Raw genomic sequence first — 61156 nt, forward strand, 5'->3', positions numbered from 1 at the left:
CATCGTGGTGTTCTCATCCTCGATAGCACAGTTGCGTTCTCCTCTGTCGATGTCGGAGTTCGAGTTCGTCATGACGTCAACTTACATACCGAGTGACAAATAAAGATATTTGTGAAGTTGGTGTTGGGTAGAGTGTGAATTTGCAAGTTTGAAAGTTTGTTACTTCCTCCGTCTCAAAATAAATGTCTCAACTTTATATTAATTTTAGTACAAAGTTGAACTAAGGTTGAGACACTTATTTTGAAACGGATGGATACTTATTAGTCACACTTCACCCGTCATTAAGTACATATGTAAATTTTACGTGTAAATTTTTAAAATTTGGACGTAGGGCGAAAGCTCGCCCGCATGTGCCATGCACTATATTTACTAATGTATTTTTTGTTACTAAAGTTGTATTAAATCAGCGTCAATTAATATGGATCGAAAGAAGTAGCTTACGTCAGTCTTAATTCTAGCACCGTTATGCCAGGCAGTTGCACTCGAGCGATACCGTTACGTGACTCGAGTCACTGCTTGAATTTGGCGTGTTTGTCCACGTGATCTGGTTTGGTTCGGTCAATGACGTAACGCCAAATCCGATCGAGTGATGCATCTAAATGGGCCAACGATCTGTAGCGCGTCTCCTAAGAGAAAGATCTGTGTGGCGCGTAACCACCAGCGCTCGCCTGGTGAAAAGAAATGTCAGCTTTTGTTGGCTGGTTTGGCAGAAAACTTGGTTCTCTCTTTGCCATCTCGGATGCAAGCTCATCTCTACTTCTCGGCGGCGTGTCTTTTTATGGGTGGTCAGGTCGGCCAGTGCTGCCACAATTTTAGTCCGGTTTTCAGTATATTATTCAGTTTTGCTAAAGCACATCTAGATGTGCCATAAGTATTGCACATCTAAGTCCTATGTCATTGATCTTATATCGAGATTCGTGTGGATATTTCCCTTTTTCTTTTTTCTTTTCTCTTTATGCTTGATTCACTCACTTAGATGTGCAATAACTAGAGCACATCTAGATGTGCCCTAGACACACTATATTATTTGGGTTTGTCGCACATCTAAATGACTCAATTAATCTAAAAAAACAAAAGAAAATAATTGCACGAAGCTTAGCGTAAAATCAATGACATAGGATTTAGATGTGCAATACTTAGAGCACATCTAAATGTGCTTTATCAAAATTGATATTTACGAGAGCAAAAACTTTCCCCTCCATCCCAGAACGCACGTGCGGGCGGTTCCGGAGAGCTAACCCTAGCCGCCAGAGACCCCCGTCCTAGATGGTGACGGGGCCTGGCCGTCAAAGGCAACGGGCGAGGTCGGCGAGCCCGGACGGGCCCCTCCCCCTTTGCGTGAAGGGGTGGCGTCATGCGGGCGGCGTGTGGTCAGGCCATGGTGCGACGGAGATTCGCGGAGGAGCAGAGGAGTCTGTCGAGGAACGACGCCTCCATATTGTGCCGGTGCGAGAGTGGAGGGCCGTGCAGATCGGCTCTCATGGTGACGACGGCTGTGTGGGGTTTGGCCAAGAGTGGCGGGAGCTCCCGGAGTGCGGCGGCCGGCGGTCAACTCGGGTGTGGGCGTGCGGTTGCCCTCCTGGAGGCGTCGGTGCGAATGAGGCGAAAGTGTGGGCTCGATTTGGGCCCATCGGGGTCAGATCTAGGACGAAGGGTTGTGGTAGTGACAGCTGTCTAGAGTGAGACAGCTATTGCACGAGGTGTGCAGCCCTGTTCGGTGGAGATGGAGGTGTCGTGCTGCGTTTCTCTCGTCTAGGCGGGAGGTGGAATGCGATCTCGGCCGTGCGGGTGTTGGTGGACTGTAATGCTACGACTACAACGACGTGGTGTTGCGGCGCCAGCGGTGCGAACAACTCGAACGGTGGCCCCAGACCGGCGTCGAGGGTGGGAGGTGTGCTGCAAAAACGGACGAAGGTCTTGCCCATTTGTCAACGCCGGCAGTGACGGCGCCCCTGGCCGTCGCCCCCTTCTTGGAGGCGTTGTTGAGATGTGTCGACACTTCCCTGCTCCCGTGTTTATTTGGTAGATGTCTCCGGACGAAAGCCTAGGCTTGGTGTGGGATCGACACGATGGCGGCGTCCTCGACGCCGTACCTTCGTTAGGAGCATTGTGTTTGGACACTTGGCTTGGAGGTTCCTTGTCGCGCTCCTCCGATGCTTGTCAGTGCCCAAGATTGTTCTTCAGAGGCGCCATGTACACCGTCGCCGGGAATCCAAGGTGATGCCTTTATCTAGACTGACCAAGTCCCATCATTTGCTTGTCATCTCCTCCGTTGGCATTAAGGGCGAACGATGCGTCAACAAGCGAGGTCCAATGGAGTTGTTGATCTTCGGAGGCGATTGGTGTCGGTTAAGACGCGGCTCTGTAGCGCATTCTGTTGGGGATCGTAGCAGAAATTTAAAATTTTCTACGCATCACCAAGATCAATCTATGGAGTAATATAGCAACGAGGGGAAGGGGAGTGCATCTGCATACCCTTGTAGATCGCTAAGCGGAAGCGTTGCAAGAACGCGGATGAAGGAGTCGTACTCGCAGCGATTCAGATCGCGGTTGATTCCGATCTAAGCGCCGAACAACGGCGCCTCCGCGTTCAACACACGTGCAGCCCGGTGACATCTCCCACGCCTTGATCCAGCAAGGGGAGAAGGAGAGGTTGGGGAAGACTCCGTCCAGTAGCAGCACGACGGCGTGGTGGTGAAGGAGGAGTGTGGCAATCCTGCAGGGCTTCGCCAAGCACCGCAGGAAAGGAGGAGGACTTGGGAGAGGGAGAGGGATGCGCCAGAACTTGGGTGCGGCTGCCCTCCCACCCCCCCCCCACATATATATATAGGGGCAAGGGAGAGGGGGGCCGGCCCCCTCAGACCCAATCTGAGGAGGGGCGGCGGCCAGGGGGGTTGCCTTGCCCCCCAAGGCAAGGGGGGGCGCCCCCCTTTAGGGTTCCCCCAAACCCTAGGTGCATGGGCCCTAGGGGGGAGGCGCCCAGCCCACTAAGGGGCTGGTCCCTCTCCACACACAGCCCATAGGGCCCTCCGGGGCAGGTGGACCCTCCCGGTGGACCCCTGGAACCCCTTCGGTGGTCCTGGTACAATACCGGTAACCCCCCGAATTATTCCGGTGACCGTATGATGACTTCCCATATATAAATCTTTACCTCCGGACCATTTCGGAACTCCTCGTGACGTCCGGGATCTCATCCGGGACTCCGAACAACATTCGGTAACCACGTACATCTATTCCCTATAACCCTAGCGTCATCGAACCTTAAGTGTGTAGACCCTACGGGCTCGGGAGTCATGCAGACATGGCCGAGACAACTCTTCGGTCAATAACCAACAGCGGGATCTGGATACCCATGTTGGCTCCCACATGCTCCACGATGATCTCATCGGATGAACCACGATGTCAAGGATTCAATCAATCCCGTATACAATTCCCTTTGTCTATCGGTACGATACTTGCCCGAGATTCGATCGTCGGTATCCTGATACCTTGTTCAATCTCGTTACCGGCAAGTCTCTTTACTCGTTCCGTAACACATCATCCCGTGATCAACTCCTTGGTCACATTGTGCACATTATGATGATGTCCTACCGAGTGGGCCCAGAGATACCTCTCCGTTACACGGAGTGACAAATCCCAGTCTTGATTCGTGCCAACCCAACAGACACTTTCGGAGATACCCGTAGTGCATCTTTATAGCCACCCAGTTACGTTGTGACGTTTGGCACACCCAAAGCACTCCTACGGTATCCGGGAGTTGCACAATCTCATGGTCTAAGGAAATGATACTTGACATTAGAAAAGCTTTAGCATACGAACTACACGATCTTGTGCTAGGCTTAGGATTGGGTCTTGTCCATCACATCATTCTCCTGATGATGTGATCCCGTTATCAACGACATCCAATGCCCATGGTCAGGAAACCGTAACCATCTATTGATCAACGAGCTAGTCAACTAGAGGCTTACTAGGGACATGGTGTTGTCTATGTATCCACACATGTATCTGAGTTTCCTATCAATACAATTCTAGCATGGATAATAAACGATTATCATGAACAATGAAGTATAATATAATAATAACTAATTTATTATTGCCTCTAGGGCATATTTCCAACACATTCTCACTTGCACTAGAGTCAATAATCTAGTTCACATCGCCATGTGATTAACACTCACAGGTCACATCACCATGTGACCAACATCCAAAGAGTTTACTAGAGTCAATAATCTAGTTCACATCACTATGTGATTAACACTCAATGAGTTCTGATTTTGATCATGTTATGCTTGTGAGAGAGGTTGTAGTCCACGGGTCTGCAATATTCAGATCTCTATGTATTTCGCAAAACTTTATGTCATATCATAGATGCTGCTACCACATTCCACTTGGAGCTATTCCAAATTGTTGCTCCATTATACGTATCCGGTATCTCTACTCAGAGCTATCCGGATAGGTGTTAAGCTTGCATCGACGTAACTCTTTACGTCGAACTCTTTATCACCTCCATAACCGAGAAACATTTCCTTATTCCTCTAAGGATAATTTTGACCGCTATCTGGTGATCCACTCCTAGATCACCTTTGCACCCTCTTGCCAGACATGTGGCAAGGCACACATCAGGTGTGATACTCAGCATGGCATACCGTATAGAGCCTATGACAAAAGCATAGGGGATGACCTTCGTCCTTCCTCTTTCTTCTACCGTGGTCAAGCTTTGAGTCTTACTCAACTTCACACCTTACAACTCAGGTAAGAATCCCTTCTTTGACTGATCTATTTTGAACTCCTTCAAAATCATGTCAAGGTGTGCGTTCTTTGAAAGTATCATCAGGCGTCTTGATCTATCTCTATAGATCTTGATGCCCAATATGTAAGCAGCTTTATCCAGGTCTTCCTTTGAAAATCACTCTTCAAACAACCGTTTGTGCTTTCCAGAAATTCTACATTATTTCGGATCAACAATATGTCATCCACATATACTTATCAGAAATGTTGTAGTGCTCTCACTCACTTTCTTGTAAATACAAGTTTCTAGCAAACATTGTATAAACCTAAAAGCTTTGATCACTCCATCAAAGCATATATTCTGACTCCGAGATGCTTGCTCTAGTCCATAGAAGGATCGCTGGAGCCAGCATACCTTTTAGCATCTTTAGGATCGACAAAACTTTGATTGTATCACATACAACTCTTTCTTACGAAAACTGATAAGAAAACTTGTTTTTGACATCCATCTATCAGATTTCATAATCGAAAAATACAGCTAATGCTAACATGATTCCGACGGACTTAAGCATCGCTACGGATGAGAAATTCTCATTGTAGTCAACTCCTTGAACTTGTGAAAAGACTCTTTCCCACAACTCGAGCTTCATAGACGGTAACATTACCGCCCACGTCTGCCTTCTTCTTAAAGATCCATTTATCTCAATGGCTTGCTGATCATCGGGCAAGTCCACCAAAGTCCATACTTTGTTCTGATACATGGATCCTATCTCGGATTTCATGGTTTCTAACCATTTGTCGGAATACGGGCCCACCATCGCTTCTCCATAGCTCATAGGTTCATTGTTGTCTAACAACATGATATCTAAGACAGGATTACCGTACCACTCAGGAGTAGTACATATCCTTGTCGACCTACGAGGTTCGACAGCAACTTGATCCGAAGCTTCATGATCACTATCATTAACTTCCTATTCAACAGACGTAGGCGCCACAGAAAACATCTTTCTGTGTTGCATCACTCTCTGGTTGAAGTAAAGGTTCGACAACCTTATCAAGTTCTATCTTCCTCCCACTCAATTCTTTCGAGAGAAACTCCTTCTCGAGAAAGGACCCGTTCTTAGCGACAAACAATTTGCCCTCGGATCTGAGATAGAAGGTATACCCAACTGTCACCTTTGGGTATTCTATGAAGATGTGTTTGTCCGCTTTTGGGTTCGAGCTTCTCTGGCTGAAGCCTTTAGCATCACAGCCCCAAACATTAAGAAACGACAACTTTGGTTTCTTGCCAAACCATATTCATACGACGTCATCTCAACGGACTTAGATGGTGTCCTATCTAAAGTGAATGCAGCTGTCCCTAACGCATATCCTCAAAATGAAAACGGTAGATCGGTAAGAGACATCATAGATCGCATCATATCTCATAAGGTTCGATTACGACGTCCGGACACACCATTACCCTGTGGTGTTCCAGGTGGCTTCAATTGTGAAACAATTTCCACAATGTCTTAAGTGATTGCCAAACTCATAACTCATAAATTCTCATCGATCAGATCGTAGGAATTTGATCTTCTTGTTATGATGGTTCTTAACTTCACTCTGAAATCGCTTGAACTTTTCAAATGTTTCAGACTTGTGCTTCATTAAGTAAATATACCTATATCTACTCAAATCGTCAGTGAAGATGAGAAAATAGCGATATCCACCGCACGCTTCAATTCTCATTGGATCACACGCATCGGCATGTATGATTTCCAACAAGTCACTTGCCCGTTTCATTGTACCTGAAATCAGGGTCTTAGTCATCCTGCCCATGAGGCATGGCTTGCATGTGTCAAGCGATTCAAAATCAAGTGACTCCAAACATCCATCGACACAGAGTTTCTTCATGCATCTTACGCCAATATGACCTAAGCGGCAGTGCCACAAGAAAGTGGTACTATCTACATCTTTTGGCGTGAACATGTGTATTACCACGACCGATATTCGCTGAACCATTCACATAGGGTGCATGACCATGAAAGGTATTATTCATGTAAACAGAATAACCATTATTCTCTAACTTAAATGAATAACCGTATTGCAATGAACATGATCTAATCATATTCATGCTCAACGTTGACACCTGATAACATTTATCTAGGTTCAATACTAATCCCGAAGGCAGATGGAGCGTGCGATGGTGATCTCATCAACTTTGGAAACACTTCCAACACACATCGTCACCTCGCCCTTAGCCAGTCTCCGTTTAGTCCGTAGCTTTTGCTTCAAGTCACCAATAATAGCAACTGAACCAGTATCCAATACCCAGGTGCTACCAGGAGTACTAGTGAGGTACACATTAATAACACGTATATACTTTGTTGAAGTTGCCAGCCTTCTTATCTACCATGCATTTGGGGTAATTCCGCTACCAGTGACCGTTCCCCTTACAATAGAAGCACTTAGTCTCGGGTTTGGGTTCAACCTTGGGTTCCTTCACTGGAGCGGCAACTGGTTTGCCATCCATGAAGTTTCCCTTCTAGCCCTTGCCCTTCTTGAAACCAGTGGTCTGTTAAACCATCAACACTTGATGCTCCTTCTTGATTTCTACCATTTGCGGTCTTAAGCACCGCGAACAGCTCCGGGATTAACTCCATCCCTTGCATGTCATAGTTCATCACGAAGATCTAGTAGCTTAGTGATAGTGACTAGAGAACTCTATCAATCACTATCTTATCTGGAAGTTTAACTCCCACTTGATTTAAGTGATTGTAGCACCCAGACATTCTGAGCACATGCTCACTAGCTGAGCTATTCTCCTCCATCTTGTTGGCAAAAGAACTTGTCAGAGGTCTCATACCTCTCAACACGGGCATGAGTCCTGAAATCCCAATTTCAGCTCTTGGAACATCTCATATGTTCTATGGCGTTCAAAACGTCATTGGAATCCCGATTCTAAGCCGTAAAGTATGGTGCACTAAACTATCAAGTAGTCATCAGGATGTGTCTGTCAGGTGTTCACAACATCCACAGACGATGTTGTAGGGGTTTGCACATCGAGCGGTGCATCAAAGACGTAAGCCTTCTGTGTAGCAGTGAGGACACTCCTCGGACTACGGACCCAATCCGCATCATTGCTTACCATATGTTTCAACTTAGTCTTTCTCTAGGAACGTATTGAAATAGGGAGCTACAACGTGAGCTATTTATCTACAACATATTTGCAAAGACAATTTAGACTATGTTCATGATAATTAAGTTCATCTAATCAAATTATTTAATGAACTCCCACTCAGATAGACATCCCTCTAGTCATCTAAGTGATACATGATCCGAGTCAACTAGGCCGTGTCCGATCATCACGTGAGACGGACTAGTCATCATCGGTGAACATCTTCATGTTGATCGTATCTTCTATACGACTCATGTTCGACCTTTTGGTCTTCCATGTTCCGAGGCCATGTCTGTACATGCTAGGCTCGTCAAGTCAACCTAAGTGTAATGCGTGTGTAAATCTGGCTTACACCCGTTGTATTCGAACGTTAGAATCTATCACACCCGATCATCACGTGGTGCTTCAAAACAACGAACCTTCGCAACGGTGCACAGTTAGGGGGAACACTTTCTTGAAATTATTGCGAGGGATCATCTTATTTAAGCTACCGTCGTTCTAAGCAAATAAGATGTAAAACATGATAAACATCACATGCAATCAAATAGTGACATGATATGGCCAATATCATTTTGGTCCTTTTGATCTCCATCTTCGGGGCGCCATGATCATCATCGTCACCGGCATGACACCATGATCTCCATCATCATGATCTCCATCATCGTGTCTTCATGAAGTCGTCTCATCAACTATTACTTCTACTACTATGGCTAACGGTTTAGCAATAAAGTAAAGTAATTACATGACGTTTAAGTTGACACGCAGGTCATAAATAAATTAAGACAACTCCTATGGCTCCTGCCGGTTGTCATACTCATCGACATGCAAGTCGTGATTCCTATTACAAGAACATGATCAATCTCATACATCACATATATCATTCATCACATCCTTTTGGCCATATCACATCACAAGGCATATGCTGCAAAAACAAGTTAGACGTTCTCTAATTGTTGTTGCAAATTTTTACATGGCTGCTATAGGTTTCTAGCAAGAACGTTTCTTACCTACGCCAAAACCACAACGTGATATGCCAATTTCTATTTACCTTCATAAGGACCCTTATCATCGAATCCGATCCGACTAAAGTGCGAGAGACAAACACCCGCTAGCCACATTATGCAACTAGTGCATGTCAGTCGGTGGAACCTGTCTCACATAAGAGTACGTGTAAGGTCGGTCCGGGCCGCTTCATCCCACGATGCTGCCAAATCAAGATAAGACTAGTAACGGCAAGTAAATTGACAAAATTGACGCCCACAACAACTTGTGTTCTACTCGTGCATAGAAACTACGCATAGACCTAGCTCATGATGCCACTGTTGGGGATCGTAGCAGAAATTTAAAAATTTCTACGCATCATCAAGATCAATCTATGGAGTAATCTAGTAACGAGGGGAAGGGGAGTGCATCTACATACCCTTGTAGATCACTAAGCGGAAGCGTTGCAAGAACGCGGATGAAGGAGTCGTACTCGCAACGATTCAGATCGCGGTTGATTCCGATCTAAGCGCCGAACAACGGCGCCTCTGCGTTCAACACACGTGCAGCCCGGTGACGTCTCCCACGCCTTGATCCAGCAAGGGGAGAAGGAGAGGTTGGGGAAGACTGTTGGGTAACGTAGCATAAATTCAAAATTTTCCTACGTGTCACCAAGATCTATCTATGAAGTCATCTAGCAATGAGGGAGGAGTGGATCTACATACCCTTGTAGATCGCGCGCGGAAGCGTTCAAGAGAACGGGGTTGATGGAGTCGTACTCGTCGTGATCCAAATCACCGATGATCCTAGCGCCGAACGGACGGCACCTCCGCGTTCAACACACGTACGGAGCAGCGACGTCTCCTCCTTCTTGATCCAGCAAGGGGGAAGGAGAGTTGATGGAGATCCAACAGCACGACGGCGTGGTGGTGGAAGTAGCGGGATTCCAACAGGGCTTCGCTAAGCGCTGCGGGAGGAGGGAGATGTGTCACGGGAGGGAGAGGGAGGCGACAGGCCTTGGGTTAGATTTCCCTCCCTTTCCCCCACTATATATAGGGCCAAGGGAGAGGGGGAGGGTGCAGCCTTGCCCCTTCCTCCAAGGAAGGGTGCGGCCAAGGGGGGGAGGAGTCCATCCTTCCCCCTTTAGGACTCTCCCCTCCTCTTGTCCCTTTGGCGCATGGGCCTCTAGGGGCTGGTGCCCTTGGCCCATGTAGGCCAAGGCGCACCCCCTACAGCCCATGTGGCCCCCGGGGCAGGTGGCCCCACCCGGTGGACCCCCGGGACCCTTCCGGTGGTCCCGGTACAATACCGGTGACCCCGAAACTTGTCCCGATGGCCGAAATAGCACTTCCTATATATAATTCTTTACCTCCGGACCATTCCGGAACTCCTCGTGATGTCCGGGATCTCATCCGGGACTTCGAACAACTTTCGGGTTACCGCATACTAATATCTCTATAACCCTAGCGTCACCGAACCTTAAGTGTGTAGACCCTACGGGTTCATGAGACATGCAGACATGACCGAGATGACTCTCCGGTCAATAACCAACAGCGGGATCTGGATACCCATGTTGGCTCCCACATGTTCCACGATGATCTCATCGGATGAACCACGATGTCAAGGACTTAATCAATCCCGTATACAATTCCCTTTGTCTATCGGTACGATACTTGCCCGAGATTCGATCGTCGGTATCCCGATACCTTGTTCAATCTCGTTACCGGCAAGTCTCTTTACTCGTTCTGTAACACATCATCCCGTGATCAACTCCTTGATCACATTGTGCACATTATGATGATGGCCTACCGAGTGGGCCCAGAGATACCTCTCCGTCACACGGAGTGACAAATCCCAGTCTCGATTCGTGCCAACCCAACAGACACTTTCGGAGATACCCGTAGTGCACCTTTATAGTCACCCAGTTACGTTGTGACGTTTGGTACACCTAAAGCACTCCTACGGTATCCGGGAGTTGCACAATCTCATGGTCTAAGGAAATGATACTTGACATTAGAAAGCTTTAGCATACGAACTACACGATCTAGTGCTATGCTTAGGATTGGGTCTTGTCCATCACATCATTCTCCCAATGATGTGATCCCGTTATCAATGACATCCAATGTCCATGGTCAGGAAACCGTAACCATCTATTGATCAACGAGCTAGTCAACTAGAGGCTTACTAGGGACATGGTGTTGTCTATGTATCCACACATGTATCTGAGTTTCCTATCAATACAATTCTAGCATGGATAATAAACGATTATCATGAACAAGGAAATATAATAATAATCAATTTATTATTGCCTCTAGGGCATATTTCCAACAGTCTCCCATTTGCACTAGAGTCAATATAATAAACGATTAACACTCAGAGGTCACATCGCCATGTGACCAACATCCAAAGAGTTTACTAGAGTCAATAATCTAGTTCACATCACTATGTGATTAACACTCAATGAGTTCTGGGTTTGATCATGTTGCTTGCGAGAGAGGTTTTAGTCAACGGGTCTGAACCTTTCAGATCCGTGTGTGCTTTACAAATCTCTATGTCATCTCCTAGATGTAGCTACCACGTTCTATTTGGAGCTATTCCAAATAACTGTTCTACTTGGAGCTATTCTAAATTGTTGCTCCATTATACGTATCCGGTATCTCTACTCAGAGCTATCCGGATAGGATCTAAGCTTGCATCGACGTAACCCTTTACGACGAACTCTTTTACCACCTCCATAATCGAGAAAATTCCTTAGTCCACTAGTTACTAAGGATAACTTTGACCGCTGTCCTGTGATCCATTCTTAGATCACTCTTGTACCCCTTGACTAACTCATGGCAAGGCACATTTCAGGTGCGGTACACAGCATAGCATACTGTAGAGCCTATGTCTTAAGCATAGGGGACGACCTTCGTCCTTTCTCTCTATTCTGTCGTGGTCGAGCTTTAAGTCTTATCTTCATACCTTACAACTCAGGCAAGAACTCCTTCTTTGACTGATCCATCTTGAACACCTTCAAGATCATGTCAAGGTATGTGCTCATTTGAAAGTACCATTAAGCGTTTTGATCTATCCTTATAGATCTTGATGCTCAATGTTCAAGTAGCTTAATCCAGGCTTTCCATTGAATAACACTTTCCAAATAACCCTATATGCTTTCCAGAAATTCTACGTCATTTCTGATCAACAATATGTCAACAACATATATTCATCAGAAATTCTATAGTGCTCCCACTCACTTCTTTGGAAATACAAGTTTCTCATAAACTTTGTATAAACCCAAAATCTTTGATCATCTCATCAAAGCGTACATTCCAACTCCGAGATGCTTACTCCAGTCCTTAGAAGGATTGCTGGAGCTTTGCATACTTATTAGCATCTTTCAGGATTGACAAAACCTTCCGGTTGTATCACATACAACCTTTCCTCAAGAAAATCGTCAAGGAAACAATGTTTTGACATCCTATCTGCAAGATTTCATAAATAATGCAGTAATCGCTAATATAATTCCAACAGACTCTTAGCATCGCTACGAGTGAGAAAGTCTCATCGTAGTCAACTCCTTGAACTTGTCGGAAAACATCTTAACGACAAGTCGAGCTTTCTTAATGGTGATACTTACCATCATTGTCCGTCTTCCTTTTAAAATCCATATGTACCTAACAGCCTTACGACCATCAAGTAGTTCTTCCAAAGTCTACACTTTGTTTCCATATATGGATCCTCTCTCGGATTATATGGCCTCGAGCCATTTTGGAATCCAGGCCCACCATCGCTTCTCCATAGCTCGTAGGTTCATTGTTGTCTAGCAACATGACTTCCAAGACAGGATTACGTACCACTCTGAAGTAGTACGCATCCTTGTCATCCCACGAGGTTTGGTAGTGACTTGATCTGAAGTTTCATGATCACTATCATAAGCTTCCACTTCAATTGGTGTAGGTGCCACAGGAACAACTCCATGTGCCTTGCCACACACTAGTTGAAGAGACGGTTCAATAACCTCATCAAGTCTCCACCATCCTCCCACTCAATTCTTTCGAGAGAAACTTTTCCTCGAGAAAGGACCCGATTCTAGAAACAATCCCTTATTGCTTTCGGATCTGAGACAGGAGGTATACCCAACTGTTTTGGGTGTCCTATGAAGATGCATTTATCCGCTTTGGGTTCGAGCTTATCAACCTGAAACTTTTTCACATAAGCGTCGCAGCCCCAAACTTTTAAGAAATGACAGCTTAGGTTTCTCTAAACCATAGTTCATACGGTGTCATCTCATCGGAATTACGTGGTGCCCTGTTTAAAGTGAATGTGGTTGTCTTTAATGCCTAACCCATAAACTATCATGGTAATCATGGTATGCATCATATCCAATAGGGTGCAGTTATGATGTTCGGACACACCATCACACTATGGTGTTCCAGGCTGTATTAGTTGTGAAAAAATTTCCATAATGTCTTAATTCTGTGCCAAACTCGTAATTCAGATATTCATCTCTATGATCATATCATAGATATTTTATCCTCTTGTCACGACGATCTTTCAACTTCACCCTGAAATTACTTGAACCTTTCAATAATTCAGACTCGTGATTTATCAAGTAAATGTACTCAACATCTACTCAAATCATCTGTGAAGTAAGAACATAACGATATCCACTACACGCCTCAGCACTTATTGGACTGCACACATCAAAATGTATTACTTCCAACAAGTTGCTTTCTAGTTCCATTTTACTGAAAACGAGGCTTTCAGTCATCTTGCCCATGTGGTATGATTTGCATGTCTCAAGTGATTCAAAATCAAGTGAGTCCAAACGGTCCATTTGCATGGAGTTTCTTCATGCATATACACCAATAGACATGGTTCGCATGTCTCAAACTTTTCAAAACGAGTGAGCCCAAAGATCCATCAACATGGAGCTTCTTCATGCGTTTTATACCGATATGACTTACGTGGCAGTGCCACAAGTAGGTGGTACTATCATTACTATCTTTTGGCATGAACATGTGTATCACTACGATCGAGATTCAACAAACCATTCATTTTAGGTGTAAGACCATTGAAGGTATTATTCAAATAAACAGAGTAACCATTATTCTCCTTAAATGAATAACCGTATCACGATAGACATAATCCAATCATGTCTATGCTCAACGCAAACACCAAATAACAATTATTTAGGTTTTAATACCAATCTCGATGGTAGAGGGAGCGTGCGATACTTGATCATATCAACCTTGGAAACACTTCCAACACATATCGTCAGCTCACCTTTAGCTAGTCTCCGTTTATTCCGTAGCTTTTATTTCGAGTTACTAACACTTAGCAACCGAACCGGTATCTAATACCGTGGTGCTACTAGGAGTACTAGTAAAGTACACATTAACACAATGTATATCCAGTATACTTCTATCGACCTTGCCAGCCTTCTCATCTACCAAATATCTAGGGTAATTCTGCTCCAGTGGCTGTTCCCCTTATTACAGAAGCACTTAGTCTTGGGTTTGGGTTCAACCTTGGGTTTCTTCACTAGAGCAGCAGCTGAATTGCCGTTTCATGAAGTATCCCTTCGTGCCCTTTCCCTTCTTGAAACTAGTGGTTTCACCAACCATCAACAATTGATGCTCCTTCTTGATTTCTACTTTTGTGGTGTCAAACATCGCGAATATCTCAAGGATCATCATATATGTCCCTGATATATCATAGTTCATCACGAAGCTCTAGCAGCTTGGTGGTAATGACTTCAGAGAAACATCACTATCTCATCTGGAAGATCAACTCCCACTCGATTCAAATGATTGTTGTACTCAGACAATCTGAGCACAAGCTCAACAATTGAGCTTTTCTCCCTTAGTTTGCAGGCTAAGAAAATCGTCGGATGTCTTATACCTCTTGACGTGGGCACGAGCCTGAAATCCCAATTTCAGCCCTCGAAACATCTCATATGTTTCGCGACGTTTCAAAAACCGTCTTCGGTGCCTCAACTCTAAACCGTTTAACTGAACTATCACGTAGTTATCAAAATGTGTATGTCAGATGTTCGCAACATCCACAGACAACGTTCGAGGTTCAGCACACTGAGCGGTGCATTAAGGACATAAGCCTTCTATGAAGCAATGAGGACAATCCTCAGTTTACAGACCTAGTCCGCATAATTGTTACTATCAACTTTCAACTAAATTTTCTCTAGGAACATATCTAAACAGTAGAACTGAAGCGTCTGCTACGACATAATTTGCGAAGACCTTTTGACTATGTTCAGGATAATTAAGTTCATCTTATGAACTCCCACTCAGATAGACATCCCTCTAGTCATCTAAGTGATTACATGATCCGAGTCAACTAGGCCGTGTCCGATCATCACGTGAGACGGACTAGTCATCATCGGTGAACATCTTCATGTTGATCGTATCTACCATACGACTCATGCTCGACCTTTCGGTCTTTTGTGTTCCGAGGCCATGTCTGTACACATGCTAGGCTCGTCAAGTCAACCTAAGTGTTTTGCGTGTGTAAATCTGTCTTACACCCGTTGTATGTGAATGTTAGAATCTATCACACCCGATCATCACGTGGTGCTTCGAAACAACGAACTGTCGCAACGGTGCACAGTTAGGGGGAACACTTTCTTGAAATTTTAATGAGGGATCATCTTATTTACTACCGTCGTTCTAAGTAAACAAGATGCAAAAACATGATAAACATCACATGCAATCAAATAGTGACATGATATGGCCAATATCATATAGCTCCTTTAATCTCCATCTTGGGTCTCCATGATCATCTTGTCACCGGCATGACACCATGATCTCCATCATCGTGTCTTCATGAAGTTGTCTTGCCAACTATTACTTCTAATACTACAGCTAACGGTTAGCAATAAAGTAAAGTAATTACATGACGTTTATGTTGACACACAGGTCATAAATAAATTAAGACAACTCCTATGGCTCCTGCCGGTTGTCATACTCATCGACATGCAAGTCGTGATTCCTATTACAAGAACATGATCAATCTCATACATCACATATATCATTCATCACATCCTTTTGGCCATATCACATCACATAGCATACCCTGCAAAAACAAGTTAGACGTCCTCTAATTGTTGTTTGCATGTTTTACGTGGCTGCTATGAGTTTCTAGCAAGAACGTTTCTTACCTACGCAAAAACCACAACGTGATATGCCAATTGCTATTTACCCTTCATAAGGACCCTTTTCATCGAATCCGATCCGACTAAAGTGGGAGAGACAGACACCCGCCAGCCACCTAATGCAACTAGTGCATGTCAGTCGGTGGAACCGGTCTCACGTAAGCATACGTGTAAGGTTGGTCCGGGCCGCTTCATCCCACGATGCCGCCGAATCAAGATAAGACTAGTAACGGCAAGCATATTGAACAAAATCAACGCCCACAACTACTTTGTGTTCTACTCGTGCATAGAAACTACGCATAGACCTAGCTCTGATACCACTGTTGGGTAACGTAGCATAAATTCAAAATTTTCCTACGTGTCACCAAGATCTATCTATGAAGTCATCTAGCAACGAGGGAGGAGTGGATCTACATACCCTTCTAGATCGCGCACGGAAGCATTCAAGAGAACGGGGTTGATGGAGTCGTACTCGTCGTGATCCAAATCACCGATGATCCTAGCGCCGAACGGACGGCACCTCCGCGTTCAACACACGTACGGAGCAGCGACGTCTCCTCCTTCTTGATCCAGCAAGGGGGAAGGAGAGTTGATGGAGATCCAAAAGCACGACGGCGTGGTGGTGGAAGTAGCGGGATTCCAACAGGGCTTCGCTAAGCGCTGCGGGAGGAGGGAGATGTGTCACGGGAGGGAGAGGGAGGCGCCAGGCCTTGGGTTAGATTGCCCTCCCTTTCCCCCACTATATATAGGGCCAAGGGAGAGGGGGAGGGCGCAGCCTTGCCCCTTCCTCCAAGGAAGGGTGCGGCCAAGGGGGGGAGGAGTCCATCCTCCCCAAGGCACCTCGGAGGTGCCTTCCCCCTTTAGGACTCTCCCCTCCTATTGTCCCTTTGGCGCATGGGCCTCTAGGGGCTGGTGCCCTTGGCCCATGTAGGCCAAGGCGCACCCCCTACAGCCCATGTGGCCCCCGGGGCAGGTGGCCCCACCCGGTGGACCCCCGGGACCCTTCCGGTGGTCCCGGTACAATACCGGTGACCCCGAAACTTGTCCCGATGGCCGAAATAGCACTTCCTATATATAATTCTTTACCTCCGGACCATTCCGGAACTCCTCGTGACGTCCGGGATCTCATCCGGGACTCCGAACAACTTTCGGGTTACCGCATACTAATATCTCTATAACCCTAGTGTCACCGAACCTTAAGTGTGTAGACCCTACGGGTTCAGGAGACATGCATACATGACCGAGATGACTCTCCGGTCAATAACCAACAGCGGGATCTGGATACCCATGTTGGCTCCCACATGTTCCACGATGATCTCATCGGATGAACCACGATGTCAAGGACTTAATCAATCCCGTATACAATTCCCTTTGTCTATCGGTACGATACTTGCCCGAGATTCGATCGTCGGTATCCCGATACCTTGTTCAATCTCGTTACCGGCAAGTCTCTTTACTCGTTCTATAACACATCATCCCGTGATCAACTCCTTGATCACATTGTGCACATTATGATGATGTCCTACCGAGTGGGCCTAGAGATACCTCTCCGTCACACGGAGTGACAAATCCCAGTCTCGATTCGTGCCAACCCAACAGACACTTTCGGAGATACCCGTAGTGCACCTTTATAGTCACCCAGTTACGTTGTGACGTTTGGTACACCCAAAGCACTCCTACGGTATCCGGGAGTTGCACAATCTCATGGTCTAAGGAAATGATACTTGACATTAGAAAAGCTTTAGCATACGAACTACACGATCTAGTGCTATGCTTAGGATTGGGTCTTGTCCATCACATCATTCTCCCAATGATGTGATCCCGTTATCAAGGACATCCAATGTCCATGGTCAGGAAACCGTAACCATCTATTGACCAACGAGCTAGTCAACTAGAGGCTTACTAGGGACATGGTGTTGTCTATGTATCCACACATGTATCTGAGTTTCCTATCAATACAATTCTAGCATGGATAATAAACGATTATCATGAACAAGGAAATTTAATAATAATCAATTTATTATTGCCTCTAGGGCATATTTCCAACAAAGACTCCGTCCAGCAGCAGCACGACGGCGTGGTGATGAAGGACGATCGTGACAATCCTGCAGGGCTTCGCCAAGCACCGCAGGAGAGGAGGAGGACTTGGGAGAGGGGGAGGGCTGCGCCAGAACTTGGGTGCGGCTGCCCTCCCACCCCCACACATATATATAGGGGAAAGGGAGAGGGGGGCCGTCCCCCTCAGATCCAATCTGAGGAGGGTCGGCGGCCATGGGGGTTGTCTTGTCCCCCAAGGCAAGGGGGCGCCCCCCTTTAGGGTTCCCCCAAACCCTAGGCGCATGGGCCCTAGGGGGGAGGCGCCCAGCCCACTAAGGGGCTGGTCCCTCTCCACACACAGTCCATAGGGCCCTCCGGGACAGGTGGACCCTCCCGGTGGACCCCCGGAACCCCTTCGGTGGTCCCGGTACAATACCGGTAACCCCCCGAATTATTCCGGTGACCGTATGTGACTTCCCATATATAAATATTTACCTCCGGACCATTCCGGAACTCCTCGTGACGTCCGGGATCTCATCCGGGACTCCGAACAACATTCGGTAACCACGTACATCTATTCCCTATAACCCTAGCGTCATCGAACCTTAAGTGTGTAGACCCTACGGGCTCGGGAGTCATGCAGACATGGCCGAGACAACTCTCCGGTCAATAACCAACAGCGGGATCTGGATACCCATGTTGGCTCCCACATGCTCCACGATGATCTCATCGGATGAACCACGATGTCAAGGATTCAATCAACCCCGTATACAATTCCCTTTGTCTATCGGTACAATACTTGCCCGAGATTCGATCGTCGGTATCCCGATACCTTGTTCAATCTCGTTACCGGCAAGTCTCTTTACTCATTCCGTAACATATCATCCCATGATCAACTCCTTGGTCACATTGTGCACATTATGATGATGTCCTACCGAGTGGGCCCAGAGATACCTCTCCGTTACACGGAGTGATAAATCCCAGTCTCGATTCATGCCAACCCAACAGACACTTTCGGAGATACCCGTAGTGCATCTTTATAGCCACCCAGTTACGTTGTGACGTTTGGCACACCCAAAGCACTCCTACGGTATCCAGGAGTTGCACAATCTCATGGTCTAAGGAACTGATACTTGACATTAGAAAAACTTTAGCATACGAACTACATGATCTTGTGCTAGGCTTAGGATTGGGTCTTGTCCATCACATCATTCTCCTAATGATGTGATCCCGTTATCAACGATATCCAATGTCCATGGTCAGGAAACCGTAACCATCTATTGATCAATGAGCTAGTCAACTAGAGGCTTACTAGGGACATGGTGTTGTCTATGTATCCACACATGTATCTGAGTTTCCTATCAATACAATTTCTAGCATGGATAATAAATGATTATCATGAATAATGAAATATAATATAATAATAACTAATTTATTATTGCCTCTAGGGCATATTTCCAACACATTCTAGGGTAGGCACTTTTGCATGTAGTTGTAATGTTTCCGGTGGCTGTCTTCGTCATCTTCCTCGTCACCTGCCATTGCCACAATTGACACGGGAGCTGGCGCGGAATTAGGGTTTAGGGATGGGGCGGCGTGCTGCAGCCTCGGGGGCTTGGATGTCGGAATGACGATATCCGTGTAGAGGTCGCCGAACTCGTCGTCGTCCTCCATGGCGAAGGCGAAATCGGGCGGGGGAGGCCGAAGGCGGCGGGCGATGGGAGTGAGGGTCGGGGAGTCGCCAAGTTCGTTTTAGAGCTCTGCCTATTAGGAGAAGGGATCTTGGTTTTAGGGGTTCCTTGCTTACTTTTACTGGAAAAAAATAACAATGAGATTTTTTTTTCCGAACGATTTGAAGATTGCTCACCATGTCTGCTGTGCGGTAAAAAAAATTGAGGGTTTTCTAATATCTCGGATCAGGACATATAACATGTAATCCGGCACTCGTCAATTCACCACATTGTGTACCGGTTCTCAAACTTGTGTTGTTATTGTTGTTGATCTAGCCGAGTGCGTTTTTGCTCAGTTGTACGTGCAGGAGGTGGCGTTTGGCCCTGTTTTGTTCAGCCAAATGAATTGAAACATCAAAAGTAAAAGAAAATGTAGTTTGTTTGGTTGGATTAAAATGGGTCGCCAGCTACCCTAAACAATAGACATTTGCACCCCTAGTTAAACATAGAGAAACAAGTAAAATTCACACAAAAACATAGATTTTCTATGAGACGCCCCAAATGATATCCACCAAAAAGCGCACTCAAACTTCCTTTTGCAACATTTAAAAGTCACAATCCTTACATCGTCGTGATGTTCTCATCCTCGATACAGCGGCTGCATTCTCTACCAATGTCGGAGTTCGAGTTCATCGTGACGTCAACTTACATACCAAGTGACAAATAAAGTTATTGTGAAGTTGGTGTTGGGTAGAGTGTGAATTTGCAAGTTTGAAAGTTTGCTACTCCCTCCGTCCCATAATGTAGTGTAGTGTAAAAACACTCTTATATTATAAGACGAAGGAAGTATTAGTGTAAACAACACTATTATATTATGGGATGGAAAAAGTATTTATTAGTCACACTTCACCTGTCATTAAATACATATGTGAATTTACGTGTAAATTTTTAAAATTTGGACGTAGGGCGAAAGCTCGCCCGCATGTGCCATGCACTATCTTTACCGATGTATTTTCTGTTACTAAAGCTGTATTAAATCAGCGTCAATTAATATGGATTAGAAGGAGTAGCTTACGTCAGTCTTAAATTTGGCACCGTTATGCCAGGCAGTTCCGCTCGAGCGACACCGTTACGTACCGGACAGTTAACTCGAGTCACTGCCTGAATTTGGCGTATTGGCGTATTCTCCACGTGATCTGGTTTGGTTCGGCCAATGACGTAACACCAAAGCTCATCAAGTGATGCATCTAAAAGATCTGTAGCTTGTAATCACCAGCGCTCGCCAGGTGAAAAGAAAGGTCAGCATCTTTGGGCTGCTTTGGCAGGAAACTTGGTTGTCTCTTGCTATCTCGGATGCAAGCTCATGTCTTCTCTGCGGTGTGTGTGTGGTCAGTGCATCTCCAACGAACAGCTCATAAATTTTCTCCGGCATTCAGCCGCAGACATAAAGATCAGTCCACGGGCACAAATGCGGAAGGCTGCCATCCAATGCTGTCCGCATACATTTCAAACACTTTGGCAACAAACCGAACGAAATCCGTACAAACACGGTGGATTTCATACATACCGGACAATATTCATGCAAACATGGCGGATTTTCGTTAGATTTTGAACATTCAAAGCAAAAAAGAAACCGTTCCGACCCGACCCTAAACCTATCCTACGGCGGTGGCCGGCACCCAACCCCTTGTCGTCCTTCATCCGTCGTCTCCATGACCACCGACGATCAGACCGATAAAGTGAAGCTACGGTCTCCGGCGAGGAAGAGTAGACCACGGGAGACGGACCCGCCCACATAGGGCACAAAGGCCCTGCCGCCTCCCGTGCCCTACTCATCCTCGGAGGAGTCTGTGCCTTGTCCATCGCCAGTGGACGTAAGGTCCACAATGAAAATGGTGGTGCCCGCGCTGTCGTCGTCCCACCGGGCCGCCGGATGGTTCGGCGACGACTCGTAGCAGGCGCAGCTGGCGTTGTTCTCCTCTATGATCGCCCAGAGCTGCGCCACGGCGGTGGCCGCTTCCTGGCGAGCAACGGCTTGAGCGAGGACGGCATCGTAGATGGCACACTACTCCGCGACGAAGTTGGGGTTCGCCACAACCATTGCCACCACGGCCTCCTTGCTCACGCACTCGCCAACATAGGCGCAGGCTGCCCCTTCGCGATGGCGGTGTTATAGTGCGTATGTGCCTGCTTCATTATGAAGCCGGCGTGCACAGGCGGGGCCCCGGGACGGTGTCGTCGGAGCCCGTCTACATCATGGTGTCGTCCTCGTTGTCGGAGACCTCGGGCGAGCTGGCCGGCAAGCTGGACTTGATCCGCCTGGCATGGCGGCTCTGCCAGGCAGTGGCATGGGCGGCCACCGCGTGCTTCATCTCAGTGGAAAGGCTCTCCCGCAAAGTTTCGCCGCCTGCAGTCATGGCGGATGCAGTGCAAGGGAAGAGGATGTGGAGCAGGCTTGTGTTGTGGCGTGGAGCTAGTCGGGTGTGGTCGTCTTTAAATAGCGGATTCCTGTGAGGCCAGGCATCCGGGTGCGTCAATGCACGGCGCCAGAGTGGGTTTCTCGGTCGACAAGCCTGCCTAATGGCGGCATGCGAACGGACATACATTCAACGAGCATGGTAGATATCCGCCCCGTCCGGTCCAGTAACGCGTCTCCGGCATTGAACAAACGCGGACACCGGAGAGGTGAAGAGGCAATGAGAGGTCGCGTCCGCCCTGAGTCGTCTTCAATGTGGAGCGGCACGCTCTACAGTGGCACGAAAGCAAGCAGCTGGTGCCGGGCGGGAACGCGCGCGGGAGAGAAAGGAGGGGTTTGGGGTGTGCTAGGGCGATTAGAAGCGGGCATGGCAGCAGTCCGAACTCTCGCAAAGCCCCTCATGGTTGTCTCCGTTTGCAGAAGAAAATGCGTGTACAGGGCCGCGTTAGATGGCTTCCGCTATCCGGACAACACGGTTTGGATATACATGGACGGTTTGAAGGTCGCCGTTGAAGATGGCCTTTTGGTCAGCGAGTGTTGCCCTCCGTGGATAATTGTGACAGTTTTAGTCTAGATTTAAGTATATTAATCGGGCAGCTCTCTTTCCCTTTTTCTGAATTAATCAAGATCCTTCAAGGCCGACATAAAAAGAAAATCACCCCCAAGCAGCAGATTCAACAAAAACACTATCACAAAGCATACATCCAGAACCGTGAATTATTTGTGAAGAACAAATATCATAACAAGGTACTCCCTCAAGTTTTGAATTATAAGATGTTCTAATTTTTTCCTAAATTGGATGTATAGACGCATTTTAGCGTACTTGTTCACTCATTTCAGTCCGTACATAATCCATATTGAAATATCCAAAACATCTTATAATTTGGAACAAGGTGATAGTAGCTAGCTATTACTTCCTCCATTCCTAAATATAGGTCTTTCTAGAGATTTCAATAGATGACTACATGCGATGCAAAATAAGTGAATCTAGACTCTAAGATATGTCTATATACTCTTTATATGGTAGTCCATTTGAAATCTCGAAAAAGACTTATATTTAGGAACGGAGGGAGTAATATTTTGTAGAGAAAAGATGGAGAGTTGTGTCAGCAACAAACACATTGAACTATTGAAGATACGTCACATCCAGCCAGCTCAAAACAAAACAAAAATGTTGGAATCCGCTGATCCACCCCCACCCAACGATATGCATGTTCATCAGACGATTCACATACGTCGCATACGGAGTATTATTACGAAGTCCAGCCTGGTACCGGGGCTAGCCATAATAGCCCAGCACAGAGAAAACCACATGAAATCTGCGGCAACAAACGCGTCGCGGCGCCTTAACAACAGGCTAGAAGTCAAATGGGGAGGCTCACCCATGTGTTACTTCTTCTGCTGCTTCTTCCCCGGCTTCAGCTTTATGACCTCGTCGATGTACAGTATGCCCTTCCCCTTGTACACTTCCGGAGGTTTACTGCTTCGCACGGCTCCGGCGAAATGGTGCACTCTATGCTTGTCGATGCCAGTGCAGCATATTATGTTGGGTTTGAAGCAGAAGACACGGACGGCGGGTGGAGCAGTGAACTGTACCTCATGGCTGTAACCTAGTTTCAGAAACAACTCGCGGCCTCCTTGCTCTGTCCTTGCTTTGAAACCAACTCCGACAAGCTTCAGGAACCGAAAGAACTTGGATTCCATTGCAACAAGGGAAGTTTGTCTGAGGATGAAATGTTTGATTCCGGGTTACCTTAACAAAACAAAGACAAAAGGTTCATCACAAAACTGAGCACTCATGTAAACAAACAGGAGTATGGTCATGCTGCAAGTACTGACAATTTGACATATATACAGATCAGAACTTACTACTTAGATAAATGATTTTCAGACCAAGACAAGAAATTCAGTAGAAATACATATGAATTCATCAGATAATCTCATATAAAAAAGGATGCACGGTCACAAATAAACAACTCTTACTGAAATAACTGGAGGATGAAAACGCTAACTCTAAACTCTGAAGCTCTACTCGGTTCCCCGACTATTGAATATGGCGGTTCACGATGGCATATGTCGAGTCTCTAAACAGGGAATATTCCAGGTTATACACAAAGTAGCAAGTCTTACAGGGTGAACTCCCTTCTAGGGAACAATCGGTTGAAAAGACCTGGCCATGGAACAAAGTTTATGTGTATGTGGAACAGCGGAAGGTACTGCACACGTTCTATTTGGGTCTCATCTTGATGCCAAATTTTCTGTGGAATTATAGTGTGTGATTTAGGAAAAACCAAATTAGTTTGCATGTGTGTGTTGGACTCTGGACAACTCAAAACAAGATTTTACTGAAAGGAACTTGATGTCATGTCCAATTGTTGCTATGCATAAGGAATTAAGGATAAGATTGCTTTGTGTCTTGCAACATTGGAAGAGGTATTGAAAGGGGGGGAATGGACTAATAGTCAGCTCAAGAAGTAGCCTTGGAAGGCCGAATGAAGTTGACTCAGGAGTAGAGGGTGTTGGGTGAAATCATGTTCATAGTTTGTTTCCTGTTGTATTTCATTTCTTTGCTGCTCACTGTCGGACATGGATGCTGAGTGACAACCCAGTCTCTCTCCAGTGATAACCATATTTACCTTTGATGCAGAACTGGGAAACGCCTTTCATATAAAATAGAAACGCCAATGGGTTTCTCTTTCAACGAAAGGTGAAATTGCAGGCTTGCAGCTATGAATTTAGAGATGGGGGTGTCAGGGTGGTGGAAATCGCCAATTCTCACACGCAATGCTACACTGGACACGAGCTAACACAGCGATATCGATAGCATCTGCCTAAATAGACTACCGATGGGATTAATTGATCATACATTATAAGAAAATCTTGGCTTTTGACAAGCCAAAAGACATACTACACATACATACCACTATTCAAAGCCACTTGGGCACTAAACCAGAAAAAACTATCGTGCCTCCTTCACAAACAACACAAACTAACTGCGAAGATGATGTAAAAAACTACTAGTATAAGTTTACAATGAGCTCGCGATGTTCACGCCTAGGTGGGTAATTGTTGAATTATACTAGCGCGAAAAACACGGAGCATCCACACTTCAATTCACTGTCCACTAGGCCCTAAGCGTGTCGCGTCAAGGAACATCACAAACAAATTCACAGGGCGAGTGATTCCGAGCGGAAATGGACGTGATTCAACGAATGGCGGGAGCAGCCGGCGGATCGAGCAGGGAGGGGGACGGGTGGGTGGTAATCGGCGCACCTGGGCTGCGAAACCCTCGAGGAGATCGTCCTCGCCGATGCCGCGAGCAACCACGGCGGAGGCCGGCGGCTGCGCTCCCTTCGCGTGCCCCGAGTGGCCCTCGTCGGCTCCGAACCAACCGCCGCCGCGCGCCGAGTCGTCGCCGAACTAGGGTTAGGATGCTCTTGTGCGCGGGCTGGGCGGTGCTCGCCGCTGAGGGTGGGTCTAGGCCAGAACCATTTGCGTTTGAGGTTTCGGCCCATTGCAGTTGTGGCAAGTTTTTCTTAGTTCTTTTTTCAATTCTTTTATTGAAGATGCAGTCGTGGCATCTTTCAAAAAGAAAAAAAATACAGTAGTGACAAGTATACTTAAATACTTCCCTGTGTTGAAGGAGTGTATTTTAGACACAAACCAATTTACATTGGATGGTTAAAAGGACAGGGAAGAATATCAGATGCTCCCGGTGCACCTCGGTCATTGGATCCAGAATCGAATGGACAACATTTGGTCAATGCGAGTTTTGCTCGAAATGACGCTGGGATCCACATCCTGTGAATGTTGCCCGTTGGATCTGGCCGGGATGCTACCGGACCACCTAAGATGAGGTGCTACTGGAGCACCTGATATTCTTCCAGTAGGAGAGTGGTATTCCCAGTCCACCAGGGTTTAACTTCTAAATTTGACACTGATACTCGCATTTTCTTGGATTTATTTCAGGCCTTTCAGCTATGTATGTTTAGTGGGACGAGACTTTTTCGTCGACTGCGAAGGCGTATGTTACGACTTCGCCAATCTCAAAATAATGTGACGGCTCAGTCTCTCGGAGGTGCTTATATGGATAGGGCGTGCGTGAATGCGTTTATGCGGTTCGTTAAGTTCATGATCATTAAGGCTCGACTCGTTAAGCTCGGTAAGATTAATGAGCAAAAAATCCTGCTCGGCTCGGTTCGTTTGAAACTTGTGAGCGCTCGTTAACAGATTCTGATGTGTTACAGTCTACATGATGAGTGTAGATGTGATTTTTAAGAATGAAGATGGTGACTACAAAAGAAAATGCACTAGTTTATTGCCTCATATGTAGATTAGATTGAATAGATAGACTGATGTGCTAAAATAATTTTGTCACGTAAGATGAAATATGTGTTGTGCTATTACTAACGAGCTTAATGAGCCACATGTGAAATTTGTTAGCTCGTTCGTTAAGCTCGTTAGGCTTAACGAGCTGAAATTGATGATTGATTTTGTTTATTAAGAAGCGAGCCACGAGCATAACAAGCCGAACTATCAAGCGCTCATTAAGCTCACGAGCTACAGCTTTTGGTCCGGCCCTACATGGGGTGAAAAATGTATTCATTTTCTTATGCTACTTTTGTTTTCATTGTCCTGGATTGGGTTTTCAGTCAGAGTGATTGTTGGCTAGTAGTAGTACTGCATAAAAGAAACAGGGATAAGTATTTTTTTCCAAGAGTACCCAAATGACGTACTATATTTTCATATACTCGTCATAATAGTGCACAGCAAAACAGTAGTCCTTTTTACAGTGTAGAAAAGCAAGATGTGGGCTGTGCAATCACGATGTATTGATCGGTGCACCAGGCACATATATATAAGTACAGAGGTGGGCCACAACCTTAACTATACAGAGAAAACAGGAGGTGAGCCCTATACACAAACATATACATACACAATATACTCAACACCCCCGCAGTCGTAGCGGCGCCAGTGACGCAGAGACTGGAACGAAACTCCTCGAAGGTGGAAGTCGGCAGTCCCTTCGTCATCACATCGGCGAACTGTTGTGCAGTCGGCACGTGGAGAATCCGAATGCATCCAAGGGCCACCTGCTCGCGCACAAAGTGAATGTCCAGCTCAATGTGTTTAGTCCGACGATGATGAACGGGGTTGGCGGAGAGGTACACCGCAGAAACATTATCGCAGTAGACAACTGTAGCCTGGGAGACGTCGTGATACAACTCCTGGAGTAACTGTCGTAGCCAGGTGCACTCAACAACAGCGTTAGCCATAGCTCGGTACTCAGCCTCCGCGCTGGAGCGCGAAACCATGGGTTGTCGCTTAGACGACCATGAAACGAGTGAAGGACCGAGGTAGACGCAGTAGCCAGAGGTGGACCGACGAGTGTCTGGGCAGCTAGCCCAGTCCGCGTCGGAGTAGGCCATGATCTGCAGAGAAGTGGACGCCGTGAGGGTGAGTCCAAGGGTCATCGTGCCGCGAATGTAACGGAGGATCCGCTTCACGAGGGTTCAATGGGAGTCACGAGGGGCGTGCATGTGAAGACACACCTGCTGAACAGCATACTACAGATCCGGTCTGGTGAGAGTCAGATACTGAAGAGCACCAACAATAGACCGGTAGAAGGGAGCATCCGATGCTGGAGAGCCCTCAAGAGCAGAAACCTTGGCCTTCGTGTCAACAGGAGTAGCAGCAGGGTGACAATTGAGCATACCAGCATGCTCAAGAAGCTCGTGCGCATACTTCTGCTGATGAAGAAAGAAACCGTCCAGGCGACGAACGACCTCAATGCCAAGGAAATAATGTAGAGCACCCAAGTCCTTGATGGCAAACTCGTCACGCAGCCGAAGAGTAATCTGCTGAAGAAGAGTTGTGGAGGAGGCCGTCAGGATGATGTCGTCGACATGCAGGAGCAGATATGCAGTGGTGTCACCGTGGCGATAGACGAACAATGAGGCATTCGAGCGAGTGACGCTGAAACCCAGTGTCTGAAGAAACCCGGCGATCCGCTGGTACCAGGCGCGGGGTGCTTGCTTGAGCCCGTAGAGAGACCGAGACAGCAAACACACATGGCCAGGAAGAGATGCGTCGACAAAACCGGTGGGCTGCTCACAATACACCTGCTCCTCAAGATGGCCGTGGAGGAAGGCGTTGGAGGCATCCATCTGATGAACTGGCCAGCCTCGGGACACTGCAAGCTGGAGGACGGTGCGGATCGTGCCCGGTTTGACAACTGGGGCAAACGTCTTAGTGAAGTCAACGCCAGCGCGCTGCCGAAAACCACGAACCACCCAGTGAGCCTTGTAGCGCTCAAGGGTACCATCTGAGCGAGTCTTGTGGCAAAAAACCCACTTGCCGGTGATGACGTTGGCGCGAGAAGGCCGGGGAACCAGTGTCTAGGTACGGTTCCGCTGAAGGGCGTCGAACTCTTCCTGCATCGCCGCAAGCCAGTGAGGATCACGGAGGGCTGCGCGAGCGGACGCGGGAAGAGGAGACGGCTCCACGGTGGAGACGGCGAGGAGGTACTCATCGCTGGAGTACCGGAGGCTCAGACGGTGAACGCCGGCTCTAGCCCGTGTAACAGGGCCAGGCGGCAGCAGCGGAGCGGTCGGCGTGACAGGCGGCGAAGCCATCGGTGAGGCGGTCGGCGACGGGGCCGGCGGCCGAGCCTGGAGTGCCCGAGTCCGCGGCGTCCGAGCCCGCGGCGCCTGAGTCGGGGGTGGCGGGTGAGGGAGGGGCGCCAGCCACGGCGTCGGCCGAGGAGGCCGAGGGGGCAGGCGCCAGCGTGGGGGCGCGCGATGCAGCTCGTCCCATGACGCAAGGACCGCCAAAGCCCGGAGGCGGTCCAAGAGCCGGGCGGGGCCGTCCACCTGACGGAGTCGCCGAAGGGCCGCTGGTGGCCGGCGGTGATGAGGCGACAAGGGGTATGTGCTGCTGAAACGGAAACACCATCTCATCAAAGTAAACGTGTCGGGAGGTGAAAACACGATGGGAGACGGGATCATAGCAGCGATAGCCCTTGGTGTTAGGTGGGTAGCCGAGAAAGATGCAGGCGACGGAGCGGGGTGCAAGCTTATGAGGCGCAGTAGCGGCGATGCTAGGGTAGCAAAGGCAGCCGAAGATGCGAAGCTCATCATAAGAAGGTGGTGCACCGAAGAGAAGGTGATGAGGTGCAAAGTTCCCGCGAGTGCGACATGGACGGATGTTAATGAGGAGTGAAGCGGTGGCAAGAGCGTCAGGCCAAAAGCGCGGAGGCACATTGGCATGAAAAAGAAGAGTCCGAATGCAGTCATTAAGAGTGCGAAGGATACGCTCAGCGCGACCATTCTGCTGCGAGGTGTACGCACAAGTGAGACGAAAAGTCGTGCCATGTGTGGTGAGAAGAGTGCGAACAACGAGGTTGTCGAACTCCTTCCCATTATCTGTCTGCAATGCGAGAATGGGATGACCAAACTGCGTGAGAACATAGGAGTAGAAGGCGGCGAGAGTGGATATAGCATCCGACTTGCGGCGCAACGGGAAGGTCCACACATAATGCGAGAAATCATCAAGTATGACAAGATAATAAAGAAAGCCCGTGTTACTGGCAACAGGAGATGTTCAAACATCACTATGAATTAACTCAAATGAGTACGATGCAACATGAGAAGAAGCCCTAAACGGGAGACGAGCATGTTTGCCGAGGCAACATGCATGACACGAGGCGACATGCATGTTTGCCGACGGTGATGCGGTTGGAAGTGTGGACGGGATAGGAGGTGTGGAGGTTACCGGGATAAGCCGCCATGTGGGCGGTGGCTCCGGTGTCCATGTACCAGTCACCGCTGCCGGTGTAGCTGGATGGAGAAGGGGCGGTGTGGAGTGCCACCAGGAGGGCCGGGTCCCATGGCACCGGCGGGAGAGGCTGTGGCGGGGCCGTCAGGGGCAGCAGGGGCAGCCCGCCTGGCTGCGGCTGCTGACCATAGGGCGCCGCATAGGACTACGGCGTGGCGTAGAACGCCTGGTGCGACGGTGCCCGGGCGCCGAGGATACCCGGGGCAGGGGCACGGGGAACCGGCATGAAGTAGGCGTGCACGACACCGGTCCATGGGTTCTGGCCAGCGTACCACGGGGCCGGCTGATAGGCTAGCTGCGGCGGGCGGGGTGCTCCTCCCTGAGCTCCGGCGCCCCCCGCTTGTGGTCGCCGCGACGACCCCCCCCTATTGGCCGCCGGCTGGGGCGGCGGGAAGGGAGCGGCCGGGGCGGGCGCGAAGGCGGGCGCAGCCGGCTGGGGCGGCGGGAAGGGAGCGGCCGGGGCGGGCGCGAAGGCGGGCGCAGCCGGCTGGGGCGGCGGGAAGGGAGCGGCCGGGGCGGGCGCAGCCGGCTGGGGCGGCGTCAGGCGCGGTGGTGGCGGGCCTTGAGCCCCGCGGGTGCCGGTGACGAGGGCGGTGTGGGTTGCACGAGTCCGCGCCATCCGCATCCGGCGCTCCTTCAACTTGAGGTACGCGACCACCTTAGCGAAGGTAGGCTCCGGGATGAGGGTGAGGTTGGAGGCGGCGTTCCCAAAATCCTCGTTGAGTCCGGCGGTGAGGGTGCCGATGAGGAGCTCGTCGCCGATCGTCTCCCTGAGATCACGGAGCTCATCAGCAAGCTTCTTGAGGCGCATGCAGAAATCGTCGATGGACGAGTCAAGCTGCTGGCACCCATAAAACTCGCCGTGGAGAAGGACCTTGCGCTGCAGCCTGTTGTCGATGAAGAGGCCGTTGAGCTTGGTCCAGACCGCGTAGGCGTCGCCGTCGTCATCCACCATGGTGTGGAAGAGGTCGCTGGAGATGGTGAGGTAGAACCAGCGGATGATGGTGGCGTTGAGGATCATCCACTCCTCGTCGTTGATCATGAGCGCCGAGTCCACGGTGCCGTCCACGTGGCCGTGCAGGAGGTATTCACGGAATACAAGCGAAAAATACCGCTTCCAAGCGGAGTAGGACGCGGTGTTTTGATTAAGCTTCACCGGGACACGCTCATGGATGTTGAGGTCGCGGACGAGAGTGACATCGGGACCAGCAAACGGGTTTGAAACGGTGAAGGAGGAGGAGCTCATGACTAGGGTTAAGGTTTGGGGCGCATGACGCGGCGCGGTTTAGGAGGTGGTGCGGCGCGGGCTGGAGGTGTGGTGCGCGACACGGGCGAGTGGTGCGAGAGAGAGGACGGGGTGGGGCGGGAGGTGGGCGAAAGCTAGCGGCGTTCGGCGGCGGCGGCCTCGGGGAGAGGCGGCGGGGGCGGAAGGCGGAGTGGTGGGGAGGGGGCGGCGGCAAACAGCAGCGGCGACGGCGACCGGGAGGACGGTGGCGGCGGCGGCGGTTGATGGCGGCGGCGGGGAGGAGAGGCGGCGGGGGCGGCGCGTAGAGGCGCGGCGGCGGCGGCGGCGGCTGATGGCGGCATCGGGGAGGAGAGGCGGCGGGGGCGGCGCGTAGAGGCGTGGCGGCGGCGGTGGCTTAGGGTTAGGATCGTGCTGCGATAGATACCATGTAGAAAGGCAAGATGTGAGCTGTGCAATCGCAATGTATTAATTGATGCACCAGACACGTATATATAAGTACAGAGATGAGTCACAACCTCAACTATACAGAGAAAACAGAAGGTAAATTCCTATACACAACCATATACATACACAATATACTCAACATACAGCAAACTCGAGACAGCTTGTTCAAAAAATACAGTCCAGCTAGGATGTGGCTTCCAGCGATTCTCGGATGAGCTTCTCCGTGAGCTCCCTCGGAAGCCCTCGGACACTGTCTGCCGTACCGACCTGCGCAACAAATCAAAATGGCAATGGAATCAGAAGGGTCAAGTGGATTTGCAGTCTGTCTGTCCTCTGTTTTCAAAGCAGGAGCTCTGGGCCGTATAGATGAATCTGCTCACTAGTTCCCTGATGAAGGGCAGCACCGATGGATGCGTCAGCTTGAGCCCCCCGGCCACGCACGTCATGTCTCCCTCCTTCACCTGCAACACAGGCCACGAAAAGGATGCAGTCTTATTCACCTACTGTTTTCCCAGCCATTTTGGGTGCAGAAGTAGTGCATAACATCTTGACACAGGGATACAATTTTTGTTTTTTTCTGGTAGTATAATCTCCTGGGCGTAGATGGAAAGGTTACTTACGATTTCCTCGATGAACTCGTGCGGTATGTGGTGGAAACAGATCTGCAGACGGAGATGCGTGTCCAAATCATTTTAGGTTCAGTCTATTTCTCTTCAGGGATGAAAGCAGCGAGTTCAGGCAATTGAAGTTAATCTGGTACTCCCTCCGTTTCAAATTACTCATCACAGAAATGGATGTATCTAGAACTAAAATACATCTAGATGCATCCATACCTGCGACAAGTAATTCTAATTCATAACGGAGGGAGTAGTACATACCTCGGGTATATCCCAGCCCCCCTTCCTGCCTCCGGTGCTCAGGTTGGTCACCAGAACATAGTTCACCGCAAACGCTCGATCGCCCGAGTACCCTGCCACAGCACCAGGCACACCACACAGCATTTCTCTGATTACCCAACGTGTTCTTCGCGAAACCAGGAGAAGGTGAAATGGTTACTTACCCTTGATGAATTCTCTGGCTTCTTCCGTGCTCCTCGGCCTCTCCCTGATCGCCCCCTTGCTCACCATGACCTTCACCGGAAAATCGATCCAACAATCAACCACTGTGCAGTGTGCACAGCAGCTACCGTTTATGCCTGAATAGAACTGAGTTGGTTGATGCCCATATATACCTGGTCTGAGGTGATCAGAAGGGTAGGCCGATCTCTGCTGTCTCCATCACCGCAGCCGTCAACAAGATTCAGTTTAATGGCGTCGGCCTACATGTCAAGAAACAAACGTCCTAGGATTGTACCACAAAGTTCATAGCAAACTGAAGATTGTTTCCTGAGCCGTAGCTGCTGCTACCTTGGCTTCGGCCAAGGCCTTGACCAGCTCCTCTGGCTTCTCCCTCCTGATGGCCCTCTCGTCGATGTCAGCGCTCTGGCAGCACACACACCAAATACCCACTCCATCAGCAGGCAGGTAAAGAGGATGAGGCGAATCTCGAAGCTTGATCGGCAAGTGCAGGGTACTCGACCATGGTGGCGAACTGGTATCCCATGTCTGACAGAATCGCGCGGCGCGCCGGGGACGACGACCCGAGTATGATCTTGAAGAAATCCCATGAAGCAAGTAGCTTAGAGGAGATAAAGCGCGGCCAATTACCGAGAGAGATCGTAGGTTGATAGGAGATGTGTTTACCTTGAATGATGGGGAGTTGTTGGAGCTGGAAGCCATGCCTGGCTCTTCTCTTGCGGAGCTCAGCTGAGGATTCTGAACCGTGCGGAGGCTCTGATCTGAGGCTCTTAATTTGTTCTGCTGCTTCCTTGGATTCCAAGTATCCAAGCCTCGAGCTGATTAGAGTTGGAAGTACTACTACTTGATAAGTATAACAAAGGGGGATTAAGGATTGATCATCGGTACTAATTTATTCAGTGCTTTTGACGGTTGACCAGTTGTACGCGGCAATGTGGATACTTGGAGTGCGGCATGACACTTTACAGTGAACATTCTCCAGTGCTCCATTCGTTTTTTTTATCTGTCGGCAAATTAATTTTAACTGAAATCAAACTTTATTAAATTTGATCAAGTTTTTTTTTGAAGATATGAACATTTACAAAAATCTATATGATGTGAAAGTATATTCAATAATGAATTTAATGGTATTGATTTGGTATTGTATATGGATTTTTCTTTATAAAATTGGTCAAAGTTTGTAAAATTGGCTACCTCTTTTTCTGCGAGTAAAATTGGTCAAGCTAATATGTGGAGTAAATAAAAACGGAAGAAGTAATGAAAGTTGGCTACTCTTTTTCTGTGAGTATTTAACAAACAACACTTAATCTACTTAGTTGAATTACTTGTCAAATCCCAGCAAAAAGAAAAGATTTACCTGTCAAACAAGACGATTGACAAGAGTCATATTCGTATTCATTGATTAACTCCCTTTTCTATGAAAAAAGATAGAAGATTATCTACCTTCTAACTATTTTTTAACTAAAGCATATCCTCGCAAAAAAATGTCGAGCATAAAGCGAAGGCTTATATTCTATTAAATTGTTTTTTCAGAAAAGTTGGTGCAACATATATATATATATATATATATATATATATATATATATATATATATATACGCTATTCGTCATTCTGGGTGAGTAATAGTTATTCTTCACCCCCTCTATTTTACCATCAATACACCGTAATTTTACGTTTCGTACGTTTTGTCTTATTTTTGACGCAAAAAGGGACCGTAAGAAAATATATAATCGCCGTAAAAAATATTTTATCTTATGTAAAATTACAAACGTAAAAACATAGTCTAAAATACACATAAACTGCAAATTTTCTTGTTTTATGACCTATATTTTTATTTTCTTATGTCAAATTTTACATAGTGAATCAATATGAATGTAACTATTTGAATTTCAAATGTAATTTGTTTATGAAGCGATCGTAAGATTACCTCGGGTGAAAAATAACTTATTCATCAACCAGGATGCAGAATAAGTTATTCTTCACCCGAGGTAATCTTACGATCATTTTATAATTAAATTACATTTCAAATTCAAATAGTTACATTCCTATTGATTCATTACGTAAAATTTGACATAAGAAAATAAAAATATAGGTCATAAGACAAGAAAATTTGCAGTTTATGTGTATTTTAGACTATGTTTTTATGTTTATAATTTTACATAACATAAAATATTTTTTACGGCGATTATATATTTTCTTACGGTCCCTTTTTGCGTCGGAAATAAGACAAAACTTACGGAACGTAAATTTACGGTGCATTGATAGTAAAATAGAGGGGGGTGAAGAATAACTATGCCTCACCCAGGGTGACGAATAGCACGACCCTATATATATATCAACTTTTTTTTGAACCGGGCAAACCCCCTTTCCATTACTTAGAACGGAAATACAAAGTTCGGCAAATAGTCCAAGAACAGGGAGAAGGGGAGAGCGAGTTCAACGCACTGCTAGGAAACCCACCGCACTCGCCCGCGCATCGAAATATATATATATCAACTTATCAAGATTAAAAAGAGCGAGTTGTAGAGATCCAACAAATATCACCCGTTCAACCGCATCTATCTAACGTTGTACGCCACTTCACTGTTTTGCAATATATTTAGCACTAAACATGTTTAACACCCTTTCATAATTGATATCATTGTCATCATTAACCGAGTAATTATATCCTACGTAATATTAACATGCAATGCAAGTATATATTTAGTAGTATCATTCAGTGTCAAACTATTTCTTAAATAATAAAGCGAACGGGTAACAAAGAAAAACATAAAGGAAAACTAGAGTAGAAGATAGGTCTAAATAAAAAAAAATGCAAAGACAAAAAGAGGGGTCATAAGATTGTAAGAGGTGAATTGTTTTGTTACATTTCCTCCCTACGTACAACCAAGAGGCGGCCGTTGTTCATCTCTCCACTAGTTGATGCTACCATGGGTTCCCCTACTCCACGCCGACCGCCACGATGATGGGTGGGTGGTGGACCCCGGATCTGAGTGTCTGATTCATGCTACATAGGTCTCAAGTTCTTCGCCATCCGTAAAGTAGGGGCAGCGATGTCGATGGGAATAGCGTTCCTCGGCTTTCCCATGCCGATGGACTTTCTTGGAAGGATTTCGGCAAGTCAGAGTATGATGCCAATTGTCCGAGGGGGGGGGGGGGGGCGCTGAGACCAACCATGGCCCACTCATAGGTCCTTGATGGTTGCCAAACTTCGTCCGTATGTAAGTCTTCTGACAAAAGATTAACAATGAGCTCTTACCTGTCAAGAGCATGCTGACGATTTGATGTTTTTAGATCATCAGCGGTCACGGTTTGGTGGTTTTCACTTTATTATAACAAGTCGATATCTTCATTTGCTCATCCCAGCCTATCCAGTGTCAGAGGCAGGATTTGAAATCCTTATGTTGAGATGGGTGGGAGGCTACGAAAGGAGAGATTTTTACTATTCACATGAACTTAATACCAAATACATATCGTTGGGGTGGGGTCAAGGCCCTGGCCGGTCCCCATGCCACCGCCACGGAACCTATCGGTGCTTCTTGCATAACATTTATAATGGTCAAGCTAATTCGACTAAGGTATAAGATCTAGGGCTAATTTATGACTGTTATCATGCACCATGAATCCATATATGTATTTTGTTGTTGTAAATTTACTCAAGAACCCTCCCTAACTTTAGAACGGTTTTGATTATGAAATAATACTCATAGTGAAACTAACTTTCGACCAAACTCAAACATTGTGTAAACTTGATACTAGAGGGAGCCTTTTGTTTTTGCAGGGAAAGGGAGATGGAGCATAATTTGGATTAGCTTAGCAATCCAAGTAATATAAGTTTGTTTTCTTTCATATCTCTCCCAAGCACTTAGCTAGTCAGCTTGGTGGTTGTGTTGCGGTCTGATGATCATTGATGGCAAGAAGACACCGTCTATTCCTAGGTTTCAAACTCGGGTACGTAGGTAAGCACCTACAAGCTTAACCGTCGATTGTCGTAGGAGTAGAAACTTCACATACCTAAAGGAATAATTGTACTATTCTCTTGTTCGAGTTTTGCCAAAATCTCTCACTACAAGGCTTTGACGAGGAAATTTGTGCAATATGCTTAGTATACAAGTATCACTTCTTTATTTTCTTCCACGGAAGGGTTTTATGTGTTTTATCATATTTAGATATACTATGAGTAACAATTTAAGGAGAGTTAGAAACCCGCCCTATCCGGGGCCTTCCTCCTTTATCAAGCAATTGTTTGTGGACTCTTACTTGAATACATTGGGTTGTTCTATTGTTCTAATATACAACAAGGAGCAAGAGTCCTAGATTGTACACATCTTATCTCCTTGTAAGATTTGAATAATAATGAGAATAACGACATCCTACATTTCAACGGTTTCTTGTAGGGATTCTCGAATGAGCTTCTCGGTGAGGTTTCTTGGAAGTCCTCGAACGCTATCCACCGTACCAACCTGCGCAACAAACGCAGAAACCAAAACAGTGATGGAGGGTCAGAACAGTGAAGTGGATATGCAGTCCTGATCTCCACGTTTTTTAAGTATGGGCTATTTGGAAGAATTTGCTCACTAGTTCCTTGATGAACGGCAAAGATGATGGATGCATCAACCTGAGGCCCCCAGCCACGCAAGTCATGCCTCCTTCCTTCACCTGGAACGTAGCAGGATGTAGTCTTAATTACCGAGTGAAATGTGTCATTAGTCCATTAACTCAAAGAAGTTGCATATTTTAGGAAAAAACTCAGAAAGTGATCAAATTTAGGCTATGAACTCGTCTATTTGATCAATTAAGGCCAAACTGATCTGAGAGAAAAAAATTGTCCACATTGCTCCCACGTCGGCGTAAATTGAACCGCTCGTCCTTGGCTTAACTTTTAGGACCCTTTTAACCAGCGAACGCCATCTGGGAAGCATGGTAATTGTGAATGATTTGCATGACAATTTATGTTGGCCGAGGATGGTAGGTTTATTTGGCAAGCATGACAAATCCGTTTCAGTTCATTTTTGCCAGGATTTGCCGTGCTTGCAAACTAAAGTTGTCATCGTTGCGGCAATATAAATTGCCATAAAAACACTCGATTTTCCATCCCCTCCCAGCGAACGTCAACTGAATAGCATTACCGAATTTTTATAGTGTTATTTTTTTACAAAATCGGCCAATGCCCAATGGTTGATGTTATTTGCGTTTAATTTTTTTTTGAAGGATGCAGTTTGTTGGGCAGGGATTGAAAACTTACGACTTTTTCGATGAACTCGTCTGGTATGTGGTGAAAACAGATCTGCAGATGGACCAAAAGTCCAAAATCATGGTGAGTTTCAGTCTCTTCTCATAGGAAAGTAGTATTAGCAAGTTCAGTTGGAAATGCAGTTACCTCAGGTATATCCCACCCCCCTTTCCTACCCCCGGTGCTCAGGTTGGTCACCAGAACATAGTTCATTGCAAATGCTACATCACCCGAGTACCCTGTCACCACAGCAGGCACGAAACATTTGGTTACAACCATATGCATACTGTATCTTGTGTGAGTCCACAAGAAGAAGACGATAGTCAAAAGGCTCGTTACCCTTGATGAATTCCCTGGCTTCCTCCGTGCTCGTCGGCCTCTCCCGTATCATCCCTTTGCTCACCTTAACCTTCATTAACGGTGTCATGTCAGACTCCCAACGAAACAGATTAATCGATGTCCATGTATACCTGGTCAGAAGTGATCAGAAGGGTAGGTCGATCTCTGCTGCCTCGATCAGCACAGCCGTCAGCAAGGTTCAGTTGAATGGCGTCCGCCTACACACATATGGCGCGATCAAGATTCAAGAAGCACCCCAAGATTGTATCACAAACTTCATAGGAAGCACGGCATCAAGTCAGTCGTTCTGAGCTTAGCAGCTACTCGTTGGTACCTTGGCTTCGGCCAAGGCCTTGACCAGCTCCTCCGGCGTCTCCCTCCTGATGGCCTTCTCGTCGATGTCAGCGCTCTGGCAGCACATACACCAAATATCCACTTCATCAGCAAGTATGTACAGGCTAAAAAAGTCTACTGTCTCAGCAGAATACGGGAACTTGGTGAGCTGAGGGCACCCCCACCATGACCGTGAACTCGTATCCCATGTCTGACAGGATCGCGCGGCGCGCCGGCGACGAGGACCCAAGTATGATCTTCAAGGAATCGCATGAAGCGAGAGGCTTAGAGCAGATCGAGGTTGAAGGATGCTCGTTGCAAATGGTGAGAGGCCGTATAGGTTGACAAGAGATGTGTGTACCTTGAACGATGGGGAGTCGTTGCAGGTGGAAGCCATGCCTAAATTCTTCTCCTGCGGAGCTCGGGTGAGGGATCTGAACCGTGAAGAGGCTCACAGACTGTTAAATGGCTCCGCTACTTCCTTGGATTCCAAGTATCCGAAGCCTTGAGTTTGTCAGAGTTCGAATTTGACGGTAATAGTTTAGGACGCAGTGGGGATTAAGAGTAGACCATCGCTAAAGCTGGTTCGTCAGTTCTTTGACGGTTGACCGGTGTGCGTACATGGCAAATTAAATATATTAGCAAACATGCCCGTGCGTTGCAACGGGAGAAAAAACAATCACACGTGGATAGCCAAATATAAGTATGTCTCAACACCCCTCACAGGTCGATGTCCTTTATTGTAACACATTGCCCCATCTATGTTGCCGCTTATCCTTATTTCGACCCTTATCGATGGTGGCCATGGTTTTGACACAATGCATCCAACATGAAATCCCAAGACAATGATCATGGCCACATGTGATATACTCCCAGAGTTTTGTCCACAACTGCTTCAATTTGAATGCCGGAAATTATCATGTATTTACACTCTAAAAAGTCATGTAGGCTCCAAAGTTTTGCTCACAAAAAAGGAAAGATTGATATAGTTAGATTGCTTTTCCTTTTATTGTGCAGAGAAGAAACTTCTGTCACACACAGCCATAAAGAGACAAACTATGAACACACAAAACAGGATAATGTGCGAGATGCGGAAACGTCTTACCCTCGTTGGAGGAGACGACTACGTGTTATATGCAGGGGCGCAATAACCCTGATGCGCATACAAGAGAGGTTGAGATATTACAGGAGATTACAATCTTGGAGAGAAAGAGATAAAGGTGGTTACAATAAATAGGTATAAGAGCTAACTACCAAGTCTATCTCTAAGCCGGTCATATATCTCCTTAGACAGCCGTGACAGGTTGTAATGACCTGTTTAACACCCTCCCTTAATCACAACTTCATCAAGTTGAGATTATGTTTGAAGTCCTCAAAACTTCTTGTAGGCAGAGGTTTTGTGAATCCATCTGCAATTTGATCTCTGGAATGCACAAACCTAATGTCAAGTTGCTTCTTGGCAACTCTTTCTCGTACAAAGTGAAAATCTATCTCAATATGCTTGGTTCTGGCATGAAAAACAGGGTTAGCAGATAGGTAAGTGGCACCAAGGTTATCACACCACAAACATGGAGCTGGGGTACTTCTGACACCAAGTTCCTTCAACATGGATTGTACCCATATAATCTAAGTTGTAGCATTAGCTAATGCTTTGTACTCTGCTTCTGTACTGGACCTGGAAACAGTAGCTTGTTTTCTTGCACACCATGAAATCAAGTTAGAACCAAAGAATACTGCAAAGCCACCGGTTGAGCGTCTATCATCTAGACATCCTGCCCAATCAGAATCTGAGAAAGCACTAATAAGTGTTGATGATGACTTGCTAAAATTGAGACCAAGGTGAAGGTATACAACCTTGCAAGCTAGCTTTCTTAACCAGATCTGTTGCATACTTTTCCTGAGAGAGATGAAGTCCATCATCATGTTTCTTCACCTCAATTCCTAAAAAGTAATGCAAGTTTCCAAGATCCTTGAGTGCAAATTCTGACCCAAGATCCTTCAAAAGTCCTGTTATGGCCTCATCTGAAGAGCTTGTGACAATAATGTCATCAACATATATGAGAACAAATATATGTGTGTTGTACTTGTTGTAAATGAACAATGAGGTGTCAGACTTAGAAGGAATAAAACTAAGAGTTTGCATTTTGTGACTGAGACGAGAGTACCACGCCCTTGGAGCCTGCTTCAGTCCATATAGCGACTTGTCAAGTTTGCACACATGAGAAGGTGCATTCTTGTTCAGAAACCCAGGAGGTTGCTTCATGTACACTTCCTATTCCAGAACACCATGGAGAAACACGTTCTGTACATCTAGCTGTCTGAGACTCCAGCCCCTGAAAACAGCAATAGACAAAACCAGGCGAATAGTGGCAGCCTTTACAACAGGACTAAAGGTGTCCTCATAGTCTATACCATAACGCTGTTTAAAGCCTTTTGCAACGAGTCTTGCCTTATAGCGATCAATAGTTCCATCAAATTTTCTTTTAATTCTGAATACCCACTTGCAGTCAATGAGGTTTTACCTTGCCGTGGAGGAACCAAATGCCAAGTCTTATTTTTCTGTAATGCCATGTACTCTTCATCCATGGCCTTTTTCCATTTTTCATCACCAAGTGCCTCTTCAAGCGTGTGTGGTTCACTAGGTTCACCTGTGGAACAAACCAGCCCATATTTGGTTACATGCTTATAATTAACAGGTTGGATTACCCCTTTTTGTAGTCGTGTGCGGTGTTGGGACAATGTTGTTGAAGCTTGTGCCACAGAAGATCCCGGGACATGCAGCGAATCTGCTGTTGCAGCTGATCCCGAGGTGGTTTCTGACACAACGCCAGCCGAATCCGCCGGATCCACCGGATCCACCTGAGCTTGATCTTCTGTGGCAGTCGAAGGAGTTCTGCATGGCGCAATGGCCACAGAAGATCCGACCCTGCATGCCTCATCATTGTCACATGATGGCGCATCAACACGGGGTTCCGTGCCTGTCCCCATGCCTGTCCCCGTGCCTGTCGAGCGGGCCGCTTCGCGCCGCTTGTAGCAAATTGGTTGGACCGGGAACCGCGTCTCAGTAGAGCCACCCGCGGGCCGCCAGGTGTCGGTGCCGGAGCCGCTCCCGCCCGAGCGCCCGACCGCACCTGACGAGGAAGCCGTCGCGGATTCGGAGGCGGATTGCCCTGGCCCGCCTGGCGCACCTGCAGGCGGTGACCCCGAAGACGATGCACCTGGCACGTCTGACGGTGCGGATCCCAGGGAGGATTTGTTCCCTACGCCTGGACACATGCGATATGGCTGTGTTGAGGCGATTTCTTCATCATTTTGGCCTCGATTTTTTTCTGCATGTTCTCCTGCGTCATCACAAGGCTCATACATGGGATTAGTCAATAGTTGATCATCACAGTTATTACCCCCTTGATCAATGCCGGTGAGATGAGGAGACAAGAGAAGGATTTCTTTGCGAAGAAGGGCTCCGACATTTGGGTGTAGATCAGAAAAAGGGAACTTTATTTCGTCAAAGACCACATCACCGGATATATAAACACGACCAGTGGCAACGACAAGGCATTTAACACCTTTGTGTTGGGCACTGTACCCAAGAAATACACATTGTTTTGACCTAAACATAAGCTTCCTATTGTTATAGGGACGGAGATTCGTCTAGCAAGCACAGCCAAAGACGCGAAGGGATTTCTAGTCTGGCTTAGTGTTGAGAAGCTGTTTCATGGGAGTTTCGTTGTGTATGACACGACTAGGAAGCATGTTAATAATATGCACGACGGTCAAAAAGGCTTCGTCCCAAAACTTAAGGGGCATAGAAGCACCGGCTAGAAGAGCAAGACCAACTTCAACAATATGGCGGTGCTTGCGCTCAGCCGATCCGTTTTGTTGGTGAGCATGTGGACACGACACGTGGTGTGAAATACCAAGAATTTGGAAGAAGGAATTCAACTTTTCATATTCCCCTCCCCGGTCCGATTGGACAACAACGATCTTATGATCAAACTTGCGTTCTACTAACGCTTGGAAATTCAGAAACACTTGGAAAACATCGGATATTTTCTTAAGAAGATAAATCCAAGAGAATTTACTGTAGTCATCGATGAAACTGACATAATACGTGTGTCTACCAACAGAACTAGGGGCAGGGCCCCAAACATCTGAGAAGATTAATTGCAAAGGTTGAGTAGAAACACTAGTAGAGATGGGGTATGTCAATTGATGACATTTTGCTCTTTGGCAAGAATCACAAATAGTTTCAGTATTACGCTCTCCAACAAACGAGAGCTTATTCTTTCTAAGCAAACGTTCAACCAAAGAAAAAGAAGCATGTCCTAAGTGATCATGCCATCGTGTGGAAGATAATTTGATGGCACTGTGGACTTGTTTATTGAATCTTGTAAACTCCGGAAGCAACGGGTAAAGCCCTCGAACACATCTACCTTGATAGAGTACTTTCTTCGTGACCTAATCCTTGATAAAAAAGAAGAAAGGGTGAAACTCAAGGAAGACATGGTTATCAATGGCAATTCTATCAACAGAAAGGAGATTCTTATGAGCACTAGGGACATGCATGATTTTCCTAAGGTGTATTTTGCGATGAGGGGTATGTATAACTGAATGACCAACATGACTGATCCTCATATCTGCACCGTCGGCGGTGTGAATCTGATCCTTGCCGTGGTACTTTTCACGGAGAGTCACTTTTTCCAGCTCACCAGTGAGATGGTTGGTGGCGCCGCTGTCGAGGTACCAGTTGGTGTCGACACCGTAGGAGCCATCAGCCGCTGCCGCGACCTTTTCATCATCTTGGGAGTCTTCCTCGTCCTCGTCATAGTGGTACCAGCAATCCCTGGCAGTGTGACCAGGTTTGCCGCAGATCTGGCACCGCGGAGCATCGGGACGGGTCCTGCCAGAGCCGCCGCGGCGGCGTCCTTTGTTGCCAGATCGGCTGCCTCCGCCGCCACTAGCGGGGCATGCACCGCCTGACCTCCCCTTGCCACGAGAAGGAGCACGATAGCGAGAGCCACCACCACGCCCACGGGTGGCAACGTTTGCTGAAGATTTGAAGCCGCCACCGCCCGATCCGTGGAACTGCGCCATGCGCTGGTCAAAGTTGCCGAGCATGGAGAAGATTTCGTCGAGGGAGGCGGGTGTGACGCGCGCGTCGAGGGCCGAGACGAGGGGCTGGTACTCCATATCCAGCCCATGCAAGATATACGAGATGAGCTCGTCATCCTGGATCGGTTTGCCGCCGGCGACAAGCCCGTCCGTGAGGCCGCGCATGGAGGCGAAGTAGGCGGCGGCGTTCTGGTTGCCTTTCTACGCGTTGATGAGGAAGGTGCGGATGTTGTTGACGCGGCTCAGCGACTGCGACGAGTACATGCCCGCCAGCGTCGTCCAGAGCGCCTGCGCCGTGGTGACCGTGGTCACTGTGACGAGCACCTCCTTGGAGAGGTTGCTCAGCAGATAATTGTCCTCCTTGACCCAGATTGGGTGGAGAGGGTTGGGCTCGAAAGTCTCCTTACCATCCTTGTCCTTGGCGGCGAGAAGCTTGGCCGGCTCCGGCGAGGTGTCGTCAATATAGTTGAAGACACCGGCGCCACGCAACTGCGGCGTGATCTGTGTGTGCCATAGCACGTAGTTCGTGTGGGAGAGTTTCTCAATGACCTGCCCATCGAGGCTAGGGTGAGATGTGCCGGAGGAGGAAGACATGGTGTAGGGCACGAGGAAATCGGGAGAAGCTAGATGGGAAGTAGGAAGGCTCTGATTACCATGTGCGAGATGCGGAAGCGTCTTACCCTTGTTGGAGGAGACGGCTACGTGTTATATGCAGGGGCGCAATAACCCTGATGCGCATACAAAAGAGGTTGAGATATTACAGGAGATTAGAATCTTGAAGAGAAAGAGATAAAGATGGTTACAATAGATAGATATAAGAGCTAACTACAAGTCTATCTCTAAGCCGGTCATATATCTCCTTAGACAGCCGTGACATCGGACCATAATTGAGAGATGAAAAGAGTAGGAACCAAAACGCACCAGTTACCTTTATTCCACTGGTTTCTATAAACAAAATGCAATTACGTTCAGAATTTATCTTACAATTATGCTCAGTCAAAAATATCTTGCAATTCTGCCACTTTGTTTTTTTAGTTCTCTACATTTTGTATTAGCACCTCTTTTCTGTACGTAGTTAATAGTTAAAAAGGGTAGACACAATTATGATGTGATCCTTGATAGTGCAAAATACCGGATGAGAAGTAATGTTAACACGAAAATTAAAATGTTCTGATTCATAATATGATTGTTTGTCAGGTTTATACAAAGTATAATTGGAGAAAGACGCACATCATTATATGCATACAGGACTGGTCCAATACAACTGAATTCTTCAATAAGTACAGCCTAAAAGCCAGAAGCATGAACATTTAGAGATGAAATATATATATTGCTATATGAACACCACTGAATAACTTAAAGCAATACTGAAAGCCAGCAAAACCATATCTTCAAGGGCGAATCTATCAGGTTGTCTTCAGTCACCTTAACAACACACTGCAAAATCTTTCTATGTTGGCCTAGTAATAAAAAATATGCAGCTGGCTGGAGCTGAGCGAAAAGAGCTACCTCGTGAATGGAAGCAAATGTTGAATTGCTGACCAACAATCTCCAGCGTTGCTTGATCTAAAAAGCCAACTCTCATGCCTTCCATTCACATGATATAAAGCAGCCTTCCGTAACCCCTACATATATCTCAGAACTCGGATGGACAGTTGTATATTGATCCCCACACTAACAAATAAGTTGAACCTGAGCTAAGATAAGCCAGTGAATTGCTAAAATCAAATCTTGGAAGGACATTGATCAACTAATTTCCCAATTGGGAGGACGTCGCCCTCCATCCAGCACGCTACGGCGGGCTCTATCCTGCCACTCATCTCGCTCACTGCCGCCCTCGCCGTGGCGCTCCTCCTCGCCAAATCCCTCGCCGCAACCGCGCTCATGGACACTAGAGCCATCAGCCGCGCCGACCCGGCCAGCGAGGTAGAGAAGAGAACGTGGATTAGGATAGAGTTGGCTCAAGGTGGAGGGGGCCGGGAGATGGAAGGCGGCGGAGCGGTGATCCGGGCGCTTAGCAGTGATGAGGCACTGAGGAGGAAGAAGATGAGCGAGCGGATCGGGGTCTATCTGCCTTCTAAGTTGTTTTTTTATTGAAAAAATCGTGGCTATAAATAAAAGGAAACAATCAATTATTTTGTCAAACAACCCAGTGCTAGGTGAACTGGTTGGTGGCTGCGGCCTTGCTTTGTGCCGGCGGGGTTCGACTCCCTTCTACGCAGCTTCTTTTTTAACGAACGCGGTTTTCTTTTAGGTGCAACGTAAAATGAAAAGAGAAAATGTGACGACGTACAAAAAGGCGGATGGGCGTATGAAAAATATTGATGACAAAAAAAGTGGAGAAACAATCCTCCCTTTAATATTAGGTAAAGATAAAGATTTTTATGGCAAGTTATATTTGTCGAGGATGGCAAATCTAGTTGGCGAGCTTGGCAAGTCCGCCTCATTTCTTTTTTACAGCTTCTTTTTTAACGAAACGCAGTTTTCTTTTAGGTGCAACGCAAAACGAAAAGAGAAAACGTGACGACGTACGAAAAGGCGGATGGGCGTACGAAAAATCATTGATGACAAAAAAGTGGAGAAACAATCCTTCCTTTAATATTAGATAAAGATAAAGATTTTTACGGCAAGTTATATTCGTTGAGGATGGCAAATCTAGTTGGCGAGCTTGGCAAGTCCGCCTCATTTCTTTTTTGCCAGAAAGTGTTGGAGATATGCCCTAGAGGCAATCATGTGATGATGATATTTCCATATGTATTCATGGGTCCTTTGTATTGTCCTTGAACATCATCAATGATATGTATCAATAAGTATGTGACTTGTTTGTGGAACTATGTATTGTATGATGATTGTTTTAATGGTCCCTAGTTGATAAGGTTATGCGGACACATATCCTTGACTAGTATACGACTCGGTTGATGACTATGTTTCACAAGTCATGTGCATGGAGATGCTAAACCGATAGTATGGGCTCGAGGATGGAGATCACCGAGCCGGACAGACCCACTTTGAGACGCAGCGAGATATAGTCATCTGTTAGTCTCAAGTGCAATGTCTATGCCATGTCCTAGGCCTGAGCTCCTCGCATGTTCTCGGGATGAGGATCGACTCACTTAGGGTCTATCAAATGCTACTCCGTAACTGGGCAGTTATAATGGTAGCTTTCGGGTGAGTCGTGAGACATGCCGCGAGACATGGTTGACCAAGATGGAATTTGCCCCTCCTATTTGGAGAGATATTCTCTGGGCCCTCTCGAGTGATCAGATTCGGAAAGCATGGCCATGCGACTTGGGTTAAGTGTTAACCCAGTTCGGGAATCTGTATCATGGTTTCGAGAAGAGAGGTCGAGCTAACACAAGGGTGACAAGTACTCGCCTTGAGCTCGACAACAAATATCGTGAGGTAAAAGGAATGTTGCATATGCCACATTGTTGAGGTTCGTCAAACGTCTTTACGCCCACATGGGAGTTGGCACGTTGTGCTAGGAGCCGCTACCAACTATTAACTCTGGTCGTGTCCATGTGTACGTGAACCTATAGGGTCGCACACTTAAGGGGCTGCAGTCCATTCGGATTGGATCTGAGTGGAAAATGGATGTGGACTCCTAGTGGGCTCAACTATTGAGCCCACCTCGGAGGTCTATATAAAGGGGAGTGGGCGCACCACTTAGGGTTGATCAGATTTGAACCCTGGTTAGCCACCGCCACTTCCCACGCCCATGCCGCGCGACCGGACCTAGCAGTCCGCCGCTCGACGCTGCTCCCCGTACGTGTGGATACCTTGGAGGCATCACATCTGCGGTGCTTGGACGAACCGTTTGAGGGAACCACGAGGTGCCGTTCGAGGGAGATCACCGTTCACGGGTCTTCGCTGTTCGCGGGAGATCGGCAATGCGAGGAAGAGATGGCCCGGGAGATCGTCTACACGCATCACCAACTCTACTTCCGCTGCGGTGACTGCGTGTCTAGTGGTAAACCCGATCCCGTGATCTATTTCCAGCAGCATGATCTTGGGTGCGCGGTAGAAAATTTTATTTGGCGCTAGCGTAGCGTACCGCGTGTTCCTACAGTGGTATCAGAGCCTCCGCTGTGTGGTAATAGATTCGATGATATGCATATGAGATATGTAGATCGGTTCAGGTGCGGGTCCATGAGATCGGTCGCGCATGTCAGTGTTGAAGGTTGGTTTGGTGATCTTGTTTCCGTGATCGTGATGCAGAGGTCGTGACACGACTTACCCCTACCGGTCAGTTGTCCGCCATCGGGGTAGACAGTGGAACGTAAATCCGAATGCAGCACACGAAGATCAATGAGATTGATCGAATCGGAACATAGATCAACACCTTGGAATTGTGATTTCCACGGTGCTGAAATCTGTTGGAGCGGTCTCGGTAAAACGGCTGTATCTTTTGCATACGAACTCCAATTTTGCTCCACGATCTGTCAAACTGAAGCTAACGAAAAGTTGGATCAGCGATGAAATACTAGAACAGGATTTTGGCGCTTCTAGCTAGGCCAAAATCCGCTTGGAAGATAGAGTTTCAGGAGGTTTTATCTTCGGCGGTAGAACGTCTGACTCGTTTTTGCAGGGAATGACTGTGATTTGGTATAGCCCATGTATGTTGCTTGTATATTATTCTTTCATGACCTGCATGTCATGAGTGCTGCAACCGGCTGGAGCCATATGGTTGTCCCATTATTGTATTAATGACCTGCATGTCAACATGATAAGCCATGTAATATAATTTGCTTTCAGTAGCTATTAGTTTTAATAGCATAGTATCTTATGTAACACTTGGCGGTTGACACCATGGCGTGGAGATGGAGATCACCGCGAGGACAACCATGCATAGGCAGACCGCGCACGTGGAGATGGAGATCACCACGCGCTGTGAAAAGGGGCTATACCATATCACACATGCATAAACTGTCTGTGAATGTTTATCCCTTTTATGCACCCTTCCTTTTGCATGGTAGATGTTTTAAGTAGGGTGATCCCTCAAAGAATGTCAAGTACAAATGCCTCCCCAATTGCTGCACCTTCACATGTCAAGTATATTTAGTGGCGGGCCTATGAAATTAGGGTGCCACTAGATCTCCTTGAAGTGATGGGTTTGTGTTGGACACTTACACACGGAGCATTGGTTGACTTGTTGTGGCTATCAAAACAGTTTTGGGCTACGAGGCATAGGAGTTGGCGAGGCATGAGATGTCCCCAACAACAAGAGTCGTATGGAGATACGATTATCAAGAGTTGCTTACCGAGTGATCCTCTAGCGGTGATGCAAAAGCTCACTAGTTGACATGTTGATCTTGGATCTTGAATCACTAAGTATCAACCGAGGGATGTTGATTTTAGTGGGAGTAATGATCTTATTAAAATGTTTAATATGAATTACTCTTCATGAATACATGTCTTAGTGTTTTGCATATTTCTGTTGTAGATCAATGGCACCACCTCTCAAGTTACCCCTTTTGCGTTGAAATCAATCCTGGAAAAAGATAAATTGAATGGGACAAACTTTACCACCTGGTATAGAAACCGGAGAATTGTTCTTAGGAATGAGAAAAAGGAACAAGTTCTAGAGAATCCGCTTCCAGAGGAACCCGCCGATAATGCTAATGCCACAGCCAGAAATGCCTACCAGAAACTCGTTGATGAATCGAACGAGATCAACTGTCTCATGCTGGCTTCTATGGAGCCCGATCTGCAGCAGTGGTTTGAAAATATTGAGGCTTTCGATATGATCGAGAACCTTAAGAGCATGTTTCAAATGCAGGCTAGGACCGAAAGGTTCAACGTCTGGCGATCCTTGATGGATTGTAAGCTAAAAGATGGTGATCCACTGAGCCCGCATGTGATCAAGATGATCGGGTACATGCAAGCTCTGGATAGGCTAGGCTTCCCACTTGGGGATGAGTTGTCCACAGATACAATTCTGGGTTGTCTTCCGGACAGCTATGGGCCGTTCATCTCGAACTATCATATGCATGGGATGGAAAATAAGCTCACTGAATTGCATGGGATGCTCAAAGTGGCAGAGCAGGATATCAAGAAAGGTACACATCCTCAAGTGTTGATGGTGCATAACTCGGCTAAGTTCAAGAAGAGCTGGTCCAAGAAAAAGGCCAAGGCAAAGGGCAAAGAGAAGGAGGCAACTCCAACTACAGCCGCTGTGCCTAAGTCAGGAATGGCTTCGGGGAGTATTTGCTTTCATTGCAAGGAACCCGGACACTAGAAAAGGAACTGCAGCAAGTGGCTTGCCGAGAAGGGCAAGAAGACTGGAAGTATGACTTCTTCTTCAGGTACACTTGTTATATATGTTATAGACATTTATCTTGCTGATGTTTCTAGTAGCTCTTGGGTATATGATACCGGAACGGTTGTTCACATATGCAACTCGATGCAGGGGCTAAGCAGAACTAGGAATGTCGCAAGAGGAGAAGTTGACATTCGCGTCGGGAATAAAGCAAGAGTTGCTGCATTGGCCGTCGGCACCATGCAACTTAATTTACCTTCAGGATTTGTGGTGGAACTTGATAGTTGTTATTATGTTCCTGCTTTGAGTCGAAACATTATTTCTGCCTCATGTTTGATGAGACAAGGTTATGAATTCAGTATTAAGGACAATGGTTGTTCTATTTACTTGAATAATATGTTTCATGGCTTTGCACCCATTGTAAATGGGTTATTTATCCTAGATCTTGAAGGTGAATCAGTCTATAACATAAATGTCAAGAGGCATAAACCTAATGAGATAAATCCGACTTACATATGGCATTGTTGACTAGGACACATTAGTCAAAAGCGCATGAAGAAGCTCCATGATGATGGAATTCTAACTTCGTTTGAGTTTGAATCATTCGAGACATGCGAGTCTTGCCTACTCGGTAAGATGACTAAGACTCCTTTTGCAAAGAGTTGCGAGAGGGCGTCTGAGTTGTTGGAATTTATACATAGTGATGTATGTGGACCAATGAGCACGACAGCCAGAGGGGGTTTCCAATACTTCGTGACTTTCACCGACGACTTGAGTAGATATGGATATGTCTACTTGATGAGGCACAAGTCAGAAACTTTTGAAAAGTTCAAGGAGTTTCAGAACGAAGTAGAAAATCAACTCGGCAAGAAAATCAAACTTCTACGATCTGATCGTGGCGGTGAGTATATGAGCCAGGAGTTTGATGATCATCTGAAGAGTCATGGAATAGTTCCACAACTGACTCCTCCGGGTACGCTACAGAGAAATGGTGTGTCGGAACGGAGGAATCGGACCCTGTTGGACATGGTCCGATCGATGATGAGTCAGTCGGATTTACCCTTGTCATTTTGGGGATACGCTCTAGAAACTGTAGCTTTCACACTAACAGGGTACCATCTAAGTCCGTAGATAAGACACCATATGAGATATGGACTGCGAAGAGTCACAATTTGTCTTTTTTGAAAATTTGGGGATGTGAAGCATATGTCAAGCGACTCCAGTCGGATAAGCTCACACCCAAATCGGACAAGTGCATATTCGTGGGATATCCAAGGGAAACCTTGGGATATTACTTCTACAACCGTGAAGAGGGCAAAGTGTTTGCCGCTCGACATGGAGTTTTCCTTGAGAAAGAGTTTCTCAATCGGAAGGCTAGTGGGAGGACGGTCCGACTAGAAGGAATTCGAGAACCACACGGGGACGTTCCGGTAGGTGATACTGTCACACCAGAGTTAGTCAGGGAACCCGTAGTGGAGTCGACACCGGTTCCATGGAGGTCGGAAAGGTTACGCAATTTGCATGACTGCAATGTGTTGTTCTTGGAGAACAACGAGCCGACTACGTATGCGGAAGCGATGGAGAGCCCTGATTTCGAGTTATGGCTTGAGGCCATGAGATCCGAATTAAAGTACATGGATGACAATCAAGTTTGGAACTTGGTTGATCTGCCAGATGACGTTCAAGCCATTGAGTGCAAGTGGATCTTTAAGAAGAAAACTGATATGGACGGAAATATCACAGTCCATAAGGCTCGACTTGAAGGAAATATGCCCTAGAGGCAATAATAAAGTTATTATTTATTTCCTTATAATCATGATAAATGTTTATTATTCATGCTAGAATTGTATTAACCGGAAACATAATACATGTGCGAATACATAGACAAACAAAGTGTCACTAGTATGCCTCTACTTGACTAGCTCGTTAATCAAAGATGGTTATGTTTCCTAACCATGAACAATGAGTTGTTATTTGATTTACGGGATCACATCATTAAGAGAATGATCTGATTGACATGACCCATTCCATTAGCTTAGCACCCGATCGTTTAATATGTTGCTATTGCTTTCTTCATGACTTATACATGTTCCTATAACTATGAGATTATTCAACTCCCGTTTACCGGAGGAACACTTTGGGTACTACCAAACGTCACAACGTAACTGGGTGATTATAAAGGAGTACTACAGGTGTCTCCAAAGGTACATGTTGGGTTGGCGTATTTCGAGATTAGGTTTTGTCACTCCGATTGTCGGAGAGGTATCTCTGGGCCCTCTCGGTAATGCACATCCACTTAAGCCTTGCAAGCATTGCAACTAATGAGTTAGTTGCGGGATGATGTATTACAGAACGAGTAAAGAGACTTGCCGGTAACGAGATTGAACTAGGTATTGAGATACCGACGATCGAATCTCGGGCAAGTAACATACCGATGACAAAGGGAACAACGTATGTTGTTATGCGGTCTGACCGATAAAGATCTTCGTAGAATATGTAGGAGCCAATATGGGCATCCAGGTCCCGCTATTGGTTATTGACCGGAGACGTGTCTCGGTCATGTCTACATTGTTCTCGAACCCGTAGGGTCCGCACGCTTAAGGTTACGATGACAGTTATATTATGAGTTTATGCATTTTGATGTACCGAAGGTTGTTCGGAGTCCCGGATGTGATCACGGACATGACGAGGAGTCTCGAAATGGTCGAGACATAAAGATTGATATATTGGAAGCCTATGTTTGGATATCGGAAGTGTTCCGGGTGAAATCGGGATTTTACCAGAGTACCGGGAGGTTACCGGAACCCCCCGGGAGCTATATGGGCCATGATGGGCCTTAGTGGAAAAGAGAAGAGGCAGCCCCTCATGGGCCGCGCGCCCCTCCCCTCCCTTGGTCCGAATAGGACAAGGAGAGGGGGCCGGCCCCTCTCTCTCTTTTCCCCCCCCCGCGAATCCTATTCCAACTAGGATTGGGGGGGGGGGGGAATCCTACTCCCAGAGGGAGTAGGACTCTCCTGGCGCGCCCTCCTTGGCCGGCCAGCCTCCCCCTTTAGTCCTTTATATACAGAGGCAGGGGCACCCCAGAGACACACAAGTTGATCCACATGATCTTTTCCTTAGCCGTGTCCGGCGCCCCCAGCCACCATAGTCCTTGATAATATTGTAGCGGAGTTTAGGCGTAGCCCTGCTGCTGTAGTATATCAAGATCGTCACCACGCCGTCATACTGACGGAACTCTTCCCCGACACTTTGCTGGATCGGAGTCCGGGGATCGTCATCGAGCTGAACATGTGCTAGAACTCGGAGGTGCCGTAGTTTCGGTGCTTGATCGGTCGGATCATGAAGACGTACGACTACATCAACCAAACGCTTCCGTTTTCAATCTACTAGGTATGTAGATCACACTCCCCCCTCTCGTTGCTATGCATCACATGATCTTGCGTGTGCGTAGGAATTTTTTTGAAATTACTACGTTCCCCAACAGTGGCATCCGAGCCTAGGTTTTATATGTTGATGTTATATGCACGAGTAGAACACAAGTGAGTTGTGGGCGATATAAGTCATACTGCTTACCAGCATGTCATACTTTGGTTCGGCGGTATTGTTGGATGAAGCGGCCCAGACTGACATTACGCGTACGCTAATGCGAGACCGGTTCTCTCGACGTGATTTGCACAGAGGTGGCTTGTGGGTGACAGTTTCTCCAACTTTAGTTGAACTGAGTGTGGCTACGCCTGGTCCTTGCGAAGGTTAAAACAACACCAACTTGACAAACTATCATTGTGGTTTTGATGCGTAGGTAAGATTGGTTCTTGCTTAAGCCCATAGCAGCCACGTAAAACTTGCAACAACAAAGTAGAGGACGTCTAACTTGTTTTTGTAGGGCATGTTGTGATGTGATATGGTCAAGACATGATGCTGATTTTTAATGTATGAGATGATCATGTTTTGTAACCGAGTTATCGGCAACTGGCAGGAGCCATACGGTTGTCGCTTTATTGTATGCAATGCAATCGCGATGTAATGCTTTACTTTATCACTAAACGGTAGCGATAGTCGTGGAAGCACAAGCTTGGTGAGACGACAACGATGCTACGATGGAGATCAAGGTGTCACGCCGGTGACGATGGTGATCACGACGGTGCTACGGAGATGGCGATCACAAGCACAAGATGATGATGGCCATATCATATCACTTATATTGATTGCATGTGATGTTTATCTTTTATGCATCTTATCTTGCTTTGATTGACGGTAGCATTATAAGATGATCTCTCACTAATTATCAAGAAGTGTTCTCCCCGAGTATGCACCGTTGCGAAAGTTCTTCGTGCTGAGACACCACGTGATGATCGGGTGTGATAGGTTCTACGTTCAAATACAACGGGTGCAAAACAGTTGCACACGCGGAATACTCAGGTTATACTTGACGAGCCAAGCATATACAGATATGGCCTCGGAACACGGAGACCGAAAGGTCGAGCGTGAATCATATAGTGGATATGATCAACATAATGATGTTCACCAATGAAACTACTCCATCTCACGTGATGATCGGACATGGTTTAGTTGATTTGGATCACGTAATCACTTAGAGGATTAGAGGGATGTCCATCTAAGTGGGAGTTCTTTAAGTAAATTAACTAAACTTAAATTTATCATGAAACTTAGTACCTGATAAGTATCTTGCTCGTTTATGCTTGTTTGTAGATAGATGGCTCGTGCTGTTGTTCTGTTGAATTTTAATGCGTTCCTTGAGAAAGCAAAGTTGAAAGATGATGGTAGCAATTACACGGACTAGGTCCGTAACTTGAGGATTATCCTCATTGCTGCACAGAAGAATTACGTCCTGGAAGCACCACTGGGTGCCAGGCCTGCTGCAGGAGCAATGCCGGATGTTATGAACGTCTGGCAGAGCAAAGCTGATGACTACTCGATAGTTCAGTGCGCCATGCTTTACGGCTTAGAATCGGGACTTCAACGACGTTTTGAATGTCATGGAGCATATGAGATGTTTCAGGAGTTGAAGTTAATATTTCAAGCAAATACCCGAGTTGAGAGATATGAAGTCTCCAACAAGTTCTATAGCTAAAAGATGGAGGAGAATCGCTCAACTAGTGAGCATGTGCCCAGATTGTCTGAGTACTACAATCGCTTGAATCAAGTGGGAGTTAATCTTCCAGATAAGATAGTGATTGACAGAATTCTCTAGTCACCATCACCAAGTTAGTAGAACTTCGTGATGAACTATGATATGCAAGGGATAACGGAAACGATTCCCAAGCTCTTCGTAATGCGGAAATTGACGAAGGTAGAAATCGAGAAAAACATCAAGTGTTGATGGTAGACAAGACCACTAGTTTCAAGAAAAGGGCAGAGGGAAGAAGGGGAACTTCAAGAAGAACAACAAGCAAGTTGCTGCTCAAGTGAAGAAGCCCAAGTCTGGTCCTAAGCCTGAGACTAAGTGTTTCTACTGCAAAGGGACTGGTCACTGGAAGCGGAACTACCCCAAGTGATTGGCAGATAAGAAGGATGACAAAGTGAACATAAGTATATTTGATATACATGTTATTGATGTGTACTTTACTAGTGTTTATAGCAACCCCTCAGTATTTGATACTAGTTCAGTTGCTAAGATTAGTAACTCGAAACGGGAGTTGCAGAATAAACAGAGACTAGTTAAGGGTGAAGTGACGATGTGTGTTGGAAGTGGTTCCAAGATTGATATAATCATCATCGCACACTCCCTATACTTTCGGGATTAGTGTTGAACCTGAATAATGTTATTTGGTGTTTGCGTTAAGCATGAATATGATTTGATCATGTTTATTGTAATACGGTTATTCATTTAAGTAAGAGAATAAATTGTTGTTCTATTTACATGAATAAAACCTTATATGGTTACACACCCAATGAAAATAGTTCGTTGGATCTCGATCGTAGTGATACACATAATCATAATATTGAAACCAAAAGATGCAAAGTTAATAATGATAGTGCAACTTATTTGTAGCACTGCCGTTTAGGTCATATTGGTGTAAAGCGCATGAAGAAACTCCATGCTGATGGGATTTTGGAATCACTTGATTATGAATCACTTGATGCTTGCGAACCATGCCTCATGGGCAAGATGACTAAGACTCCGTTCTCCGGAGCGAGCAACTGACTTATTGGAAATAATACATACTGATGTATGCGGCACGATGAGTGATGTATTTTGGAATCACTTGATTATGAATCACTTGATGCTTGCGAACCATGCCTCATGGGCAAGATGACTAAGACTCCGTTCTCCGGAGCGAGCAACTGACTTATTGGAAATAATACATACTGATGTATGCGGCACGATGAGTGATGTATTTTGGAATCACTTGATTATGAATCACTTGATGCTTGCGAACCATGCCTCATGGGCAAGATGACTAAGACTCCGTTCTCCGGAGCGAGCAACTGACTTATTGGAAATAATACATACTGATGTATGCGGTCCGATGAGTGTTAAGGCTCACGGCAAGTATCGTTATTTTCTGAACTTCATAGATAATTTGAGCAGATATGGGTATATCTACTTGATGAAACATAAGTCTGAAACATTTGAAAAGTTCAAAGAATTTCAGAGTGAAGTGGAAAATCATCGTGACAAGAAAATAAAGTTTCTACGATCTGATCGCGGAGACAAATATTTGAGTTACGAGTTTGGTCTTCAATTAAAACAATGTGGAATAGTTTCACAAACTCATGCCACATGGAACACCACAGCATAATGGTGTGTTCGAACGTCATAACCATACTTTATTGGATATAGTGCAATCTATGATGTCTCTTACCGATCTACCACTATCGTTTTGGGGGTACGCTCTAGAGACGGCCGCATTCACGTTAAATAGGGCACCATCAAAATCCGTTGAGACGACACCTTATGAACTGTGGTTTGGCAAGAAACCAAAGTTGTCGTTTCTAAAAGTTTGGGGCTGCGATGCTTATGTGAAAAAGCTTCAACCTGATAAGCTCGAACCCAAATCGGAGAAATGTGTCTTCATAGGATATCCAAAGGAAACTATTGGATACACCTTCTATCACAGATCCGAAGGCAAGACTTTTGTTGCTAAATTCGGAAACTTTCTGGAGAAGGAGTTTCTCTCGAAAGAAGTGAGTGGGAGGAAAGTAGAACTTGATGAGGTAACTGTACCTGCTCCCTTATTGGAAAGTAGTGCATCACAGAGAACTGTTTCTGTGACACCTACACCAGTTAGTGAGAAAGCTAATGATAATGATCATGAAACTTCAGAACAAGATACTACCGAACCTCGTAGATCAACCAGAGTAAGATCCGCGCCAGAGTGGTACGGTAATCCTGTTCTGGAAGTCATGCTACTAGATCATGATGAACCTACGAACTATGAAGAAGCGATGGTGAGCCCAGATTCCGCAAAGTGGCTTGAAGCCATGAAATCTGAGATGGGATCCATGTATGAGAACAAAGTATGGACTTTGGTTGACTTGCCCGATGATTGGCAAGCAATTGAGAATAAATGGATCTTCAAGAAGAAGACTGACGCTGACGGTAATATTACTGTCTACAAAGCTCGACTTGTCGCAAAAGGTTTTCGGCAAGTTCAAGGGATTGACTACGATGAGACCTTCTCACCCGTAGCAATGCTTAAGTCTGTCCGAATCATGTTAGCAATTGCCGCATTTTATGATTATGAAATTTGGCAGATGGATGTCAAAACTGCATTCCTGAATGGATTTCTGGAAGAAGAGTTGTATATGATGCAACCAGAAGGTTTTGTCGATCCAAAGGGAGCTAACAAAGTGTGCAAGCTCCAGCGATCCATTTATGGACTGGTGCAAGCCTCTCGGAGTTGGAATAAACATTTTGATAGTATGATCAAAGCATTTGGTTTTATACAGACCTTTGGAGAAGCCTGTATTTACAAGAAAGTGAGTGGGAGCTCTGTAGCATTCCTGATATTATATGTGGATGACATATTACTAATTGGAAATGATGTAGAATTTCTGGATAGCATAAAGGGATACTTGAATAAAAGTTTTTCAATGAAAGACCTCGGTGAAGCTGCTTACATATTAGGCATTAAGATCTATAGAGATAGATCAAGACGCTTAATTGGACTTTCACAAACCACATACCTTGACAAAGTTTTGAAGAAGTTCAAAATGGATCAAGCAAAGAAAGGGTTCTTGCCTGTGTTACAAGGTGTGAAGTTGAGTAAGACTCAATGCCCGACCACGGCAGAAGATAGAGAGAATATGAAAGATGTTCCCTATGCATCAGCCATAGGATCTATCATGTATGCAATGCCGTGTACCAGACCTGATGTGTGCCTTGCTATAAGTCTAGCAGGGAGGTACCAAAGTAATCCAGGAGTGGATCACTGGACAGCGGTCAAGAACATCCTGAAATACCTGAAAAGGACTAAGGATATGCTTCTCGTATATGGAGGTGACAAAGAGCTCATTGTAAAAGGTTACGTTGATGCAAGCTTTGACACTGATCCGGACGATTCTAAATCGCAAACCGGATACGTGTTTACATTAAACGGTGGGGCTGTAAGTTGGTGCAGTTCTAAACAAAGCGTTGTAGCGGGATCTACATGTGAAGCGGAGTACATAGCTGCTTCGGAAGCATCAAATGAAGGAGTCTGGATGAAGGAGTTCATATCCGATCTAGGTGTCATACCTAGTGCATCGGGTCCAATGAAAATCTTTTGTGACAATACTGGTGCAATTGCCTTGGCAAAGGAATCCAGATTTCACAAACCAAGCACATCAAGAGACGCTTCAATTCCATTCGGGATCTAGTCCAGGTGGGAAACATAGAGATTTGCAAGATACATACGGATCTGAATATTGCAGACCCGTTGACTAAGACTCTTCCATGAGCAAAACATGATCAGCACCAAGGCTCCATGGGTGTTAGAATCATTACTGTGTAATCTAGATTATTGACTCTAGTGCAAGTGGGAGACTGAAGGAAATATGCCCTAGAGGCAATAATAAAGTTATTATTTATTTCCTTATAATCATGATAAATGTTTATTATTCATGCTAGAATTGTATTAACCGGAAACATAATACATGTGTGAATACATAGACAAACAAAGTGTCACTAGTATGCCTCTACTTGACTAGCTCGTTAATCAAAGATGGTTATGTTTCCTAACCATGAACAATGTGTTGTTATTTGATTTACGGGATCACATCATTAAGAGAATGATCTGATTGACATGACCCATTTCATTAGCTTAGCACCGATCGTTTAGTATGTTGCTATTGCTTCCTTCATGACTTATACATGTTCCTATAACTATGAGATTATGCAACTCCCGTTTACCGGAGGAACACTTTGGGTACTACCAAACGTCACAACGTAACTGGGTGATTATAAAGGAGTACTACAGGTGTCTCCAAAGGTACATGTTGGGTTGGTGTATTTCGAGATTAGGTTTTGTCACTCCGATTGTCGGAGAGGTATCTCTGGGCCCTCTCGGTAATGCACATCACTTAAGCCTTGCAAGCATTGCAACTAAATGAGTTAGTTGCGGGATGATGTATTACAGAACGAGTAAAGAGACTTGCCAGCAACGAGATTGAACTAGGTATTGGAATACCGACGATCGAATCTCGGGCAAGTAACATACCGATGACAAAGGGAACGACGTATGTTGTTATGCGGTCTGACCGATAAAGATCTTCGTAGAATATGTAGGAGCCAATATGGGCATCCAGGTCCCGCTATTGGTTATTGACCGGAGACGTGTCTCGGTCATGTCTACATTGTTCTCGAACCCGTAGGGTCCGCACGCTTAAGGTTACGATGACAGTTATATTATGAGTTTATGCATTTTGATGTACCGAAGGTTGTTCGAAGTCCCGGATGTGATCACGGACATGACGAGGAGTCTCGAAATGGTCGAGACATAAAGATTGATATATTGGAAGCCTATGTTTGGATATCGGAAGTGTTCCGGGTGAAATCGGGATTTTACCGGAGTACCGGGAGGTTACCGGAACCCCCCGGGAGCTATATGGGCCATGATGGGCCTTAGTGGAAAAGAGAAGAGGCAGCCCCTCATGGGCCGCATGCCCCTCCCCTCCCTTGGTCCGAATAGGACAAGGAGAGGGGGCCGGCCCCTCTCTCTCTTTTCCCCCCTCCGCGAATCCTATTCCAACTAGGATTGGGGGGGGGGGAATCCTACTCCCAGAGGGAGTAGGACTCTCCTGGCGCGCCCTCCTTGGCCGGCCAGCCTCCCCCCTCTAGTCCTTTATATACAGAGGCAGGGGCACCCCAGAGACACACAAGTTGATCCACATGATTTTTTCCTTAGCCGTGTGCGGCGCCCCCAGCCACCATAGTCCTCGATAATATTGTAGCGGAGTTTAGGCGTAGCCCTGCTGCTGTAGTACATCAAGATCGTCACCACGCCATCATGCTGACGGAACTCTTCCCCGACACTTTGCTGGATCGGAGTCCGGGGATCGTCATCGAGCTGAATGTGTGCTAGAACTCGGAGGTGCCGTTGTTTCGGTGCTTGATCGGTCGGATCGTGAAGACGTACGACTACATCAACCAAACGCTTCCGTTGTCGATCTACTAGGTACGTAGATCACACTCCCCCCCTCTCATTGCTATGCATCACATGATCTTGCGTGTGCGTAGGATTTTTTTTGAAATTACTACGTTCCCCAACACGACTTGTTGCTAAAGGTTATCGACAAGTTCAAGGAGTTGACTACGATGAGACTTACTCACCGGTAGCGATGCCTAAATCAATTTGGATCCCCGGGTACCGAGCTCGAATTCGCCCTATAGTGAGTCGTATTACAATTCACTGGCCGTCGTTTTACAACGTCGTGACTGGGAAAACCCTGGCGTTACCCAACTTAATCGCCTTGCAGCACATCCCGAGGGATTCGTCGATCCAAAGAAGTCTAGCATGGTATGCAAGCTTCAGGGATCCATTTATGGATTAAGGCAAGCATCTCGGAATTGGAACATTCGTTTTAATGAAGCTGTCAAAGAGTTTGGCTTCATCAAGAATGACTGTGACC

General features: G+C 46.5%; 3 protein-coding genes across 3 annotated transcripts; all 3 read right to left on the reverse strand.

Moving 5' to 3' along the window:
- Positions 1-23306: 23306 nt before the first annotated feature.
- Positions 23307-25713, reverse strand: LOC125550485 (60S ribosomal protein L6, mitochondrial-like). Its single transcript, XM_048713492.1, has 2 exons — positions 25479-25713; positions 23307-23958 (listed from the first exon to the last, which is right to left on the reverse strand). The coding sequence occupies exon 2, from the start codon at positions 23907-23909 to the stop codon at positions 23595-23597; it is 315 nt and encodes a 104-aa protein (XP_048569449.1). The 5' UTR covers positions 23910-23958; positions 25479-25713; the 3' UTR covers positions 23307-23594.
- A 6017-nt stretch (positions 25714-31730) lies between these two features.
- On the reverse strand, positions 31731-33715 carry LOC125550487 (7-methyl-GTP pyrophosphatase-like). The gene is made up of 9 exons (XM_048713494.1): positions 33474-33715; positions 33310-33381; positions 33138-33212; positions 32963-33049; positions 32792-32861; positions 32610-32701; positions 32352-32393; positions 32112-32192; positions 31731-31998 (listed from the first exon to the last, which is right to left on the reverse strand). Exons 1-9 carry the CDS (start codon positions 33507-33509, stop codon positions 31915-31917), a joined length of 639 nt encoding a protein of 212 aa, XP_048569451.1. The 5' UTR covers positions 33510-33715; the 3' UTR covers positions 31731-31914.
- A 3229-nt stretch (positions 33716-36944) lies between these two features.
- LOC125550486 (7-methyl-GTP pyrophosphatase-like) lies at positions 36945-39226 on the reverse strand. Its single transcript, XM_048713493.1, has 9 exons — positions 39074-39226; positions 38898-38969; positions 38714-38788; positions 38511-38597; positions 38380-38449; positions 38188-38279; positions 38053-38094; positions 37386-37466; positions 36945-37270 (listed from the first exon to the last, which is right to left on the reverse strand). The coding sequence occupies exons 1-9, from the start codon at positions 39107-39109 to the stop codon at positions 37181-37183; spliced, it is 645 nt and encodes a 214-aa protein (XP_048569450.1). The 5' UTR covers positions 39110-39226; the 3' UTR covers positions 36945-37180.
- Between the last annotated feature and the right edge of the window lie 21930 nt (positions 39227-61156).

This window comes from Triticum urartu, chromosome 4 (assembly GCF_003073215.2).
Source record: "Triticum urartu cultivar G1812 chromosome 4, Tu2.1, whole genome shotgun sequence".
Taxonomy (NCBI): Eukaryota; Viridiplantae; Streptophyta; class Magnoliopsida; order Poales; family Poaceae; genus Triticum; species Triticum urartu.

Excerpts from the sequence above, each read along its gene's own strand:
- LOC125550485 (XM_048713492.1), bottom strand. The coding sequence starts at position 23,909 with ATGGAATCCAAGTTCTTTCGGTTCCTGAAGCTTGTCGGAGTTGGTTTC.
- LOC125550487 (XM_048713494.1), bottom strand. The coding sequence starts at position 33,509 with ATGGCTTCCAGCTCCAACAACTCCCCATCATTCAAG. Across the intron at positions 32,862-32,962 it reads TTCTGATCACCTCAGACCAG|GTCATGGTGAGCAAGGGGGC; the intron begins GTATATATGGGC and ends TTTCCGGTGAAG. Across the intron at positions 32,193-32,351 it reads ACGAGTTCATCGAGGAAATC|GTGAAGGAGGGAGACATGAC; the intron begins GTAAGTAACCTT and ends CCTGTGTTGCAG.
- LOC125550486 (XM_048713493.1), bottom strand. The coding sequence starts at position 39,109 with ATGGCTTCCACCTGCAACGACTCCCCATCGTTCAAG. Across the intron at positions 38,970-39,073 it reads ACGACTCCCCATCGTTCAAG|ATCATACTTGGGTCCTCGTC; the intron begins GTACACACATCT and ends GATTCCTTGAAG. Across the intron at positions 37,271-37,385 it reads TGCCGTTCATCAAGGAACTA|GTTGGTACGGTGGATAGCGT; the intron begins GTGAGCAAATTC and ends TTTGTTGCGCAG.